The sequence below is a fragment of the Telmatherina bonti genome (assembly GCF_933228915.1).
Source record: "Telmatherina bonti genome assembly, chromosome: 6".
Classification (NCBI taxonomy): Eukaryota; Metazoa; Chordata; class Actinopteri; order Atheriniformes; family Telmatherinidae; genus Telmatherina; species Telmatherina bonti.
The window spans coordinates 13960985-14033073 of NC_136624.1; the positions used below are offsets into that span (position 1 = coordinate 13960985).

Here is a 72089-nt window from a genome sequence, read left to right on the forward strand (position 1 = left end):
GGATCAGGCTGAGAGGTGGGAATGCATACAGCAGCACGTTTGGCCATGGGTGGGCTAAAGCATCCATCCCTAGTGGCGCGTCTGGCTAGGATAGGGAAAAAACAGTGGGCAGTGGGTGTTTTCCCATGAGGCAAACAGATCTATGGCGGCTCGGCCGTACCTCTGCCAAATCTGCTCCACCACTTGAGGATGGAGTCTCCATTCCCTGTACAGGGGGTTCCCCCTCGACAATAAATCTGCACCCCTTGTTCAAGAGTCCTGGTACGTGAGTTGCTTGAACGGACAGAAGTCTGGAGCTGCACCACACTATAATCTTCCTGGCCAGCTTGTGCAGGTGTAGTGAGCGGGTCCCACCCTGACAGTTTATGTAGGCTACCACCGTGGAGTTGTCCGTCTTCACCAGGACATGAAGGCCCTCCAGGTGGGGTAGAAAGTGTCTCAGAGCCAGGAATACTGCCTGTAGCTCCAACATATTTATGTGAAGGCAGGCCATCTTCTGTGACCAAACGCCATTCACCACTCTGCCCATCATAGTTGCGCCCCAACCTTTCAAGGAAGCATCCGTTGTCAGGGTAACCCTGGACGACACTGCGCCGAGCGGCACTCCCGCAATGAGAGTTGTTGGCTCTCTCCATGGCAAAAGAGCAGCCATACACGCTGGTGTGATCTTCACACCGCGGCAGAGATGATGGCGGGTGCACATCCGCAAAGACGCGACCCACCGCTGAAAATCTCTCATCATCAAAAGCCCGAGCTGTACCATCGAGATGCCATTAGACCGAGCAGACGCAGGCAAAGTCTGAACGTCACGACTTTCCCCAGCCAAAAGCAAGTCATGCACTGGGTGAAAAATGCGATCCACCCCTCTGACAGAGTGACCCGATATGAGATGGAGTTTATTTTGAGCCCCAAATATTCTGTACACTGAGCCAGAATTAGACGGCTCTTTTCCCAGTTTATTTTGAAACCGAGATCGATTAAATGAGTTATCACAGCCTTGGAATCCCTGATCGCCTGTGTCTGTGACTGGGAGCAGACCAGGCAGTTGTCTATGTAGGAGAAGATCCTGACGCCGCTGTTCCTCAGTGGAGCCAGTGCTGCATCCACACACTTGCTGAATACCCGTGGAGCTAATGACAGCCCGAACGGCATGGCTTGAAACTTGTAAGCTGTGCCCTGATAAGCAAACCTGAGAAACTTTCTGTGTGGAGGATATATGGCGATGAGGAAATACGCATCTGAGAGATCAATTGTCACAAACCAATCTCCTGGGCGGATAGAGCGGCACAGTGTTTTGTGTGTCAACATTCTGAACGTATACTTTCTTAAGTGTCTGTTTAACACACGTAGATCTAAAATAGGTCGGAGCGATCTCCCGTCCTTTTTCGGGATGAGGAAATCCAGAGAGTAGAAACCCTGACGACTTTCTTCGTGTGGGACTACTCTGACCGCTCTTTTGTTCAGCAGAGCAGCTATTTCGTCCTGTAGGACATGAGCTGAATCGCCGCTGGTCGCTGATGCTAACACACCGTTGAATCTGGGTGGTTTGATTGCGAATTGAAGTCTGTATCCCTGGCAAATATTCCCCCTGACCCAGGGATGCACTGCACATGCGCGCCACTTTTCTGCCCGGGCAGCCAAAGTGTCGCACTCTTGTGACGTCATGCTGGCGATGCTGTTGGTCCTGTTGCGAAGGGCCGGAGCGCCCTCTGTTGGCGACAACAGGGATCACCTGCCTTTTCTCTTATTTTGTTTTCCATTTTTTGTGGGGGGCATTCTGCCCTTGGCAACATGCCTGGCTGCAGAAATGCACGTTTTATTTTGTTTGTCACCCCCTGTCTGGAACAAACTGAACTGGGACACTGTGTCGTGCTTGGTGACACTGACAAAGTGTTTTTGCAGGCATGAAGATCTGAACTTTGTTTTACCTGCATCTGAGTCTCTGCTCTCTGCTGTGGAGACTAAAAAAAGGGCTCCTGATGAACTGGTAACCACAGGAGCCACTGAACATTGAAGAACTGGGCTGAGTCCATCTTCGGTCAGTTTTTTTTTCTTCCAAGGAGGGGGGGGGCAGTGAACACTGGAGTGTTAGGTCGCCCGCTTCTTCTTCCCCTCCCCGGGGTGGGACGGGCAGTTTCTTGCTGCGACTGCAGCGAAGGAATGTTTACCCCATGGTCTTGGGTTCTCAGCTTTGTTAGGTGGGTTTGATTGCCCACCTCCATGCTTCTGTGTTTTCATCCCACTCCGGTGCCCTCTTGCAGCTGCTGCTGCAGCTGCAAAGCCAGGCCTGGGAGCCTGTGGGGGAAGAGGGTTTGGCTTACGTGGGAGACAGAGGTTGAAAGCTTCACCCTCCTCTTTTCTGCGGGTGCTTGTCTCCCTCATTTTCTCCAAAGCTGGTCCAAAAAGTCCTTTGGTTGGATCATAGGTTGCATCCATGACCTCAGCTTTTTGGGAATCACCCAGGTCCGACAGGCTTAACCACAGGGCCCTTTCACCAGAGACTGCTAGTCCCATAACCCGACCAGAGCCCTGGACTGCTCCCCTGGAGGAACGGAGGATGAGGTCACTAACCACACAAATTTCATCCCACAGAACTTGATTAGGTGATCCAGAGTCCAGTTGACGGCCCATCTCCTCAAGGATCTCAGCCTGATATGCACACAGCAGCGTGACTGCGTTGAGGGAGCACACTGACTGTGCAGCATACTTGTACATCCTCTGATAAATGGATGCTGTGAAGCGAACCATCTTACTGGGGAGAGAGACACTTGAGGATGCTGAGAGTGACTTGCGGTTTGGATGAAGGTAATAAGCCACTGAAGGCTCCACCACTGGGGGCTCGGCCAACCCCAGCTCAACCATACCTTGCACTTCCAGCTTAGAGCAGCCTTTGGTGGGAAGCTTGCTCTTGTAAGGGCTTGACCAGTAACAGCTCATTTCCTTCATGCAAGCAGGAACTGCTGGTAGCAGTTGCTTGGCTGGTGGCAGGGCTGGTGGAAGTCTCTTGCCATCCCGTTCTGTCCCTTCAGCATCCTGAGCTGCGGGCCATGGGATTCCGAGCCTTGCAGATGCACATTTACATACATCGTATAAACTGCTGTCTGCTGCAGGGGGCATTTCTGCCCCGCTGGCTGGCCGTGAAGGCTGTGCTGGGAAGGTGGAGTCACCCTCCTCTTCCTCCATGTCGTTCATTTCGAGGAGGTCAGAGTTAGCATTGCACTCTGCTTCCTTGTTAACGGGGTCGAGCCCTCCATCATCGAGAATTCCCTTGAAAAGTGGAGACTCCTCTTCCATCATGTCCGCCCAGCTCGTGGTGGCTCGCGGCGGCTCGCGGCTGATGGATGTCACCTGGAGCCACGGCTGTGGTCCCGGCAAGAGAGGGGTCCTGGTTGTTCGCTACTGCCACCCTCAGTCTCCTTTCGAGGATCTTTACGGGCATGGCAGAGCAGTGGGAGCATTCCTGCGGGTTAGCTAGCGAGTTCTGGGCGTGTTTAATGCCCATGCAAACTATGCACATCGGATGAGGGTCCCTGCCCAAGATGGAGGCCCCGCACAACGCAGGGCATGGGCGGGATGCAGCCTCCTTAGTTTTCGGTTCTGACCCTTTGGCGGGGGTGGCAGCCGTAGCCATAGCAGGATTGCGGGGAAGAAACAGGCTCGTCGTAACACGTTAGTCTGTTCGTGAGCACCAGTCGGATGGTTATTTTTGAGCTTACCGCTTAATGTCCAAGTCAGCTCGCTGTGACACGTTGGCTGAAGCAGACGGTCTTGCTTACAAGTTAATGTCAGACCAACAACAGGCTCACCTTGACGCGTTAGCCCGAGTCACACGGGAGTCAGTAGACCGCTTGTTAAAGACAGTTGGACGCAGCTTGCTTTACGCAGTTGCCTATCCGACGACCGTGCAACTAACGTCTTACACAACACGGTTGCAGACCAGAGCCAGGAACTGCGTTCGGCAACGTGCTCCTTGACGGGACACCTGCGAACAGTTAAACAGTAGACCAAGCTAGTCCGACTGCGCTGAGGGAGCTTTGCTGTAGTTCCACACGGGAAGAAAGCGAGAATGAGTAGGAGGGGGTTGGTTGGCCGTATCTGTATGTGGGGGCGGAGCCCTGGGTACGGCTCAACCTGTCTGTCACAGACGTGGTGTCATTGGAGCTTCCATAGTTGGTCACGCATAAGCGATTCCCATAGTGAAACACCGAGCGAAGTTAGAAAAAGAACTGCATGATTTTTATACAACATAAAGAATAATAACCAATTCATATTCAGCCCTGCGATGAACTGGCGAGCTGTCCAGTGTGTACCCTGCCTTTCACCCAAAGACTGCTGGGATAGGCTCCAGCTTCCCTGCGACCCTTAATCGGACTAAGCGGTAAGGATAATGAATAACTGAAAGAGTTCATATTCAAGGATTGTTTAAAGCAAGAGATTATGTTCATAATTTTTGCTTCAAGAGCTCAATGTGAGAACAAATGCAAATCAGAATTGAATTTCTCCTGTTGGGGTTAATGTATGAAAAAGGCTAGATTTAGAGCACAAAGACTTTTCAACAATAATTCAGTTTAAAAAGTGTGTAAGGAAACCATTATGTATCCCTATGTTGATTGTATTTAAAACATAGCAATAAATATTGTTTGCATCCTGAGGATTGTGAAGATCGGAAATCAGGATTTTTTTCTTCACAATTTTAAAATAGATTTTTTTTTTTCTGAAAAAAATTTTTTTTTTCTAAATGAATGCACTATAAAATTTCTTTTGTCATTTTTATTGTTTTTTATTGATCTTTTTACTTGTCTTCTTGAGCATTATGGCAACAGAATGATGGTCTGGCTACTATGTTGTTTTTCCTCCTTGAAATTAAGAAAAATGACAAGCAAAAAAAAAGGTTTTAAACAATTTTTTAAATTTGTTTTTAATCTACAAAAATCAGCAATATCAGAGAATTGTGAGGAATTTAAATCGAATCGGCACCCAAAACATCGGAATTGAATCGAATCAAAGCGGGACAAAAGCATATCATCATACCCCTATAAATTCATGTACTGGGGGTGGTCTTTTTTAACCCACCCCGTTTAATTTTTTTATGTTTTCTATAATAATAATAATAATAATAATAATAATAATAATAATAATAATAATAATAATAATTAAAGCCGCAAGCGGCATCCATCGGGTCCTCGCCTCATGCCGAACCCTCCACCCGAGTCCTGGTTCTCCTAATGCTACATGTGAAGGACCCGCACAGCCAGTTCATTTTAATAGAGAAATACAATTCACATATTGAGAAAAGAATGTGTGTAAACGCCAAGATGGCGGACAGCCCGTTACCATGGCAACATGTGTTTCATTGACTTTTTAGCTTGTCTTGGGATGATACACATGTGTGCCGAATTTCGTAGCCCGAGATGTAAGTAGACGATCGGGCCCCTAGGGGCCCCCCCAAAAAGTGTCCCCCCCACAATACATTCTATAATGTGTTAAGGACCTACCAAATATGAATAGTTACAGTTTTGGTGCACATCGTATGAATTTGTGCAAAGATATAAGCAAACCGTGTTTCATGGCGAGAAGGTTTTTTTTCCAAGATGGCGGATACCCCGTTGCCATGGTAACGGCTGCACAATGAAGTTTTTTGCTTGTCTTGGGTTGATACACATGTGTGCCGAATTTCGTAGCCCTAGCTCAAAGTAGACGATCGGGCCCCTAGGGGCCGCCCCCAAAATGTGCCCCCCCCACAATACATATTACAACGCGCTAAGGACCTGCCAAATATGAATTATTGGAATTTTGGTTCCAATCGGATGCATTTTGGCAGAGATATAAGCAAACCGTGTTTCATGGCGAGAACGCGTTTTTCCATGGGTTGCCACGGTAACACGCTTTCTCCTATCAGAAAGATTTGAATAACTTTTTGTCCCCATCTTGTCACGAAGCTCCATGGGGAATGTGGAGCCAATAGCATGAATCCCCTCAGACTAGTTCGTTCAAATACGATGCGCTTAAAGTGATAAAAAGGGCATAAACGCCAAGATGGCGGCCACCCCGTTGCCATGGTAACAGGTTCTCAATAGAGTTTTTTGCTCGTCTTGGTTACTTATACATGTGTACCGAATTTCGTAGCCCTAGCTCAAAGTAGACGATCGGGCCCCTAGGGGCCCCCCCAAAATGCGCCCCCCCCACAATATATATGACAAAGCGTGAAGGACCTACCAAATATGAATTATTTTAATTTTGGTTCCGATCGGATGTATTTCTGCGAAGATATGAGTGAACCGTGTTTCATGGCGAGATCGCTTTTTTCCATGGGTTGCCACGGTAACACGCTTTCGCCTATCAAAAAGATTTGAATAACTTTTGGTCCCCATCTCGTCACGAAGCTCCATGGCGAATGTGGAGCCAATAGCATGAATCGCCTCAGACTAGTTCGTTCAAATGCGATGCGCCCAAATTGACAAAAACGGGCAAAAAAATGGCCGCAAACGCCAAGATGGCGGAAAGCCCGTTGCCATGACAACAGGCGTTTCAATGACTTTTTTACTTGTCTTGATGTGATAGACATGTGTACCGAATTTCGTCGTCCTACGTCAAACTAAAAATTTTTTTCCCCATTCTAGAGGCCATTTTTGGCGTTTCTAGGGGGCGCTGTCGAGGCATTTTTGCATTGGCGTGCATACAAACGCCAAATTATCGAAATTTTCACCGGACGTGAGGTGTGTGCCAAGTTTCGCAACTTTTCACGGGGTCTAAGGGGGTCAAAATTGAGTGAGTTGTGCTTAGGAGAATAATAATAATAATTAAAGCCGCAAGCGGCATCCATCGGGTCCTCGCCTCATGCCGAACCCTCCACCCGAACTCACCACAAAGCTTCCGGGTAGATGTGAAGTAAAAGGCATGAATCCAAAAGTAGTTTGTTAAAAAATAATGCACATTCAGTAATAAAAAGGCATAAACGCCAAGATGGCGGACACCATGTTGCCATGGTAACAGGTGGTCAATGCACTTTTTTACTCGCCTTGGGTTGTTACACATGTGTGCCGAATTTCGTAGCCTAAGATGAAAGTAGACAATCGGGCCCCTGAGGGCCCCCCCCAAAAAGTGCCCCCCCCACAATACATTCTATAATGTGTTAAGGACCTACCAAATATGAATAGTTAAAGTTTTGGTGCACATCGCATGAATTTGTGCAAAGATATAAGCAAACCGTGTTTCATGGCGAGAAGGTTTTTTTCCAAGATGGCGGACACTCCAGTGCCATGGTAACAGGTGCTTAATTGAGTTTTATGCTTGTCTTGGGATGATACACATGTGTGCCGAATTTCGTAGCCCGAGATGAAAGTAGACGATCGGGCCCCTGGGGGCCCCCCCAAAAAGTGTCCCCCCCACAATACATTCTATAATGTGTTAAGGACCTACCAAATATTAATATTTACAGTTTTGGTGCACATCGCATGAATTTGTGCAAAGATATAAGCAAACCGTGTTTCATGGCGAGAAGGTTTTTTTCCAAGATGGTGGACACTCCAGTGCCATGGTAACAGGTGTTTAATATAGTTTTTTGCTTGTCTAGGGTTGATACACATGTGTGCCGAATTTCGTAGCCCTAGCTCAAAGTAGACGATCGGGCCCCTAGGGCCCCCCCCCAAAATGTGCCCCCCCCACAATACATATATCAATGCGTTAAGGACCTACCAAATATGAATTATTGGAATTTTGGTTCCGATCGGATGCATTTCTGCAGAGATTTAAGCAAACCGTGTTTCATGGCGAGAACGCATTTTTCCATGGGTTGCCACGGTAACACGCTTTCACCTATCAAAAAGATTTGAATAACTTTTGGTCCCCATCTTGTCACGAAGCTCCATGGCGAACGTGGAGCCAATAGCATGAATCCCCTCAGACTAGTTCGTTCAAATGCGATGCGCCCAAATTGATAAAAAGAGCATAAACGCCAAGATGGCGGCCACCCCGTTGCCATGGTAACAGGTTCTCAATAGAGTTTTTTGCTCGTCTTGGTTACTTATACATGTGTACCGAATTTCGTAGCCATAGGTCAAAGTAGACGATCGGGCCCCTAGGGGCCCCCCCAAAATGCGCCCCCCCCACAATACATATTACAATGCGTGAAGGACCTACCAAATATGAATTATTGGAATTTTGGTTCCGATCGGATGCATTTCTGCGAAGATATAAGCAAACCGTGTTTCATGGCGAGAACGCTTTTTTCCATGGGTTGCCACGGTAACACGCTTTCTCCTATCAGAAAGATTTGAATAACTTTTGGTCCCCATCTTGTCACGAAGCTCCATGGCGAATGTGGAGCCAATAGCATGAATCCCCTCAGACTAGTTCGTTCAAATGCGATGCGCCCTAATTGACAAAAACGGGCCAAAAAATGGCCGCAAACGCCAAGATGGCGGAAAGCCCGTTGCCATGACAACAGGCATTTCAATGACTTTTTTACTTGTCTGGATGTGATAGACATGTGTACCGAATTTCGTCGTCCTACGTCAAACTAAAATTTTTTTCCCCCATTCTAGAGGCCATTTTTGGCGTTTCTAGGGGGCGCCGTCGAGGCATTTTCACATTGGCGTGCACGCGGACCCCAGAATATTGCTATTTTCGCCGGGACTGAGGTGTGTGCCAAGTTTCGCAACTTTTCACGGGGTCTAAGGGGGTCAAAATTGAGTGAGTTGTGCTTAGGAGAATAATAATAAACATTACAATAACAATAGGGCCTTGCCATACTTCGTATGGCTCGGACCCTAATAAAGCCGCAAGCGGCATCCATCGGGTCCTCGCCTCATGCCGAACCCTCCACCCGAGTCCTGGTTCTCCTAATGCTACATGTGAAGGACCCGCACAGCCAGTTCATTTTAATAGAGAAATACAATTCACATATTGAGAAAAGAATGTGTAAACGCCAAGATGGCGGACAGCCCGTTACCATGGCAACATGTGTTTCATTGACTTTTTAGCTTGTCTTGGGATGATACACATGTGTGCCGAATTTCGTAGCCCGAGATGAAAGTAGACGATCGGGCCCCTAGGGGCCCCCCCAAAAAGTGTCCCCCCCACAATACATTCTATAATGTGTTAAGGACCTACCAAATATGAATAGTTACAGTTTTGGTGCACATCGTATGAATTTGTGCAAAGATATAAGCAAACCGTGTTTCATGGCGAGAAGGTTTTTTTTCCAAGATGGCGGATACCCCGTTGCCATGGTAACGGCTGCACAATGAAGTTTTTTGCTTGTCTTGGGTTGATACACATGTGTGCCGAATTTCGTAGCCCTAGCTCAAAGTAGACGATCGGGCCCCTAGGGGCCGCCCCCAAAATGTGCCCCCCCCACAATACATATTACAACGCGTTAAGGACCTACCAAATATGAATTATTGGAATTTTGGTTCCAATCGGATGCATTTTGGCAGAGATATAAGCAAACCGTGTTTCATGGCGAGAACGCGTTTTTCCATGGGTTGCCACGGTAACACGCTTTCTCCTATCAGAAAGATTTGAATAACTTTTTGTCCCCATCTTGTCACGAAGCTCCATGGGGAATGTGGAGCCAATAGCATGAATCCCCTCAGACTAGTTCGTTCAAATACGATGCGCTTAAAGTGATAAAAAGGGCATAAACGCCAAGATGGCGGCCACCCCGTTGCCATGGTAACAGGTTCTCAATAGAGTTTTTTGCTCGTCTTGGTTACTTATACATGTGTACCGAATTTCGTAGCCCTAGCTCAAAGTAGACGATCGGGCCCCTAGGGGCCCCCCCAAAATGCGCCCCCCCCACAATATATATTACAATGCGTGAAGGACCTACCAAATATGAATTATTTTAATTTTGGTTCCGATCGGATGTATTTCTGCGAAGATATGAGTGAACCGTGTTTCATGGCGAGATCGCTTTTTTCCATGGGTTGCCACGGTAACACGCTTTCGCCTATCAAAAAGATTTGAATAACTTTTGGTCCCCATCTCGTCACGAAGCTCCATGGCGAATGTGGAGCCAATAGCATGAATCGCCTCAGACTAGTTCGTTCAAATGCGATGCGCCCAAATTGACAAAAACGGGCAAAAAAATGGCCGCAAACGCCAAGATGGCGGAAAGCCCGTTGCCATGACAACAGGCGTTTCAATGACTTTTTTACTTGTCTTGATGTGATAGACATGTGTACCGAATTTCGTCGTCCTACGTCAAACTAAATTTTTTTTTCCCCATTCTAGAGGCCATTTTTGGCGTTTCTAGGGGGCGCTGTCGAGGCATTTTTGCATTGGCGTGCATACAAACGCCAAATTATCAAAATTTTCACCGGACGTGAGGTGTGTGCCAAGTTTCGCAACTTTTCACGGGGTCTAAGGGGGTCAAAATTGAGCGAGTTGTGCTTAAAATAATAAACATTACAATAACAATAGGGCCTTGCCATACTTCGTATGGCTCGGACCCTAATTAAAGCCGCAAGCGGCATCCATCGGGTCCTCGCCTCATGCCGAACCCTCCACCCGAGTCCTGGTTCTCCTAATGCTACATGTGAAGGACCCGCACAGCCAGTTCATTTTAATAGAGAAATACAATTCACATATTGAGAAAAGAATGTGTAAACGCCAAGATGGCGGACAGCCCGTTACCATGGCAACATGTGTTTCATTGACTTTTTAGCTTGTCTTGGGATGATACACATGTGTGCCGAATTTCGTAGCCCGAGATGAAAGTAGACGATCGGGCCCCTAGGGGCCCCCCCAAAAAGTGTCCCCCCCACAATACATTCTATAATGTGTTAAGGACCTACCAAATATGAATAGTTACAGTTTTGGTGCACATCGTATGAATTTGTGCAAAGATATAAGCAAACCGTGTTTCATGGCGAGAAGGTTTTTTTTCCAAGATGGCGGATACCCCGTTGCCATGGTAACGGCTGCACAATGAAGTTTTTTGCTTGTCTTGGGTTGATACACATGTGTGCCGAATTTCGTAGCCCTAGCTCAAAGTAGACGATCGGGCCCCTAGGGGCCGCCCCCAAAATGTGCCCCCCCCACAATACATATTACAACGCGTTAAGGACCTGCCAAATATGAATTATTGGAATTTTGGTTCCAATCGGATGCATTTTGGCAGAGATATAAGCAAACCGTGTTTCATGGCGAGAACGCGTTTTTCCATGGGTTGCCACGGTAACACGCTTTCTCCTATCAGAAAGATTTGAATAACTTTTTGTCCCCATCTTGTCACGAAGCTCCATGGGGAATGTGGAGCCAATAGCATGAATCCCCTCAGACTAGTTCGTTCAAATACGATGCGCTTAAAGTGATAAAAAGGGCATAAACGCCAAGATGGCGGCCACCCCGTTGCCATGGTAACAGGTTCTCAATAGAGTTTTTTGCTCGTCTTGGTTACTTATACATGTGTACCGAATTTCGTAGCCCTAGCTCAAAGTAGACGATCGGGCCCCTAGGGGCCCCCCCAAAATGCGCCCCCCCCACAATATATATTACAATGCGTGAAGGACCTACCAAATATGAATTATTTTAATTTTGGTTCCGATCGGATGTATTTCTGCGAAGATATGAGTGAACCGTGTTTCATGGCGAGATCGCTTTTTTCCATGGGTTGCCACGGTAACACGCTTTCGCCTATCAAAAAGATTTGAATAACTTTTGGTCCCCATCTCGTCACGAAGCTCCATGGCGAATGTGGAGCCAATAGCATGAATCGCCTCAGACTAGTTCGTTCAAATGCGATGCGCCCAAATTGACAAAAACGGGCAAAAAAATGGCCGCAAACGCCAAGATGGCGGAAAGCCCGTTGCCATGACAACAGGCGTTTCAATGACTTTTTTACTTGTCTTGATGTGATAGACATGTGTACCGAATTTCGTCGTCCTACGTCAAACTAAAATTTTTTTTCCCCATTCTAGAGGCCATTTTTGGCGTTTCTAGGGGGCGCTGTCGAGGCATTTTTGCATTGGCGTGCATACAAACGCCAAATTATCGAAATTTTCACCGGACGTGAGGTGTGTGCCAAGTTTCGCAACTTTTCACGGGGTCTAAGGGGGTCAAAATTGAGCGAGTTGTGCTTAAAATAATAAACATTACAATAACAATAGGGCCTTGCCATACTTCGTATGGCTCGGACCCTAATTAAAGCCGCAAGCGGCATCCATCGGGTCCTCGCCTCATGCCGAACCCTCCACCCGAACTCACCACAAAGCTTCCGGGTAGATGTGAAGTAAAAGGCATGAATCCAAAAGTAGTTTGTTAAAAAATAATGCACATTCAGTAATAAAAAGGCATAAACGCCAAGATGGCGGACACCATGTTGCCATGGTAACAGGTGGTCAATGCACTTTTTTACTCGCCTTGGGTTGTTACACATGTGTGCCGAATTTCGTAGCCTAAGATGAAAGTAGACAATCGGGCCCCTGAGGGCCCCCCCCAAAAAGTGCCCCCCCCACAATACATTCTATAATGTGTTAAGGACCTACCAAATATGAATAGTTAAAGTTTTGGTGCACATCGCATGAATTTGTGCAAAGATATAAGCAAACCGTGTTTCATGGCGAGAAGGTTTTTTTCCAAGATGGCGGACACTCCAGTGCCATGGTAACAGGTGCTTAATTGAGTTTTATGCTTGTCTTGGGATGATACACATGTGTGCCGAATTTCGTAGCCCGAGATGAAAGTAGACGATCGGGCCCCTGGGGGCCCCCCCAAAAAGTGTCCCCCCCACAATACATTCTATAATGTGTTAAGGACCTACCAAATATTAATATTTACAGTTTTGGTGCACATCGCATGAATTTGTGCAAAGATATAAGCAAACCGTGTTTCATGGCGAGAAGGTTTTTTTCCAAGATGGTGGACACTCCAGTGCCATGGTAACAGGTGTTTAATATAGTTTTTTGCTTGTCTAGGGTTGATACACATGTGTGCCGAATTTCGTAGCCCTAGCTCAAAGTAGACGATCGGGCCCCTAGGGCCCCCCCCCAAAATGTGCCCCCCCCACAATACATATATCAATGCGTTAAGGACCTACCAAATATGAATTATTGGAATTTTGGTTCCGATCGGATGCATTTCTGCAGAGATTTAAGCAAACCGTGTTTCATGGCGAGAACGCATTTTTCCATGGGTTGCCACGGTAACACGCTTTCACCTATCAAAAAGATTTGAATAACTTTTGGTCCCCATCTTGTCACGAAGCTCCATGGCGAACGTGGAGCCAATAGCATGAATCCCCTCAGACTAGTTCGTTCAAATGCGATGCGCCCAAATTGATAAAAAGAGCATAAACGCCAAGATGGCGGCCACCCCGTTGCCATGGTAACAGGTTCTCAATAGAGTTTTTTGCTCGTCTTGGTTACTTATACATGTGTACCGAATTTCGTAGCCATAGGTCAAAGTAGACGATCGGGCCCCTAGGGGCCCCCCCAAAATGCGCCCCCCCCACAATACATATTACAATGCGTGAAGGACCTACCAAATATGAATTATTGGAATTTTGGTTCCGATCGGATGCATTTCTGCGAAGATATAAGCAAACCGTGTTTCATGGCGAGAACGCTTTTTTCCATGGGTTGCCACGGTAACACGCTTTCTCCTATCAGAAAGATTTGAATAACTTTTGGTCCCCATCTTGTCACGAAGCTCCATGGCGAATGTGGAGCCAATAGCATGAATCCCCTCAGACTAGTTCGTTCAAATGCGATGCGCCCTAATTGACAAAAACGGGCCAAAAAATGGCCGCAAACGCCAAGATGGCGGAAAGCCCGTTGCCATGACAACAGGCATTTCAATGACTTTTTTACTTGTCTGGATGTGATAGACATGTGTACCGAATTTCGTCGTCCTACGTCAAACTAAAATTTTTTTCCCCCATTCTAGAGGCCATTTTTGGCGTTTCTAGGGGGCGCCGTCGAGGCATTTTCACATTGGCGTGCACGCGGACCCCAGAATATTGCTATTTTCGCCGGGACTGAGGTGTGTGCCAAGTTTCGCAACTTTTCACGGGGTCTAAGGGGGTCAAAATTGAGTGAGTTGTGCTTAGGAGAATAATAATAAACATTACAATAACAATAGGGCCTTGCCATACTTCGTATGGCTCGGACCCTAATAAAGCCGCAAGCGGCATCCATCGGGTCCTCGCCTCATGCCGAACCCTCCACCCGAGTCCTGGTTCTCCTAATGCTACATGTGAAGGACCCGCACAGCCAGTTCATTTTAATAGAGAAATACAATTCACATATTGAGAAAAGAATGTGTAAACGCCAAGATGGCGGACAGCCCGTTACCATGGCAACATGTGTTTCATTGACTTTTTAGCTTGTCTTGGGATGATACACATGTGTGCCGAATTTCGTAGCCCGAGATGAAAGTAGACGATCGGGCCCCTAGGGGCCCCCCCAAAAAGTGTCCCCCCCACAATACATTCTATAATGTGTTAAGGACCTACCAAATATGAATAGTTACAGTTTTGGTGCACATCGTATGAATTTGTGCAAAGATATAAGCAAACCGTGTTTCATGGCGAGAAGGTTTTTTTTCCAAGATGGCGGATACCCCGTTGCCATGGTAACGGCTGCACAATGAAGTTTTTTGCTTGTCTTGGGTTGATACACATGTGTGCCGAATTTCGTAGCCCTAGCTCAAAGTAGACGATCGGGCCCCTAGGGGCCGCCCCCAAAATGTGCCCCCCCCACAATACATATTACAACGCGTTAAGGACCTACCAAATATGAATTATTGGAATTTTGGTTCCAATCGGATGCATTTTGGCAGAGATATAAGCAAACCGTGTTTCATGGCGAGAACGCGTTTTTCCATGGGTTGCCACGGTAACACGCTTTCTCCTATCAGAAAGATTTGAATAACTTTTTGTCCCCATCTTGTCACGAAGCTCCATGGGGAATGTGGAGCCAATAGCATGAATCCCCTCAGACTAGTTCGTTCAAATACGATGCGCTTAAAGTGATAAAAAGGGCATAAACGCCAAGATGGCGGCCACCCCGTTGCCATGGTAACAGGTTCTCAATAGAGTTTTTTGCTCGTCTTGGTTACTTATACATGTGTACCGAATTTCGTAGCCCTAGCTCAAAGTAGACGATCGGGCCCCTAGGGGCCCCCCCAAAATGCGCCCCCCCCACAATATATATTACAATGCGTGAAGGACCTACCAAATATGAATTATTTTAATTTTGGTTCCGATCGGATGTATTTCTGCGAAGATATGAGTGAACCGTGTTTCATGGCGAGATCGCTTTTTTCCATGGGTTGCCACGGTAACACGCTTTCGCCTATCAAAAAGATTTGAATAACTTTTGGTCCCCATCTCGTCACGAAGCTCCATGGCGAATGTGGAGCCAATAGCATGAATCGCCTCAGACTAGTTCGTTCAAATGCGATGCGCCCAAATTGACAAAAACGGGCAAAAAAATGGCCGCAAACGCCAAGATGGCGGAAAGCCCGTTGCCATGACAACAGGCGTTTCAATGACTTTTTTACTTGTCTTGATGTGATAGACATGTGTACCGAATTTCGTCGTCCTACGTCAAACTAAATTTTTTTTTCCCCATTCTAGAGGCCATTTTTGGCGTTTCTAGGGGGCGCTGTCGAGGCATTTTTGCATTGGCGTGCATACAAACGCCAAATTATCAAAATTTTCACCGGACGTGAGGTGTGTGCCAAGTTTCGCAACTTTTCACGGGGTCTAAGGGGGTCAAAATTGAGCGAGTTGTGCTTAAAATAATAAACATTACAATAACAATAGGGCCTTGCCATACTTCGTATGGCTCGGACCCTAATAATAATAATAATAATTAAAGCCGCAAGCGGCATCCATCGGGTCCTCGCTTCATGCCGAACCCTCCACCGAGTCCTGGTTCTCCTAATGCTAAATGTGAAGGACCCGCACAGCCAGTTCATTTTAATAGAGAAATACAATTCACATATTGAGAAAAGAATGTGTGTAAACGCCAAGATGGCGGACAGCCCGTTACCATGGCAACATGTGTTTCATTGACTTTTTAGCGTGTCTTGGGATGATACACATGTGTGCCGAATTTCGTAGCCCGTGATGAAAGTAGACAATCGGGCCCCTAGGGGCCCCCCCAAAAAGTGTCCCCCCCACAATACATTCTATAATGTGTTAAGGACCTACCAAATATGAATAATTGGAATTTTGGTTCCGATCGGATGCATTTCTGCAGAGATATAAGCAAACCGTGTTTCATGGCGAGAAGGTTTTTTTCCAAGATGGCGGACACCCTGTTGCCATGGTAACGGCTGCACAATGAAGTTTTTTGCTTGTCTTGGGTTGATACACATGTGTGCCGAATTTCGTAGCCCTAGCTCAAAGTAGACGATCGGGCCCCTAGGGGCCCCCCCCAAAATGTGGCCCCCCCACAATACATATTACAACGCGTGAAGGAGCTACCAAACATGAATTATTTTAATTTTGGTTCCGATCGGGTGTATTTCTGTGAAGATATGAGTGAACCGTGTTTCATGGCGAGAACGCTTTTTTCCATGCGTTGCCACGGTAACACTCTTTCTCCTATCAGAAAGATTTGAATAACTTTTGCTCCCCATCTTGTCACGAAGCTCCACGGCGAATGTGGAGCCAATAGCATGAATCCCCTCAGACTAGTTCGTTCAAATACGATGTGCTTAAAGTGATAAAAAGGGCATAAACGTCAAGATGGCGGACACCCCGTTGTCATGGTAACAGGTTGTCAATAGAGTTTTTTGCTCGTCTTGGTTACTTATACATGTGTGCCGAATTTCGTAGCCCTAGGTCAAAGTAGACTATCGGGCCCCTAGGGGCCCCCCCCAAAATGCGCCCCCCCCCACAATACATATTACAAAGCGTGAAGGACCTACCAAACATGAATTATTTTAATTTTGGTTCCGATCGGATGTATTTCTGCGAAGATATGAGTGAACCGTGTTTCATGGCGAGAACGCTTTTTTCCATGGGTTGCCACGGTAACACGCTTTCGCCTATCAAAAAGATTTGAATAACTTTTGGTCCCCATCTTGTCACGAAGCTCCATGGCGAATGTGGAGCCAATAGCATGAATCGCCTCAGACTAGTTCGTTCAAATGCGATGCGCCCAAATTGACAAAAACGGGCAAAAAAATGGCCGCAAACGCCAAGATGGCGGAAAGCCCGTTGCCATGACAACAGGCGTTTCAATGACTTTTTTACTTGTCTTGATGTGATAGACATGTGTACCGAATTTCGTCGTCCTACGTCAAACTAAATTTTTTTTCCCCCATTCTAGAGGCCATTTTTGGCGTTTCTAAGGGGCGCTGTCGAGGCATTTTTGCATTGGCGTGCATACAAACGCCAAATTATCGAAATTTTCACCGGACGTGAGGTGTGTGCCAAGTTTCGCAACTTTTCACGGGGTCTAAGGGGGTCAAAATTGAGTGAGTTGTGCTTAGAACGAGAATAATAATAATAATAATAATAATAAACATTTCAATAACAATAGGGCCCTGCCATACTTCGTATGGCTCGGACCCTAATAAACCACGCGGAACCTTTTCTTCATTCCGCGGTTTCTGGTCAGGCAGAATTCGCCGTCGGACAGATTCCGTTGACATTGCTGAAGAGGAGGAGCAGCGGGGACAGGTGTTACCAAACCTGAAGCTTTCATAGCAGGGAGCCGCAAAGAAGTGGCAGCCCGCTCCTCCTTGTCTGTGACACCGGGACCTGGTGGAGTCATGTACCGGCGGCCGCTGCAGGTCGCCGCGAGAAGCGTGGTTAATGCGGCCGCGTGCAGAGCCGCCTGCGGAAAGGTAACTGCTAACTGCTAGCTAAGTGTTTGCATGGCGGGGTAACTGTAAGTAACCTCACGAGACGTTTAAAATGACGTAGAAAACACCAACATCGCTTGGTAAATACACAACACTTAGAGGAGACGAAAGTGAGAGTCCACAAAGTCTACCAGGTTGTATGTTCGTGTGGGTGTGTGTACGTATATGTGTATGTATGTGTGTTGTGGTCATAGAGTCACACAGCTAACTAGTTAACAAGATTAGTTACCTGTAAGGCTATCAGCTGATTTACACAGGTGAACTTGAACCATGTTGTATCTTTTTGACTACGTTCATTTTTGGGCCTTCGGAAGTATATTGTCAGGGTTTACACATACAGTTGTGCTCATATGTATTCATATGTATGCATACCCTTTCATTAAAGGAAAGAATGAATTTTACAACAGTCACTCAAATAACTGGTGACTTAAAAAAGAAACAATAACTAAAAATTTGCAAAAATATGATTTAGTAATATAAGACACTGTTTTTTCTGTTTAATTGAGTTGAAGAAAGAAAGAAAAGAAAACAAAACAGAAAAACAAATTGGTCCTGGACAAATTAGAGCACTTTTCTGTTGAACAGTGGGACAAAATACCTGTCAACAGGTGCAGAAGTCTGACTGAGAGGAACAGAAAACACCTGACTGTAGCGGAAACATTAAAGGGGTGCTATTATGGTATTTGGAGTTTTCTGAGCTTTCTACAGTGTTACAGTGTTGAATCCTCATCAGACATGTGAACGACACTGTTTTTTTTATCACCTAAACGCATGTTTGAGTTTGAGTTCCAGCACCCTCTCCATTCGGTTTCCATGGCGACGAAAAACGCGTCGGTTTAGAGAGTTTTTTTCTACTTGGAAATCCTTGTGACGTCCCGGGGGATAAGGTTCGGTGATTGGTTACCTTCTACTGGTTAACAAGGGCATGTACAAATACATCAGGCGGGTGGAAAACGTTGGATAAAGTTATTTCCAACGATGGCTGGTGAGTTTACCAAAGAGAGACATCCTGCTGCATTTGGTGCTGTGGGTTGCTGCTTTCCACTTCGTTTTCAGGGTCCAATTCAGGTTCAAACATGTAGGGCTGTATGCTATGTGTTGACATTGTATTTTTTTTATTTTAATTTTTTTATTGAGTTCATATTAGCCTAATCCTTCTGTTTATGAGACGTTACAATGACGGCAAAAGCAGTTGCGGTGCGTGCTCCCGATGTAGTGCAGTGGCGGGAGGCGGGGCTTAATGCGGAAGAGTCTCAATCCACTCGTTTTGCCCGCAGGCTGATCTGACAGCCTACGGAGAGGGTCGGTCTGAAGTAAATAAAGCGATTTGTGACATTAACTCGATCAATCCCAGCCCTTCTGGGCTCAGAAATAAAAATAGATTAGCCTGAAATGCACATAATAGTTCCACTTTAAAGGATTGTTCAACTAAATATTAGTTTGAGTGATGTAATATGTGATAAATTATCTAATTTGTTTGCTTTTTAAAAAAATATATTTCTATTGAACCAGAATTAGAAAATAATGTAATGATTTTCATAAAATTTTTATTTATTTTAGTCAATTTCAACTTATTTTACAGGCAGCTGTTTTTTTTCTTTCTTTAATGAAAGGGTATGAATAAATATGAGCACAACCGTATGTATATATAAAATAAATGTTTAGATCTGCTCAAGTTGACCAAAATTTGATGAAGTTCAGGGCTGTTGATGTAATTTCCTATTAAATCTTAACTTCAATTTCCAGTGTTTATATAAACATGATAACTGCAGCAACGACAAGTGTTTGCTTGCGCTCCTCTTTTCAGATTTTGTTTGGTATTTTAGAAATTCAGAGCACTCTTTCCTTTTAAAATTGACTGCATTTAGCTCTTCTTTAAAGCCCAGCTTGTTAGATTTATCTCTGGTCAAGATGAGGGAGAGACATCAGTCGGATATGTTTTTCAAGGTAACCTTCTTTCCAGCTTGGATGCCACCGTTCTCCTTCTCCCATCCTTTGTTGTGGAATTGCTGAGATTCTGATTTTATATGCCTCCGATCAGAACATAGGTGGTCCTGTTTGTTTCTGTGTTTGGCATTCCTTCCTCTTAAAAATGACTGGATGCATCACTAAATATTCTTTAAATGAGTGCTCTACTGCACTTTTTTACAGTATAAGAACTCTAAACACCAAGAAAATGACGCAAAGCACCACATGCAGTATTGTCATTTGGTTTAAACAACGAAGAAGAAACTGATGGCGGCGAAACTTATTTCCAAAGTTTGGGGATATTTAACGCTAGACAAAGTGTCAAACAGGTGAAATGGATCATCTCCCACGCAGAGTTGGCGTACCATGGCAGCACGACAGTCGTGCATGAGCATCTGAAAGGAAAGCATCCTGGAGTCATGGTTTCCAGCATTCCAGATGGCACAGTTAGCATGAGCGAGTAGCGATGTGCTGTTGTTACCTCTGCCAAAGAACTTATGGCAGGCCTCTTCAAATGGCGGCCCGCGGGCCACATGCGGCCCAGCTTATGTAAAAGAATAAAGATATTAATCAAGAACCTTCAGTCATTCTTACGCTGATTAAGTAGCCTACAATACTACAGTTGTGCAGACTATGAATGCAACACTTGGTTGCCTAGCAACATTAACTCCAGCACATGTTGTGTTTTGAAGTTGCAAGAGTAGCGCTAGCTAGCATGTCGCTCTCTGTTCCAAAACGCAAAATTGTCAACAAAATCAGCAGATTTAACCCCGGCTGGACTGATTAGTATTTGTTTATTTTGCCGTCACATTTGAGCACCAAACCGATGTGTTTAATATGCAATGAGTGTGTGGCGGTGTTTAAAGATTATAACGTATGTTGGACCTTTTTCATGTTAAACATTTGGAGAAAATAGGTTCTGACTGGAATTTTCATTATTTTGTGCATTTGCCCTTGTCATGTTGGACTGAATTTAAAATAGAAAAATTAATAACCTACTTACTTTTCAAAATGTAAATGTATATATATTTTTTTTAAATTTATTTATTCATTTTGACTGATTTATTTGACCTTACTTTATGTACTGGCTCAGATCATTTTTTTAATTTGAAAATCTTGCCCACCTGAACATCTAATTGAGTAGCCCTGGCATATGGTTTTACCGGCGTTCATCCGTTTGTTCAAGATAACTTAAAAAGTTATGGATAGATTTTCATGAGATTTACAGGAGTTGTTGGAAATATGAAAAGAAAGAAGTGAAATAATTTTGGTGGTGATCCCGATCACTATTTGGATTCAGGAATGTTTTAAAGGATTCTGGCCCTTGTTTACCTACAAAACCGACTTTTTCAAAATGTAAACAATCATTTCAATGCAATTCTATGAAAATTAAAATTTCATTTCATTTTCTAAACCGCTTAATCCAATTCAGGGTCGCGGGGAAGCTGGAGCCTATCCCAGCTGGCTTTGGGCGACAGGCAGGGTACACCCTGGACAGCTCGCCAGTCCATCGCAGGGCCACACAGAGAGACGAACAACCATTCACGCTCACACTCACTCCTATGGGTAATTTAGAGTAACCAATTAATCTAACATGCATGTCTTTGGATGGTGGGAGGAAGCCGGAGTACCCGGAGAGAACCCACGCATACACGGGGAGAACATGCAAACTCCACACAGAAAGGCCACTGACCAAACCCCTCCCCAGCCAAGGATTGAACCAGTGACCTTCTTGCTGTGAGGCCACAGTGCTAACCACTGTGCCACCGTGCAGAAAATTAAAATGTTAAAATATTTATTTTGTTTTCCTTTTGAGGCAAATTCTGTACAGCTTGGATATGACACTATAGCTAAGTATGAATGTTTCAAAATAAATTAGTAGTAAGGTGTTAAGATTAAATTTAATATTCAGGTGGTTCAGGAGTTGTTCTTTTAACTTACTAAAGGATATTATTCATTGGGACTGACTGGGAATCAGGGTGACATACATATCATGCAAATGAAGAGAGTTGGGTAAAACATACTGGAGCCTGTAAAAAGAGCTGTGTCAACTGGAAGCACAGATGGTGGGCATGACAGAAATAATCGTGACTAATCGAAAACATTATTTACAGATTAGTTGACTATTAAAATAATCGTTAGTTGCAGCCCGACTGACTGAAATATCCCCCATGGAGTTTCTGAAACTTCAGAAAAAACATGCACACTCAAAAAAAAAAACTGTTTCACAAAAAAAAAAATTTAATTGATATTTGATCAGTGTTTACCCCCTACAACACGGTTTGACAGACCATATGGGTCATATATGTGACCCAATATTATTTGAGTGTGACTGACTTTTATTATCACTTTGAGCGTCTGTCTGTGCATTCTGTGTTCATTCCCTCCTTACCTGAAAGCAGAGAAGAACGACATTAAAAAAAAAGAGTGAAACTTTACCTCCGAATGGTCATGATTCTAGTTTCAAATCAAGACCGACACACATTAGACATCTGGCATGACATCATGTAGATTAATAAAAAATAATTATTCATGATGTTAGACACAACTACTGGTGTAAATTTATGACCATTTTAACTAATTTACATGACCAATATTATATCAGTTATTGTTTCTGAATGTATGTTTTGATTAACATCTCTTTGACAGGGGCGGGCAACTTTGATCCTTGAGGGCTACAGTCCTGCAAATGTTAGGAGTTTCTCTGCTGCAGCAAACATGACACATATCAGACTTCACTAGCAGACTTATGCAGAGCTTCACATCAAATTCTGCACGAGTCTGGTAATTACCCATTAATCTGAGGATCACTTGCAGTGTAGCTGTGTAATGTAGTAAAGAGCAGCTGCCTATCAGAATTCAAGTCCAAGTAGACAATTTTAAAAAGAACAAATGTAAATCCAGAGCAGGGAAATTAACCAGCAGCAGCCTCGTGAGCTATTTCAAAGTGTGAAATGTTTAGGTTAATTCAGTTTAAGGATGCGAGAACTTTGATTTCATTTTCATTTTTTCCTATTTGACATTTATGCTTCAGATAAATACAAACATTTTTCTAAACAGCCGTATTTTTTCACGATAATTTGAACAACCATCAGTGGCGTGATGTGTAATGATCTCAAGAGTATTAAAATGAGCTGCCGAGAGCGATGCTGAGTGATACCCCCAAATGAAAGAGTTGGTTAAGCAGTGTAATCGAGGATGGGTTTCATTAGTTATTTATCCACACTACTACTCCTAACAATACTTCTTATCATTGTGGTACGATACCCCTTATCAATATCTTTTTGTAAAGATTAAAATACAAGGGAAAAAACTAATAATAAACATTAAATTATATTTTTTTCAACATTTGGATAAACGAAGCATTGCAGGTTTGTCCAGTGTGAAGACAGAGTTTCACTCTGGAATGACTTTGTTCTGTCCAGTGACGTTTGTTGAGATTTGTGGATCTCAAGACACTTTTTCATGTCCCCATGGGTGTTTGCACCATGTTTGAGATATGGTTAGTACTGTGATACACCATATGTATCATAGTACTAAACCTGGACACATCTTTAGGGATTTTATAGTACCATATTAGATTTTAACCTGAACCCTTTATTTGTAGTCAGCATCACATTTTCTGTTACCAGGAGCTCTCCAAGGAGCTTTTAGAGAAGTTGAAAACACACCTTTGACGTAAAAAAGAAATAATTCAGCTGTTTCTTTAATCTGATTACGTCTGATTCTGACTTTGGTGAAAATGAGGACGTTTATCAGTGGAAAATTCTCGGTGACTATCAAAGTTTATTTTAATGTCTTTCTTTCTGTATTTTACCGAAGCTTCATTTAAAGAACGTTTCAGCTACTCAGTCAGTATTGGGTTTATTGGATTATATAGTTTACTAAAAGACATTCAGTGGTTTGTTTGTGTCTGAATATGTTTGTTTATCTGACTTAAAATGTTCAGAAATAACAAATTCTTCATTAAAATGTGTTTGTGTAAATGTTGTTTTTCTTCAGGCCATTTTTTTCACACCTCTTTTCTTTTTCTGTTTCTCCTGCCAGGCGTTGGAACCAGAGGCGTGTTCTCGAGCTCTAGCTGCCTGTCAGCTGGCCAGAGTCAATTCTCCGTGTTCAACACCATGTCGGACCCTGCACATCACCTCACAGGTAACAACACGCAATGTCACCTGACTTTAATGGTGGGTTTCCAGCCTTCAACGGACAGCAGCATGCCTGAGATTCTAACTTATTGCCTGTGAGACGTCACCACAGGTTTGTTTTCATACATAACAGGATGTAAACATGCATGGAGCCGGATTCACCTACAAGGTTTTCTTTTTGTGTATAAAGACTTAACGGTTCAGGTTCACATCTTCAGTGTGGTTTGGGTCTTTGCTTCCAGTACAACTTGGGTGCAGCGTTACATTCTGGTACATGGTAGCCATGTTGATGGCTTCACGAATTTACACACAGTCGCACCAACCAACCTCCAAATGGAGCATATTGAGCTACAGTGTAATGACACGCTCAAGTCAGAGTATGACTGTCGATGCTGCGCAATTTCCACCTTACCTCCCAAAAAATTTAACCTGTGTGTAATCTTTTCCCTGTGGTGATTATTTGTGGTGCTGTTGCGCCTCACAACACAGAAATGGTTTCCCATGGTTGAGAGAATAATGCAAAATAACGTCTGTCGCAGGAGAAACACCAAACTGTCCGTCCGTCTGTGTGTCCTGCAGGAGCACCTAAACACAAACCATTGTTAGAGAAATAATACATCAATAAAACCAATGAAACAAAAAATATATAGATATTTTTACATGTTTGGTGTGTTAAGATCTGCTTAGTGAGGGATATCTGCATCTTCCTCACACAAAAACAAACAAAACCAAACAGTATCACCTCAATAAATATTGCTTAAATTAAAAACAGTGTCGTTTTTTTCTTTTAAGTTGCTACTCATTCTGCCTCACACCAGACTATGAAAGCCTGGGCTTCAAAATGGAATGACAACAGACTGCCTGGGACATTCACTGTCTTTGTTCTGACATCATTCTCAGCTGAGAGCAATGGAAAAAAACACTTTCAAAGTCAAATTCAAGTCTTGGTGTTTGTTAAACTTTATTACAGATCTGTAGCTGTTTCTATTGTGTTGTCAACATTAGGGCTGTGACCATATGCTTTCGTCCCGATTCAAATCGATTCCGGTTTTTTGGGTGCCGATTTGATTTAAATTGCGATTCTCACAATTCTTCGTTTTGATGATTTTTTTGTAGATTAAAAACAAAAAAAAAAATTGTATAAAACTTTTTTTTTTGCTCATCTTTTTTCTTGATTTTAATGAGGAAAAAACAACACAGAAGCTAGACCATCATTCTGTTGCTATAATGCCCAAGAAGACAAGTAAAAAGATCAATCAAAACAATAAAAATGAATCAAATTTTATAATGGATAATTTTTATTTATTTGAAGAAAAAAAATCGATTTTTAAAATTGTGAAGCAAAAAATCCCGGTTTTCAATTTTTCGATTCGATTTTGCCACCCCTAGTTAATATGGAAGGCTGCTTTTGAGCACATCTGTGAACTCAAAAGTCCCCAGGTTCACAGCTTTGTTTGCAGAAAATCTACAGCTCATCTTGAGGACTTTGGATGCCGGTTTGAGAAACAACTTAAGCTTGATGAGCCATGAAACAGACTTGGTCTCTCCTCCTCTATAATGTTAAAATGCTAAAAATGTTAACACTAAAGCTGCTGATGATTTATATGTCAATTGGAGACTACTCTGATGAATAAGATACCAGGGTTGTTCAGAGGGGCCGTTATAATGCGCTTCATTTTAAACACCTGCAGCAAGGCTGCAGTGATGATCAAAAACATAACATTTACTGGACCTGATGAAGAGTGACGGTAATAAAACTGTCAGAACATGAAGACAAGATGGAGTAGGTCAGTGTATTAATTTACTGAGCAGCTGCTTGCACTAAAGGCCACTTTCTGCAGGTGTATGTCGTCACTGAAACCGTGTGTGTGCTACTTTAATGAGGGACCTACCAGAACATCTGACATGGCCACATATCACTTTCTTGTTTTATTTGTTCCACCAGCTTTTCAGGTTGAAAATGTCTCTGAAACATCAAAAGGGAATGTCCTGGAGTCCTGGATTAATTGATTAGATTTTTTTTTATCATATTGCAATTTGGTTACTGTCACATGATGGAAAGCTGGTGTGTTCATCAGCTCATTCCTGAAATACAACACAGGACTGTGAGGACAGCAAACAGCAGTCTTGGCTGATATGTCCAGAAGCAGTTTGGGGACATTTCCCATTGAGTTTGATGGAGAAATGTGTCCAAAAATGCAATATTCAAAACAAAAAGTTTGTTCACCGTGTGTTTCTTGTCCTTCAGCTCTGTAACGTGAAAGAGACGCCTCAGCACTCAGAGGAGGAGGTCGGGGCCTTCACCAAGCTCATCGAGGCGATGGGCTTCACAGCTCCGCTCAAATACAACAAATGGGTGAGTGGTGGAACAAAAAGGGATGGGGGAGGCAGGGCAACGACTTATTTGTGGATGTAAGTTCAGAAAGGTCAACTTTTAGCTGATTTGTTCAGTTCACACCTGGAGGAAATGAGAAACAAAACAACTTCAAAGTAAATGTTTAAATAAATCAGAATTGTTCTTTTAAATATTAGTTTTGCAGCCTGTAACTGTAACCTGAACCCCTCAGCAGATCAGATGAAGGAGTGAAGATGTTCACTGTCCTCTGATCTCAGTGCAGCCCAACCTGATGTCCTGGTGAACCTCATGCTTGTCTTTAGCTGCAGTAATCTTTAGTCTGCTGAGTAAAAACACATCTGAGGAGAAATCCCAGGCAGGGAGGAGGCGATGACAAATGATGTAGACACATAGAAGTGAAACTATAATTATACAGAAAAATTATTATCTTATAGCTCACACAGAATAGAGAGTAAATCTCAAAGCTGCTGTGGTTTGTTTGTGTGCGTGTGTGTGTGTGTGTGTGTGTGTCTGTGTGTGTGTGTCTGTGTGTGTCTGTGTCTGTGTGTGTCTTGTCAGATGACAGAAGAGTTGCCACCTCCCAAAAGGAGATTAATCATTTCTGTATCTCTGAAATACACCCCATAAAATCACACTTCCAAACTCGTCTCCACTGTTGCTCACGCTGCTGTCAAGGCCACACGTTTATGCTGCTGATATGACTAATTATATACCAGTATGTTTAAATATGATCCCAGTTGCATTGTATTTTTTCCTCTGACTAAGAAGAGTTACTGCTGTAGATTAGATAACAAGAGACAAGTGTCACATCTTAGGGCACATTCACATCAGCCTTTTTGATTCGAACGACAAAAAAAAAACACTTCCTGCATTTGACGTAGCTTTGCATTGTGGGTAAATACATAGTGATCGCGTTAAGTCCTCTGCCTCGTCTGTTGGTCATACTGCGGTTATTTTTGCAGTGTATTTTTGCAGTATACTTGCAAAAGATAACATAAAAAACGAAAAACAGTGAGTTTCCATGTTTAATTCGCAAAAGAGTTTTCTTAAGCACACCAGTCAGAGGCACACGCACATCAAAAAAACACTCAGTTGTGCACAGGGCTGGGTCCGAGTGTTTTAATGCCACATGTAAAAATGTTGATACTTTCTCACCACCTCGATCAGCTGTTTTATCAAAACAATCTGTTTTACCTGCAACAGCAAAAACGCAGAAGCAGCAACTCCGCTTCATGCCTTTTCTGTCTTAACCACGCCCACCTCAAATGTCCCACCAATCACACGATACTTCTCAGAGCCCTGCAAGAAAAAAGTTCTGCCACCCCGTTGTGTCGAGAACTGTCTTCAAACACGTCACAACAAAATGACATTATTTTCTTCTTGGAGCCTCGAGAACAAGAAAAAAGTTCTCTCTTCTGATGGAGTATGCAACAAGCTTAACTTCTCTAAAGATGGAGCGAGTACAAAATTCTCCAACTTGACCATCATTTTGCCACTCCTACAAAGAAAAAAATCAGCCAGTCAGACAAGCAGAGAACAAGTAACACACCAAACCTGCAAACTTAATCGACGACGACGACCACAAAAAAAAAAAAAACAGATGACCCCCCCCCCCCCCCCGATTCATGTTACGCCCAGTCTAGGGGTTCCTGAACGCAACATGAAAATACCATCCTTCGAGTTGAATCAAACTGGCTCTCCTCAGGCAGCCCAATCCTGGGAAGGCTACGGCGCATCTGTCGTCGCTGGCACACACCAATTCACAAAATATTTATAAAGAAAAACATACACACAACATAATGACCGCAGTCATAACACAGAACCTTGCTGGGTTACATAAAATCCGTTTTATTTCTCCCACAATTCAGTTTATTCTGTTTTTACTCCTGAAGCTTATGTTTCATAATGTGACCTGATTTTTGCAGGTGGACTTGTCTAATCATGTGTGTGTGGTTACAGTGGTCAGAATGCCAACTTTTCCCATTAATTCAGAATCAAGTCCATTAAGAACGGTTAAACTGGATATTTTACAATACCCCATGCTTCAAAAGAGAGCTGTCAAAATAAGAGGAGCGAACATCTGTCCATCCTCGACACTGCTTGTGCATGATAAAATTAAATTCTTGTTGGACTAAAGATCAATCCTAAAATATATCGCAGGGTCGTGGATGTGTGCCATGAAGTTAAAATAAGTCATTTCCAATATGCACCCCCAGCGCATGCATATTGTCTCTGGTCTGTGATTTATGTTGACACTTGCCTTCCAGCTGTCAGTTCCTCAATTCATAATAATAATGTAATCCTAAATAACACTTTGTATTTGTGATATTCTTACATTTTAAAAATTTAAATCCTATTCTTATAAAATGACATAAACATTTGAATGATTTTGTTCAGCCAAAAATCGAGAAATTGTTTATGTACAATTTTAGAAATGTGCAGATGTACTGGTACACACATATTTATTGCTTTCTCTTTATCTGACACCATGGTGCTGATCTTTGTTTCATATTTTATTGGTTCTCCTAAGTTCTGTTTTTTTAGTAACAGGATATACTTTATTGTTTGCTTCAGAAAATTGTTTTGGTTTAATGCTGTAAACACATGTCAGGAAGCAATTCTCTGAAGTGAACAGGTACACATTTTACATAAATAGTCAAATCACTTATATCAATTGCACACACCCCAAAATAAAAAAATACATAAATAAATGTTAATAAAATCATGAAAATGAATAAAAATCTAAAGACTCTGTGTTTGCCATGAATCTATTGCACATTCTCTTCAGCCTCAGGCAGTGTCTTTTCACATTGACGGACTATTGTGTCGTCTACCCATTTATTTGAGTTCATATTCTGTGTGGAAGACATGAAGTGTGTTGGTCGCTATCCGCACCTGCTCATAGATGGTCTGAAGAGACTGGTGCTCCTGTTTGCCCATCACCTCCTCCTCCTCCTCCTTCCCCTTGACCTAACCCCTGAATAAGTGGAAGTTAGTGGATGGATGGACTCATTTCATTGTGTGAGAAAATGGCAGTGTCATAAAATCTAAATACCTTGTCAGCGAAGATACAGCCTTGTGTTGCCATAAAATTTATCTGGACATTATTTCCACCAATTGCTTGTTTGGTTCATGTCTGACACTTAAAATGAAATTATCTCCAGCTCTTTTTGTCTATTATGTTCACTTTCACCGTCCATTTTCACTGCTTATCTCCAATAAGACACCTGCCATGCTGCGTGTTTAGTGGTGCAACAATGAAAAAGGTCCCCCTTCCTTATGGTTTCCTGCCTCAACATGTTCCCAATGCTGTTTGGGATGTTTAATTTGGTGCTTGTTGTATGAGAAAAAAAACACAATGCATTGTAAGATGTAATCATCCCAGAGACTTTATCTTTTGTAGTTTTTTTTGGTCCTGTTGAATTAAAATGTTGGACCTGAAATGCTCCTGACATCTGTAGGAGGTATTATTCAGGATCTGGTCTTATGCCATTTTTACCTTGGATCATACTTTGTTGCTTTTCTCAAACTCCCCATCTTTTCTCTCTCTCTCTCTCTCTCTCTCTCTCTCTCTCTCTCTCTCTCTCTAAAAAGATTAACTTTTTTAATTATAAACAGTTCTTCCTATATAACTATATCTAAGTTTAAGATGTGTACTTGAATGCACCGTGAGGTCTCAGCAGCTGTGATGAAGAAAACATTGGAGATTTCCGTATGAACTTGTACCTTACACACACTAACTTTTAAAGATAAACCCTTAAATTTTAAATTTTCATGTGATGACAGGATAACTGTCTTATAATGTTCACAGCTGATTTTACACATACAGTGACTCAGCAATTTAGCTTAAATGCAGCTGACATCTCATCCTCCACCTCATCTTTCCTCACCTTCATATGTTCAGCACATCAGAGCTACTGGAAGTTCAAGGTGAGCAGGCTGATTCTCTATGCTGGGATATGTGTTCCCAGTACTGGAACTCCTGAAATATCCCAACCAGCTTACACCAAAGCTGCAGCTGTGGACGCACACACACCTAAAGATGCCTTGAAGTGGTCAGACCAGTCTGTGTAAATGTTGCAGAGTGGAAAATCAAGTTTGTAGTTAGTTCATTTTTTGGAAATATTTCTCTGCATTCTTGCTTTTTGTAACGCTGCCTCCATCCATTCATCCAACCAACCAACCAACCGGCTGGCCAGCCAGCCAAAAAGTTATCTTTTAAGGGTCATTACTGCTGATGATGATACAGTCCATCTGACAAGGGATGGGCATTATATCGAATATACTTATATATTGAGTTGTTTCAAGTGCAATAAATAAAATGACTATGTTACGAACATCAGCCACAAATGATCACAGCAGTACTGTAAGCTGTCTTCACGTGATTTTCTTTGTAGTTTAGGTTGTCTGACTCACAGTGAACTCCCTGAACCTTTCAGAAAACTCTCCTGCATGCATTAGTTTTGGCTGCTTGATCTTTGGAAAATTTATGTAGTTTTTTTTTTTTTTTTTTTTTTTTAAGGTTTATTTTGACATAAGAAAGAGCTGGTGTAGTGTTTCTTTCTTTGAGTAAGTAAAATGGACATGATTCCATTATTTTTTAATTTTTTCTCAAATCTAGAGCTTGGTTAAAAACTTATGAATCAACTTAAATCGATTCAAATTGAATTAATCTAATAGTGCTTCATAGAACTGTTTTTTTTTTGTTTTGTTTTGTTTTTTTTTAAAACCCATTTTCTTTGCCAGTGACAACAGTGACCTTACCCTCGCTTGACATAATGATGCTTAGTGAGACCCTGGTGTAAATACACAGTTAAAAAGTTTGTCAGTGTCGCTACCATCCAAAATCGGACTCTCTTGCCAAATTAAAGCTAAATTGTGTTTTTTCATTAGCATAATACATACCACTTTGTTTCTGGACACCTGACTGTAAAAAGTCTAAATGTAAGACTGAAAACCTAACAGACGCCTCATAATTACTTCTTTAAAGGAAACATGGGAGCATGTTGGTAGCTGTATTTTATGCTTGACAAGGACATACTCATGTACGTACATTAACAGAGCAGAAATAAGGCCTGACTGACTGCTGTGTGTTTCTGTTGAAAATATAACGTTTCTTTTGTACTTTTTTTTTTTTTTCCCCATCACAGAAAATCAAGATTGCTGCCTTGCGCATGTACACATGTTGTGTAGAGAGAATCAACTACGACGAATTTTTTGAAAGTAAGTCTGCTGGTTCCTCATATATACAGTACATTTCCCACAATGCCACTCAGCTGTGTTCTTTCAGAATACAAAGAAAACATAAGGCAAATGAGAAAAAAGAAAATGTACAGAACACACTGAATATAAGCATAATCAGTATATATCAGTGATCCTCACTGCTATTTCAACAAGTCGCACTTTATTCTAAAACAAGAGGGAAGCTACTTTTTCTATTAAAAAAAAAAAAAAAAGCCATGTTACGTATCCTGCTACATTGCCAAATCAGTAACATTCAGCTTTTTAGCAAAGAATTGTTATCGTAAATATTGACTGGAGTAATTGCATTCTTATGCAACAGTATATGGAGAAAACACAATAATACCTCCGGAAGAGGGTGTTTCTTAATATACACTGCTCAAAACAATAAAGAGAACACTTAAACAACACAGTGCAATTGCAAGTCAACCACACTTCTGTGAAATCGAACTGTCCACTTAGGAAGCAACACTGACTGACAATCAATTCCACATGCTGTTGTGCAAATGGAATAGACAACTGGTGGAAATTACAGGCAATTGGCAAAATACACCCAATAAAGAAGTGGTTCTGCAGGTGGTGACCACAGGCTACTTCTCTGTTCCGATGCTTTCTGGCTGATGTTTTGGTCACTTTTGAATGCTGGTGGTGCTTTCATTCTAGTGGTAGCATGAGACGGAGTCGACAACCCACACAAGTGGCTCAGGTAGTGCAGCTCATCCAGGATGGCACATCAGTACAAGCTGTGGTAAAAAGGTTTGCTGTGTCTGTCAGCGTAGTGTCCAGAGCATGGAGGCACTACCAGGAGACAGGCCAGTACATCAGGAGACATTGGTCTGAAAATAGTTTTTGTTTAACATTGATGAAGCATGGAAAACCAGAACTTTGATGGTTTTGTTCTTACAAAAAAATATATTTCAGTTCTGATTTAATTATCTTATAATTTTGACCCAATATGTTACTGAAACAGGTTACAGTAAAAAAAAAAAAATCATTTTCAGATGCTGGTGTAGTAGTGGTGAAGAAAAAGAAGATACCAGATATGGCTGTTGTAAACACAGTTGTATGTGGTAGAATCAGACATAATCAGAAACCCCTCAGGTTTCTGAGGACTAAAGGGGTTATCCTCAAGCTGTGACAAAGTTTAAATAACAGTTCTGGGTATAAAATGCCTTTAAAATTTGGACCTAACCCTTGTCTAGGAAGGGCTCTTCTACTTCTACTTTTAATGTCAGTCATGGAGGTGGTACTTACAGAGCCTGATGTCTTGTGATGACCCATTTTTCCAAACAATGTTGTCATTGTGGATTTCCTGTGGCGGCTGTCCATCAGCTTTGATTGGAAGCAACTTAACCAACCTGCTCAATGCTAAACAGAGTTCGTTATTACTATTAGTTGTATGTTTGAACTCGAACAGAATTCAGACAGAATGGATTATTGTATTTTTTCTGGAGGTTCAGAGATGGTGCTGAATTAATCAGAAACTTTGAAAATGTCAAAACACAATTTCTTGGTTTAATATTTGAGTCTAAATCTTCTTGGCTATACTTTTGTAAAAAAAAAAAAAAAAGGCTTCTTTGGAATGTGACTTACTCTTTAGTCCTTTTTATGCCTGAATAGTTTTGAGTGTTGTGAAGAGTGTAACCTCACTCTATGTTGGCTTCAGAGCAGATTCTGGGTGTTGTCGTTTGTCTCTACTCTCTTCCTGGAAAGCCTGTGTATACGTTTTCAGCACAGTCACCACCTGCCTGACAAATTTACATCACATTTTATTATCTGGCACAAACTCAGAAATCTTGAACAGAGTCCAAGGACACCTCCTGCATGCTTAGTTCTTGTCACAGAGATGACTTTGGTAAACAATCATCTCCGCATTTTCTTTCAAAGAATCTGAGAAAATGGCAGAAAGACACTGGCAGGAATCTTTACTTGTCATGAACAGAGAAGCTAATGTTGACAAAACCATCTGATTTACTGGTAAAAACATATGTTGTCTATTTCAGAATGCACCCTGCCTGACACCCTCAACTCCTGGTTTCTGATTGCACAGCTGCATGTATGGTGAGTCACATAAACACCCATCACTAGCAGCTTGCTACAGGTTGGATAGTGTGGACAAAGTTCTGCTGGGAAACTCTGGGTCCTGTACGTCATCTCGGCATAAACTCTCTCTTTAGCAGGATAACGACTGCAGACACTGCAGAATGGAGACATCACAATTACAAATTTTCTTTCTACAATTTATTATCAAAGAAATAATTACAATTTTAAAATTATCACAATTATTCTTCATTAAGGTTACAACATTAAAGGCTTAAAATAAAACACTCGTTAAATGTCATCACGTTTTATTTATTTCTATCCTTTGATGCCATCATAGCAAAATACGGAAACAAAGTAACGAGGCCTAATTTAAGCTAAATCGCTCTGCCCTGTAAACAATAAATTGTACATGTAAACTCTGGTTTCTCTAAGAGAGGCTAAAGGACATCAACCTGGACTTGGGAAGCTTCTCTCTGGAAACTACATTATAAAAAAGGTTTTTAACATTTCAGTTCAACCTGAGGAGAGATTTTAGAAACAAAAGAAAACATTTAGCTAGTTTTGACTTCCAGTTATCCTTGTTATGGTCCCAAAATCTCCAGAAAGCTCAAAGGACATATGAGACTGAGAACAAAGTATCGGTTCAATATTTGTTTCAATATTTGTTTGTCACAATGGAGGGTAGAGCCTCGGCAAAAGAGAAAAGGGACCAAGCCTCAAACCAGGCCAGCAGTGAGCTGTCAGATTACATCGTCTTCCCCTAAACTAAAACCACAAACTAACCTCAAGCTAACTAAAACAGAAATAAGAAAGGCTGATGAACCGAACCAGGTATAAAATAAAAACCAAGGAATCACAAAAGTCATTGTCGGGCTGAATCTAGCAGGCACATGGTTTAGCTAGTGATGGTGGTGGACAGGTAGACCTTCAGGCCATATGTGGATGAGTTAACCAATCAGATCTGAAAAGAGAGCAAATGACCCCTTACACAAAGAAATGCACATTTAGGGTTCTTTCTTATTTAGTTAATGGTGGCATAAAATAATTTCTGAAGATGAGTAACTGTGATATTTGTACTGCACCCAAACGCCAAGATAATTTTAAAAACACATTAAAAGGTTAATAATTATTTTTGTTTTATCTATAAAGCATATGAACACCAGCCACAGCTGGAGCGAAGTGCTGTAAAACTGGGGTAGATAAATAAATGTGTTTAAAATTAAAAAATCAACTCAAGTAATGAAAACATTAAAGATAATAAAATGTTAACTATAAAACTAAAATAAATTCAAAACTCAGCAGGGTGTTTATAAACCCGTCTCAGCCAGATAAGATGTCAAACTCTGCCGAGCAGCAGCCTAACGTCAAAGACACAGATTGCACGGATTGTCACCACTGCCTTTCCATTCCCTCAGCAGTGCTTATTTGTGCTTTGTAGGGTTTAAATCCTGCCGTTTAAATTCCCTGCCCATCAGGAAGGTTCAGCTCTGATTAAACCATTTTCTCCATAGTTTTTTAATGAAAGTGGAAACTTGGAAAGAGGCCTAAAATCACCCACCAGTATGACTGAAACCATTTTTTTCCTATTTCTATCAGGGAGTGCTCTCCTGCGTGAGCTTACCAGGAATCACACCAGATGGCAAAAAATGGCAGGAACCATGTTTTGTCAGGAAAAAGTTTGAGGTGTTCAGTGGTAAACATATACTGGTCTGATAACTCCCGACTTGAGCCGGTTACTTACTCAGTCCGAAGCGAGAACTGTGTTTTTGTTCCCGAGGCTTTGGTTTGGGAGGTCATGTGGCTTGTTCCCGACCAATCAGCCGAGCAGAACGTTCTTCTTGTTGGGCTCCGAGAAGACTTGTGTGATTGGTCGGCGTTTTCAGATGGGTGTGGTAAACCATGGAAAAACAGAAAGTTTTCACTTTCTACATTCCCACTGATGTGTGTTTGAAACCAACTGAGGTGGTGAAAATGCATGAAAATGTAAACACCACATGTGGCATTTAATGACACACACCACCCACACCCCAGCATGGATGAAGTTTTGTGACATAACCGGGTCGATTGTTCATTGTATATAAAGACACAGCCACATACCACAGATGACTTAAATATTAATGAGGGAGCACTGGTTTATTTTGAGGATCCACTCTGACATGAACATGATGGAGACATCGGACTTGGCTTCATGGGCAGATAAGACTTGGTCCTGTATAGTGTGGTCAGACTGGGAGGAGGGGACAAGCTGAGCATTCCCAGACGAAGACAGATTTTTCACAGTGATCGATGCCTGTGATTACATCCTCTCCCTGTTTGTTCTCTTGTTCATCCCTGCAGGATGTGTTTGGTGAGGATGCGGCAGGAGGGCAGAGAAGGGAAGTACATGTGCCGATACATCGTCCACTCCATGTGGGAGGACGTAGAGCAGAGGAGCAAAATCATGGGGGTGAGTTGGGTCTATATTTATGTGTGCGTTTGTTTGCACCTTCTTGATCAGTGGGATTAAAACCAGCGGATCGTATATCTGCATTTCCACCGTCAAAACATACTGAACATGCATAACGCTGCATGTATATCCTGTGGGAAGCATGCCTACAGTGACACATGTGGTTAGTACTTCCTAAATATAGCACCTTTAACCTGCAGACTGCTTGTATCATGTGACAGTAATTCCATCTAACAGGGACAGAGTTCAATGTCGCTGCTGGAGGCATCTTTCACTGTCTTCAGGACAAAAACATTGTCCAGGACTTTGTGAATACATTTCCTAAAGCTGACATTTTGAATTTCACTCAGTTTATATTCAATAACCAATCTAATTCTCTGTTACATGTTTAAACTTTAAACGTTGGATGCAGTTACAGACAAAAAGAAAGAGATAAATCCAGATTGAGATCCTTTTTCATGATCAAAATACTGTTGTTGTTTTTTTTTGTTTTTTTTTAAGTTATTGTTTTAGAAATGTTATAAGCAGTTTGAGTGCTGTAAATGTTACCACACAATCTTCTCAATCACACACACCGTGTTTCATGGGCATCTGGCTGCAGCACGGTGTAATGTGTTATCTGCACCACAAGGTGACAGTATACGGCGAGTTGCTGTGAAACAACAGATCGGAACTTTTTCAGGCGCCGTGTTGCTGTGAAGTTGGATGTTAAAGGTATTAGGGCTGTGACGACATGCTTTTGTCCCGATTCGATTCTGATGTTTTTGGGTGCCGATTCGATTTAAATTGCGATTCTCACAATTCTTTGATATTGCTCATTTTTGTTGATTAAAAACAAAATAAATGTATAAAACTTTTTGCTCGTTATTTTTCTTGATTTCAGTTAGAAAAAGCAACACAGTAGCCAAATCATCATTCTGCTGCTATGATGCCCAAGAAGAAAAGTAACAAGATCAATAAAAATAACAAAAAATTTATAATGGATTATTTTTATTCATTTGAAAAAAATCTATTTTTAACAGAAAAATCTATTTTAAGATTGTGAAGCAAGAAAATCACGATTTTTGATTTTTCGATTCGATTTTCCCACCCCTAAAAAGTATAGAAATATGACTCCAGCAGTTACAGCCATCATGCAGTTCAGCCTCCCTTCTGCTCCACCTTGTTCATTATCTCTGAAGTCTGCCATGGAAATCCAGATTCCATAAACATCGTGGTTAGGATGGATTCACGTCGTTCTTGTTTCATAGGCAGCTTTGTTGAAAAAAATCTGGATTCAGGTTGAGCAGAGTCGAGTATTTTGACGTGTTACATAAGACACAACAAGACAACATTTTCTGATTATCTGGCTGTCCCGCGTGTGTGGACAGGATGACGCTTTCTGACTCACAGAATCAGATTGTGCCACTTTAACTTCTGTTTCCATGGCAATGGCAGATGTGGGCTGGCTGATTGAAACTTTACTGAAGAACGAAGCATCGCAGCAGTTTACGGAGGAGACTGGCCTGTAAAAACAATGCAACAAAACCTTGGGGGTGGGAGTTAGAGCTCCCTCTTCTGGTTTGGCTTCGTACAGCATTTCATTCATGTTTTTAAATGTTTCACGTGGATATGTTCATCTGAGGATTGACGTTGATACACCTACAAGGCAAGTTTCCGTGCCAACCATAGACCGTTGAAAGATGGACGGAGCCTCTGGTGGTTAAAAGTGAAGCCTATGTGGAAGTGCATAAAACTAAACAGAGCAAATCCCCAGAGACTCCCATGTTAAAAAGACCATTTCACAGCAGAAATAAACACGTTTACAGAAAAGTTTAAAAATCCATTTCTGGTTTAATAGGTCAGGTTTACCTTCATGACAACTGTGGGGGAAGAGAATTTTTTTCTAGCTTGTCTGTTTAAAAGTAATTTAATCTCGAAGTTCGACATATTCAGGGGTGTGTCCTTTTGATTGACAGGTACCGATCTCTCGCTTCAAGTTAGAAGAACGTAGAACAACCGTGATTTTTAGCCAGTTAACAACGTGACTTAGCTTTAGCCCGCTTACCTCCGTTAGCTGGTTATCTCCTGTTATCTCCGGGTTAGCTCTTAGCAACAGAAAGCTCGGAGTTTGCTCGATGTCAATCATCCACCATGACACTCACAGCCCCCCTCTCAGCTCCACCTTTTTGCCCATATATGTATTTTCTGGGCGAGATGACGCGCATGCCCCTGCCAAGATGGCGATGGTAGGAACCGCCCACTGAGCTTCAATTCAGCTCTTCAGAAACCTATGGGTGACGTCACGGAGGCTACGTCCAACTTTTTATATACAGTCTATGGTGCCAGCGGAGGCTTACATGCTGCAAATGGAAGAAATTTAACTAAATATGATACTGTCAACAAAAATGTCACAAAAATATAAATATTCATGAGCGTCAAAAGGCACTCCAAGTCGTAGCAAGGAGAGGCGGTGCTCACCTGAGCTTTCCCACATCCTGGAATACTAAACCTGCTGTGTAAGTTACCGATTTTATTTGAGGACAAAAAGGGAAAAATGTAATCAAGTTCTAGGAGGTTTTTATAGGATCAAGATCAATGACTAGAGAAAAGTTACGCGCTTCTTTTCAACCTGATGCTCTTGAATGCATCATCAGCCAGGTTTCCTGTAGTGTAGTCAGGAAGGTTGACTTCATCTTGCAGACTCGCCTGCAAACATCCATCTCAGTAGGCCGACACCTCTGTTCCTGCTGCTCGCTTTGTCTCGCATCGCCTGATCTGACCGTGTCTGATCTTCTCTGATTCTGGTTTGTTTGAGGTGCTTCTGTGCCGAGTTCCTCCTGGATGCTCTGTCAGACATAAAACAAAATATGGTTTTTATGGATTTCTTTTATTTGGTGCCAAGAAACTTGTTCTGTAAAAACCCAGTTGAAAATGAACTAAAATAAGTTAATAAAAACAGAAAAAGTGTTGCCAACAAAAGGAAAATGAATGAAGGTCATAAGTGTAAGATTGTCTTTTGTTTTTTGGATGTGAATGTTTACATTGCTTCCCTGAGTGTTTTTCTGCTTTAAACTGGATGAATGTCATCGTTTTACCATGAAAACAATGACAGTGTTGCTCCGGAATCGCTTTCTGTATTTTCCACAGCAACTCCGTTTCCTCATCAGCGTCTCTGTGACCTTAAACCACCACAAACATGAGGCGACAACGTTCAGGCTGAACGTCGTCCCCTTAAATAAGTCTTCATCATTTTAGAAACGGTGTATTAGGTTTAAGCCATCAGTTTCTACGTACGGTGCATGTTTTGTTTATATAAAGTTTACATCAGAATAATTCTGCCAACTAGCAGGAAGTGCAGCCAGATCCCCGGAGAGTCGGGCTGGCTGCCGTCGCCGTGGCTACAGAGTTGGTCCTCTATTCTCTGTCAGTGGAGCAGCTCCAGGAAGTGTTGCTCATTGACATCATGCTCTGATGTTTGGCCTCTGCTCACGTCCAGCTTTCAGAAAGACTTTGTCCCACTGCAGCGCTGATTAGTCCAGATCCGACTCCCACTGCTTCCGCACCGGAAAACCGTCCCTAATTCCACTTGTCTTCTTACGCATTCTTCATGAGATGTGACAGAGTTTTGATGCTTTGCAGTCGCTTTAAAAAAAAAGAAAAGAAAAAAAGAGTGAAGCTAAAAACCCGTCTCTGTGGTGAGGCGTGTTGCTCGTGTGTGTGCACGCGTTGCTTCAGCATGTGACAGTTGTTCAGGTGTTTTCACAGCTGCATGTGTGAACTCCTGAATCATACATGAACTCACACACACCCTGACTGCATGCGTGACGACTTTCAAAATGTTGTCAAACTCTTTTAATACAACTTTAGGCTTCCAAACAGTTTCCCTTCAAGTCGTTTGCTGACCTCTGAGCAAGGCAGCGTTCTCTCTGGAGGTTGGAGGTAAAACCAGTTTAAAGTCTTCGGTGTCACTGGAGGTTGCCTAATGTTTTTTGTTTGGACAATTTGAAAAGTGAACTAAGCAGATGTACATGCTAGTTTTTCATGAGTGTGTTTACAAACACAGCTGAGAACTGCAGTTTTCAGTTCAGACCAGAGAAGCAAGTGGAAAATGAACCTGCAGCTAATTTTCTGATTAAATATTACCTGCAGTCAGCAGCTGGTAATAACCAGAACAAACTAAATCAGCTCTGCTTTCCATCACTGCTCCAAGCCTCACGTCCATTAGCAAGAGAAAGATAATCTGTTACACACTTACCCGTTAAATCTAATGGGAAAGTGTGTCCAAACATTTGACATGATGACGATGATGTCAGGGTGATCCATGTTGACGGTGTGGTGGGACCATCGGTGATCGTGAGCTGGTTGATGTGCAGGCTGGATGGCATGTTGGGCAGATTCACACCTTTCTGATCCACACATCCACTCGTTCATCAACTGGTTTAGTTGCTATGAACACGCACACGCCAGCAACAGCAGATAGACTGGAGGATTGATTTATAAATAATGAATGCATTTTAACATTGGAACACAGTATCTTGGACATTTTGGATTTCGTTTTCTATTTTTCCGCATTTCCTCAGCCTGAGTGTGGGACTTTCAACTGCAGTGTTTTTCCAAGTCAGAGCGGTGATTGGAGTCGCTCTTCGGTTTCATGTTAATTGTGATGAAGAGGAGGAAAAACTCATTTTCTCCACATTCATAATCTCCTTTCAAACCAAAGCAACGAGCTCGCCTCACCGCCATCCTGCAGACTGATGGATTTATGTTGAGTTTTATCCTCACGTTTGGATCCGCTTCTCATTATTTTTATAATGATGAATATAATGCTTATAATGATTTTTACTTAAAAGAACAGACACAGCTTTGTATGGAATCTTAACAGCTTTTTCCTCTGACAAACGGCGGCTTCAGTTTGGTCCTAAACTGATGAATCTAGTAAGAAAAGGTTTTGCTCCCCTGTAGACGAACCCTAACTTTAATCCTCCACTCAGTTTTATTCCAGTTTCACTTTGTTTACTGGGAAACGGCTTCACAGCGGAATCGGCATCAAATAGGGGTGGGAAAATCAATTAGAAAAATCAGAATTTTTTTACCTCACAATTTAAATTTTTTTTTATTTTTTTTTTTTTAAATAAATCTTTTTTTTTTTTTTCTCAAATAAATAAAATCCATTATAAAATTTTTGTCATTTTTATTGTTTTTATTGACCTTTTTACTTGTCTTCTAGGGCTTTATAGCAGCAGAATGATGATCTGGCTTATTGTGTTTTTTCCTCATTGAAATCAAGAAAAATGATGTGCAAAAAAAAAAAAAAAGTTTGATACATTTTTTCTTTGTTTTTAATTTACAAATATTAGCAATATCAAAGAATTGTGAGAATCGCAATTTATATCGAATCGGCACCCAAAAAGTCGGAATTGAATCGAATCGAATCGGGACAAAAGCGTGTCATCACAGCCCTAGCATCAAATATTCAGAGATTCATGTTTTCCAGATGATTTCTTAAAGAAGCTTTTTTCTTTTGATTGTGTGATTTCCTCAATTCATTTGTACAAACTAGCATTGTTTTGTTTTTTTCCACCATTTTTTCCGTTTTATCTGAAGTCGTGGAGGCTGGTGTTAGATGTCGTTGGTACTCCTAGCTTAGATGCTGCAGTTTCGCTGTGTCATGCTTCATCTGGACTTCGCCCTTCCATAATGAGTTGTTTGATCCATGTCTGACTTTTTACAAGCAAAAATGTTTATAATGGGTTATTGTTATTTGAAAAAATAATCAATTTTTTTTTTAAACAAAAAATATCTTTTTTAAAATTGTGGAGCAATTTTCGGTTCGATTCCCCACCCCTTTTGTTTAAGCTGTTTTAAATCAACAATTCAGATCAAAACAAAACTAAAAACCAGTTTTCAGTATAAACCATCCGGGACTAACTTTACGAACACGCCCAAAATAATTTTATCAGACTAAAATGTTAGCCTGCTAGCATGTGTTAGCTGGCTAACATCAAAAGCCCAGATTAAAAGTATTTAAATCCTTATATTTAATATATAATAAAATATGTATTTAATATATAATACATATTAATATATATATATATATATATATATATATACACTATTCACAAAAAGTTGGGGATATTCAGCTTTTGGGTGAAATTTCACAACAAGCCTAAAATGCATTCAAACCTGTACAGGTGAACTTAATGTGATCTTCTCTAAGCTTTTAAATGCACATGTCCAACTGTTAAATGTTTCAATAAATTTTGCACAAGTTGCTGTTCTCTAACAAAACATTATTTTACATAAACTCAACAACAAACAGATGTGAAAATAAAGAACAGCACTAAGTATCAAGCTTTGAATCCATTAAGCTCCTCTTGACAAAGCAAATTCTTTCAGCATAAAGCAGCAGCCAGACAGGAGAAATATAAATACATAAAATAAAGCAGATTTACATGTAACAATGTGGTGAATAAATAAACAACAGATTCAGTGATGAGTGGCATATACACTACTCACAAAAAGTTGGGGATATTCAGCTTTTGGGTGAAATTTCACAACAAGCCTAAAATGCATTCAAACCTGTACAGGTGAACTTAATGTGATCTTCTCTAAGCTTTTAAATGCACCTGTCCAACTGTTAAATGTTTCAATAAATTTTGCACAAGTTGCTGTTCTCTAACAAGGAGCTTAACGGCAAAAATCACGGCAGGTGTGTGATCCTTGAATTGACCAATAAATGTCCTGGTTCAATTAGAGCTGGTGTTTAAACAGTTGTCCTCATCATGCTGTTCACATTTTGACATCATGAGACCAAGACGACACACAGGCCTAATTTCATCTTCATGGACGACAATGCTCCTGCTCATCGAGGCCGCATCATCAGGGAACGGCTGTTGGAGACTGGTGTACCTCAAATGGAATGGCCTGCACTCTCTCCAGACCTGAATCCCATTGAAAACCTGTGGGATCAGCTGAGCCGTCGTGTAGAGGCTCGAGACCCTGCACCCCAGAACCTCAATGACCTGAAGGCTGCCCTTCAAGAAGAGTGGGATGCCATGCCTCAGCAGGCAATAAGTTGCCTTGTGAACAGCATGAGACGTCGTTGTCAAGCTGTAATTGATGCTCAAGGGCACATGACGAGATATTGAGACGTTCAAATTTTTTGTTGTGGTGTAACTACCATTGTTGTTACCTTTTGTGTTGAATGAATTTTTTGAGATGAGGAAATCAGTAGTGCATCCTTCTACTTAAATGTCTTACTTTTATATTATATCACTGTAGCATGAACATATTGCATTTTCCATAAATTTCACCTGAAAGCCAAATATCCCTAACTTTTTGTGAGTAGTGTGTATGTATATATGTGTGTGTGTGTGTGTGTGTGTGTGTGTGTGTGTGTGTGTGTGTGTGTATATGTGTGTGTGTGTATATGTGTGTGTGTGTGTGTGTGTATATATGTGTATATGTATGTATGTGTGTGTGTGTGTGTGTATATATGTGTATATGTATGTATGTGTGTGTGTGTGTGTGTATATATATTATATATATTATATATTAAAATCCTTTAAAGTAGTGACTGAGCCTTAAAAAATGCTGAGTAGCTGTGAAGCTGTACGGGACATTGATGTTCTCTCAGGTCATTCAGGCGGAGCAGAAGAGGCTCAGTGCAACATTGTAAGCGAACACATACAGCTGGCGAACAGCGCAGCATTCTGCAGTGCTAAGTGATCTAAACGCTGCAGTCAGCCCAACAAGTTTCTAACATCAACACTCTCTCCTCTTCGTTTAGCTTGGTTGCTTTTTTGTTTTGGTTCTGTTGATTTTCTTTGCTAGCCTGTGAAGAAAGTAAAGAATATTGAAATTTCCAAGTGCTGGTGCAGGAGCCAACCAACTGGACCCTGTGAATGATAGCTGATGTATCTGATTCAGCTCCACATGTCAGGCACAGAATGTCAAAACATCATTAATCCTGCCTTCCACACCGTTTTATTTCTTTTTTTTTTTTTTTTTTTTTTTTTTTTTTTGTCTTGTCCAGCATTTAAGCAAGCAGACTGATGTTCTGGATGCTGTGTTCTGCTGAGCAAATTTATTTTGCCAAGGGGAACTTTTGTAGATGTAATGATCCCCTTGTACTTCTTGATTCTTATTTTATTTTTCAATTTGTTTTGGATAATAGCTTGTATTACAGAGTTTATGCTGCTGGACCCGACCGGAAAGGACAGGAAAGGGGCAGAAAGAGAACAGAAAAGAGAACATAAAAAAACAAAAAAAAAAAACAAAAGAAAGAGATCAATGCATACATGTATATGCACATACATACCCACCTACATATATATGTATATACACTCGCACATACATTATATATATACATATATACATACATACATACATATACACATACATACACATGCATACACACACATGTACACATACATGCATACATAAAGATAGATATACATACATACATATACACATACATACACATGCATACACACACATGTACACATGCATGCATACATAAAGATAGATATACATACATACATATACACATACATACACACACATATATATATATATATATATATATATATATACATATATACACATATACATACTCATACATACACATACATATACACATACACATACACACACATACACATACACTCACACATATGCATACATATATACATATCCATACACATACATACATACACATACACATAAGTACACACACATACCCACCCACACACATAAATATATACACCCACACAAGCCAACTCTAGATTCGTGGAGAACAAAACCGTTGACAATCATGAGAACCAGAAACTAGCAAGTTAAGTCAAAAAGACAGAAAGAGAGGCACCTGCTGTTAGTGAATAAACTTGCTGGATGACTCAGTGACTGTGACACATGCAGAACATTCATGCAGAACATTCAGAGTGGAACGTGTTTAGAGAAGAGTGATCATGCCAATGTGACCCCGCCCGCCTACAGCTAGAGGAAGGCCAGGAGAACCCAGAGACCCGGGTAACCGACAGTCACCCCCAGGTACAGATCCCAACCCCCCCACTCCAGAGCCAGCCATGCATCTGCCCAGGAGGTGGCGAAGGAGGTGCCCAACCAGAGTCCCCCGCAGTCAGGGGGAACAGGCCCCAGCAGGCCCAGGCCGGCAAGGGCCGATCCCGCCGGGCACCGGCCACCTAGGGCAGACAGAGCGCAGGCCCCAGGGCCCCAAGAGCCCGTGAGCAGCCCCCCGCTCCCGCAGGCAGAGGGCACAGCCCACACCGACGGAGGACCAGGATCCCCAGACCGCCACCCAGCGGCAGCCAGGTCGCACCCCAGCGCACCAGCCGCGCCCCCGGGTACAGGACACCACCCCCCCACCACCAAACCACACACACATATACATGCATACCCCCCCCCCCCAACACGCACTCCCCCTCACACATATACATGCATACCCCCCCCCCCCCCCCAAACACGCACTCCCCTCTCAACCCCCATCCACACAACCCTCTGCAATCCATCACATATACAACCCCACCCCACCTCTACTCACTCACCCATACCAAGTCACACGAACCCCAATCGCCCCCGCCCCCACACACGCTCACCCCCCCCCCCACACACACGCTCACACCCCGCCACCCCATCCCTCTACTTCTACCCAACCACACATGCCCCACCAAACACCCCTCCACCACCCATAGCCCCCCTCCAAACTTCACCCTCACTCACACATCCCATTCCGCATATACACCCCCCCCTACACACACACACACACCCCCTCACTCCTCCAACACAGGCACACCCCAATACAACCCACGCGCCAACATACCCCTCCACACACACATCTACTCATCCTCACACATCCCTATCCCCTACCCACCTATATCCCCAACCCTAATCCCCCCCCCAGCCATCCCACCATCCATCTGTAACCCCATACACCCACTCCCACACATCCTCACCTCACCCCTCCATCATGTCCCATGTGAGATACCTCAGAGGGGGCAGAGGACAGGATGGCCCCGATCAGGGCCCCCATAATTACCGCCCACCACTCCCAGCGTCCCCCCCCACCACCCCACAGATGCAGCCGACCCAGCACCCCCCCAGGGCCGGCGACAACCCTCCTACAGCCAGGCCAGCCCAGACTTAGGCCTAATGGACGGCACTCTTCCCCCACCCGTACCCCCCCCCCCCCAGTAAAGCCCCGAGAGCAGGGGCATGAGAAGACCCTATCGTCCCTGCCTCCCCCCCGCTTATGACTGATTGTGAAGTATGTATTAGTTGCAATTAAAACTGAGGGAAGTGCCACGCGGTGTTGGGAGAGGGACCACCTAAGCAGCCCCGCCCACCATACACTGCATGCTCTTCCCCCTAATCATGTGAGTCGTCAGTGTTTTGGTGTTTTGATGTCTAAGTGTAATTAAAACTGGGAGGTGAGCCGAGGCTGGGTGCAGCGATCAAAACCACCTTGATGGCCTTTCTCACCACCCAGCGCCACGTGCACACCTCCCAATACCCTGCCTGTGTGTGATGGGGAGCGGGGAGGAAGAGGGGTTGAGGGATTTAAGTCTGGAGGAAAGCTCACTTTCCTCCAGAAGGTGAGCCGCCCGCGGCACTGGGCATGCCCCCTACTCCCAGGGCCCCCCAAGGACCAGGACAAGCCGGGGACAGCCATCCCCGTAACCAGAGCCTTCGGCGACTCTAACCAGAGAGTCATCACCGACCCAAGAGGGGACCAACTCACCACATGCAGAAGGGGGGCACGAGGACAAAGAGGAGGCGGGGCGGCAGAAGGGGAATCCCAGACCGATTGTCCACCGCCCCCTCACTCACAGAGGACACCCCCACCTGGGGACATGAAGTCCCCCCTTGTCCACACATCGGCACTTCACACTGTCTCAGCACACACCTACAGCCACACACACACACACACACTTCCAGACACATTCAGGTCCACCCAGCCACCTGTTCAGCCCACCCTTAAAACCATCCTCCTGACCCCCACGTCACATCCAAATCTCCCCCACTCCCATCCATCATATCTACACTTATCCACCAACCTACCACACACATGCACCACCCACTCCCCCATACATACACCCCTGCCCCCCCCCCCCCCCCCCCCCCCCCCCCCCCCCACACACCCGTATACATGCACCACCGCCACTCCCCACATACACGCATCACCCCACTCCCCTACACACACGGCACTACCCCCCCCCCACAGACACCACGACACCCCCCCCACACACGCATCATCACACTTCCCCACCCACACACATCCACATACCTATGTACCGCCACCAGTCCTCAACGCACACCCCCTACACACATCCCTCCATACACACTCACATCCCATCCACACTATCAAACACCCCCCACTCAACAAGTCCCAGGGTCGCAACCAGGCACCAGAGCACGTACCTGCCCGCCGCCGCAGCGGCAGGTCCAGGTCAGCCCAGCCCCCCCCCCGGCACAAGCCGACCCCCCACCCCCAAGAGACAGGGGACAACCCCGGGCACCGGAGCCCGGGACCCCGCCCAGCCCACCCCACGGCGGCACAGGCGCCCGTTACGGAGTCACGCCCGCCAACCCATCCCCCGCCAGCGACCTCGCCCCGCCGCTGCGCGGCAACTCCAGCCGCTGGCCCATCCAGGTCCACAGTAGGGCTAGAAACCTAGCCACTCCAGCAATGGAGCAGTCAAAATCCCCCCCCCAGGAGCCCACCACAGACCCACAGCCCCCAGAGAACCCCAACCAGCCACCAACCCCGAGCGCAATAAGGTCACATTCTCCCCCCATACTAAGTGATGGAGCTGATCACAGGGGACCAGAGGGAATAAAGTTCAGCTGACTGATCTCTTGAGGAGGCAGACATCATCTCGACACTGATGTGATCTAATAAGAGATTTCTGAACTGCTGGATACACAGACTTTGTTTGCTTTTCCAGTTTAGAAGGATAGTTTTCTTTGCGATACATAAACTGGTGAGGATTAAGTTTGCAGAATTAAATTCTATGTTAATTTCACCCAAGTAACCCAGTAGGCCCAGTTTGGGGTTTGTAGGGATGTTACATTTGAAGCAATTTGACAGATCTTTACATACCTGAAACCAGAATTCCTGGACAGGTGGGCAAGACCACAAAGCATGGTAGTAGCTGTCAGTCGTGTTGCCAGTGCAGTGTGGACAGATGTTTGATTGTGACAGACCCATCCTGAACATCCTGTGTCCTGTATAATGAGTTCTATGCAGAATTTTAAATTGTATTAGTTGCATGTTTGAATTCTTAGTCATTGTAAATGTATTTGAACAGATTTGTGACCATTCATTTTGGTCAAAGTTACTGGATAGGTCTGCTTCCCATTTAGAAGTTGGGAGACATATGGAATCGTCTAGCTTTGATAGTAATCTATATATTTTGGATAACAGTTTCGGGGCATTGAGATTTAAGAATTCTGCAGCCCTGATAGGTAGCTGCAAGTTTAATTGATCAGGGGTGTATTTCTTACCTATAATAGATTTAAGTTGGTGGTATTCTAAGAATTTTGTGCTGCTGATTTCATATCGTGAAGTAATTGTATCAAAAGGGAGAAAGTTCCCATTTTCTATTAAATGTTCTAACTGTTTTATTCCTTTATTCTTCCACTGAGGGAAGTTTATCATTTTCCGGTTTTGCTGGATGTCGGGATTGTTCCAAATAGGTGTAAGTTTGCATGGAATAAGCAAGGATTTGGTTAGTTTAAGAAATTCCCACCAGGCCATTAGTGAGGAGCTGATATTAATGCTTTTAAAGCATTTTTGGCGTTTGACAGCTGTGCTGATAAATGGCAGGTCTGAAATTGCCATATCCTCACACATAGCTTCTTCTATATTAAGCCATGGTTCATCTAGATAGCTAGGTTTAAGCCATTTAGAGATGTATTGTAGTCTATTGCTTATAAAGTAATTTTGGAAATTAGGCAAGTCTAAGCCACCGCTATCTTTAGTCTTCTGGAGTATTTTTAGACTAATCCGTGGTGGTTTGTCTTTCCAGAGAAATCTAGTAACATTAGAGTCCAGCGATTTAAACCAGGTGGAGGGAGGTTTAATGGGGATCATTGAAAACAGATAATTGATTTTAGGTAGAATCATCATTTTTATAGTTGCAACTCTTCCCATTAGTGATATGGGTAAAGATTTCCACCGTGTGAGATCGTCCTCAACTGTTTTTAGTAGAGGGACATAATTTAGCTTTATAAGGTCTGACAGTCTGGGTGAGATGTTTATTCCCAAGTATCTAATATCTCCTGACTGTAAAGCAGTGTCAGGAGTATTATGGAAGGGACAGTTGATGGGTAGAACGGTGGTTTTAGACCAATTAATGGAATATTCAGAAATTGATGAGAATTTATTGATGAGTGCGATTGTCTGACAGATGGATGATTGTGAATTTTGAAGGAAAAGTAATACATCATCAGCATAAAGACTGGTCTTATGCTCCATATTTCTACAGTTAATGCCTTTAATGTCTTTGTTTTGTCTAATGCTAGCTGCTAAGGGTTCAATAAAGATTGCAAAAAGTGAGGGGAGAGTGGACAGCCTTGTCTGGTGCCTCTCTGCAATCTGAAGCTGTGAGAAGTTTGATCATTTGTCCTGACGCATGCATTTGGATTGCTATACAGTATCTTTATCCAGTCGATAAACGATGAGCCAAACCCGAATTTTCTTAATGTTGCAAATAAGAATTTCCAGTTCACCCTGTCAAATGCTTTTTCAGCATCTAGAGAGATTATTGTAGTTTCCAGGTTATGTATGGTGGCATAATCAATTAGATTTATTAGTCTGCGCGTATTAGTGGTGGAATGTCGTCCCTTGATAAATCCTGTTTGATCAGGATGTATGATAAGTGGAGTTATTTTTTCTAGTCTTGTAGCAAGCACTTTACTGATTATTTTAAGATCTACGTTCATTAGTGATATTGGACGATAACTAGATGGGAGTTTGGGGTCTTTTCCTGGTTTTAGTATTACTGTAATACTAGCCAAATTCATGTTTTGAGATATTCGACCTTTTTCCTTAATTTCTGAAGCCATTTTATAAAAAGTGGGTGCTAGTATAGACCAAAATTCTTTATAATATTCAACTGGGAAACCGTCTGGTCCTGGAGCTTTATTGCTGGGCATGTGTTTTAAAGCTTCATGTAGTTCCCCTACTGAAATGGGTGCGTCCAAAACCATTTCCTGATCCTGTTGTAACTTTGGAAGATTGAGGTAGCTGAGAAATTCCTCAATGCTGTTGTCTGATGGATCTGTTTCTGAGGAATATAATGTTTTATAGAAATCCCTAAATGTGTCATTTATTCCATCAAGATCATGGAGGATATTTCCTCTTGAATCTTTAACAGAGGAGATGGTTGTTTTCTCCTTGTTTGCTTTTAATTGATTTGCGAGAAATCTTCCAGATTTGTTGCTATGTTCAAAATTCTCTAAGCGAAGTCTTTGTAGCAAAAACTGGGTTTTTTGGTTAATTATTTCATTCAGCTCTAGTTTAGCCTTTCTTATGTGATTCAGCACTTGCTCTTCTGGAGAAGCCTTGTAGGCATCTTCTAGTGATTTTATTTTAAGCTCTAGTTCAGATATTTTTGAACTCTCCTTCTTTTTCTTATGTGATGAAAATGAAATTATTTTCCCTCTCATTACTGCTTTTCCTGCCTCCCAAAGAACACAAGCTGATGTTCCTGGTATGTCATTGTTTTCTATATACAAAGACCACTCCCGTTTGAAGTAACTGATAAAATCAGGATCTTTAAGTAATGATGTATTAAGTCTCCATTTGCTATAAGATGGTTTAGTTTTCTTATTCATTAGGGTAAATGATACTGGTGCGTGATCACTGATAGTGATGGAATGGATTTTAGTTTCTGAGATACTGTTCATCATAGAGCTGTTAGTGAGGAAGTAGTCTATTCTGGAGTATGAGTGGTGGACAGATGAAAAGTAAGTGTACTCTCTAGCAGTGAGGTGTTGTGAGCGCCAGACATCACAAAGACCAAAATCCTCCATATATTGTTTAACAACTCTTGCTGACTGCCAGACCCTATGTTTCCCTGCTCCGCCCCCCTTGTCCATCCCAGAGTTTAAGGTCATGTTGAGGTCGCCCCCAATGATAAGTGTATTATCAAGGTGATCATATAGTAAGGAGAAGAAGGAATGAAAAAAGGAGGGGTCATCAGTGTTTGGGCCATAAATATTTGCAATGCATAACTTCATGTTTAGGATAGATAATGTCATTATTATGAATCTTCCACCTGGGTCTAAAATTATATTATTAGCAGTAAAAATGAATTTTCCTGTTTATCAGAATGGCTACTCCTCTTTGTCTTGAGTTGAAGCAGGCCGAGTACACGTGAGGGAACTGTACTGTAGAGAGTACGTTAGCTGTTGTTTTTAATGAATGAGTCTCCTGTAGCAGGACAATGTCTGCCTGTAGATCATTCAATCTGCTAAACACCTTCAACCTCTTCTCCCTGGAACCAGCTCCCCGTATATTCCACGTAACAAACCTCAGGGTGGTCATGCTCAAGCTACTGAAGTGTTTCTATAAAAGTATGTGTGTGTGCAAGCCCACATTAATGCATGCATGCTGCGTGTAGATTGTGTGCGTATATAAATTAATCTGTGTGTACAATGTTCCTATATGTCTGTCCACATGCTTAGAGTGTGTGTGAGAGTTGGGGGTGAGTGTTGATGTGATTAAACGTGCTCTGTGTTGTAGGTGTGTTATGTGCATGACATTTAGTGTCTGTGTCATGTGGATGTACGTGCGTACCCTACCTATTATTGTTGGTATGGCATAATAGAATGAAAGAGCAGTTAGAAAGGAAAGGAGTGAGAAAAGCAAACAACTACACATAAAAAGAAATAGCACAAACAAAAGAGCAAAAACAAAAGCCCTAAAGGGGAGGGGGGGGGGGGGGAGAGGAAAAAAAGGCCAAAAAACAAAAACAGAACAAAACGAAAGCAACAACAACAGCAAATTTACAAAGACTGGCAGTAAATGTACAGTTCTGAATTACCATAATTAATGTGCTTATAGCAGATTAACATGTAAATTTAACAATAATTAGCTGTATGAGTGATAGATATTACCTGAGGTTAGTAGAGCCAGGGGGTGGTATTTTTGTCACGGTAAAGCTGTCCATTGACGAACAATTTGTCCACCGCGATGACTGCACGGGATCCTTCGTCTCTGAGCTTCTTCCGGATGGGAAACAGGACCCTGCGTCTCTCCAGAATCTCTTTGGGAAACTGATTATTTACACTAAAATCGGTCCCGCGGAGTTCCGGACCTCGATCCCTCACCTGCTCTTTCTGCTTGTAGCTCACGAACTTGGCTACAATCGGTCTGGGTCTGCGGCTGTCCAGTCTTTTCCCACCTAAGCGATGAACTCGGTGAAATGAGATGTTCCTCACCGCGTCTTCGGGTAGCTTCAGCTTGGTTTGGATAAAGGATCTGATTGTTTTATTTCTGACAACCTCAAAAAAGGATTTTTTGAATTAACTGTGATGTTAACCAACTTCTCAGGAGCTAAAGATATAAAATCACCTGAATCCTGCTTCAAGCTTCCAACTTCTCCTTCACACATGTTGTTTATATAAATAACTTGTTCATGTTTGAGTTTGTGTTTGAGCTGAACTTGACTGAGATTGTGGTTCTGATGCAGATCGATGCCATCCACAGAAAGGAGGCCCTGAAAGCCATGACTGAAACTTTCTATGCAGCCATTTTTGGATATGATGAGGTGACACACACTTTGAAATCCGTTTACGTTTGGTTTCTCAGGGCAGAAACATCTTCATGACTGAATGATATTTGGTCTGCAGGGAATCCTGTCTGATGACTGCGTGCTGGCTGCAGCTCTGTGGAGGAACCTGTTCAACCGTCAGTGTGAAGACCCTAAACAGCTGGAGCTCATGGTGGAATATGTTCGCAAACAGGTTGGTTTGTCCGTTCTTTAGTGGTTTACACACACCAATGCAACTTATTCTGGTCTACAGACTGCATGTAACCATTAAAACACCTTAATGGTAACATACAGACTTGCTAGTAGGCGATCAGACCCGTTTTTTCCCCTCAAAGCTGCTTTTATTCTTGGTGGCATCAACTTTACAAGGTGCTGAAAACATTCTTCAGAGACTTTCCTTCATATTGACACAAAGCATCACAGTTGCTGCAGATTTGTCAGCTGCACATTCATGATGAGAATCTCCCGTTCCACCGCATCCTAAAGCTGCTCTGTTGGGTAAGACCAGGTAGTGTAAACACACTTTCCTGCTGTGTGCAGATGCAGTTCATCGACGCTCTGGACGGGGAAGACCTGCTGCTCACTGGCGAGGTGAAGTGGCGCCCTCTGGTGGAAGAGAATGCTCAAAGCATCCTGAAGGTGGTCACACCCACGTACAACGACACGGGGCTGTGAGACGACGACGTCCATGTCCTCTTCTTCTCTCCATGACATGTTTTTCTTCTTTGTGACATTTCTGCTCCTCATTGTATAAGATTTGAGGTCTGTCGCTGTAGCTTCTCTTCTGCTCCTGTGCTTCTTCTGTCTTCCTTTCCACGGTTGTGTGTGGAGGTTTGCTCTAAGCAGCTTAGACAGTCAGAGATCATGATTCAGACCTCCATCTTCATCCTCCATCGTCATCCTGTCAGGTTTGAGAGCCTCCACAGAAACTCAGACTGTATTTATATTTCTATTTTTGCCACAAATGCCACTTTGTATTTGTAAAATATGTTGAATACCTCCGCGTTTACCCTCGCCTCCTGCAGACCAGAGACTTCCCTTTCACTGTGTTTAAATAAAGTTTCACCTGGATGGCTGCTGGACTTTTGGCATTTCCAGTTCCCTTCATGCTCTCAGACCTGAACAGGACTTGGACAACATCACTGTTTTTAAAAAGCGAGTTAATAAAGTTCTGTGTAAAAAAAAAAAAAAAAAAAAAAAATTGACTTCTTTTTTTGGGCAAAAACGTGCAAATTATTGACAACAGTGTCGAAGTTGTTCAGGGGCACATTAGGGCTCAGGTTCCATTTCAAAAAGACAGGTAAGTCCAGTTGAGTCCAGGACCAGAGTCCAGTTCAAGTAGCTCTTGAGGACTGGACTTGGGCGCTTAAAGGGTCATTGTGTAAATATCACGCCCATCTAATGTTAACCCATGAAGACCCAACCACGAAAAGATGTAAAGTCCAGTATTTTGAGTATGAGGTTGTTGTTTTTTTTTCTTTATTTATCCCTTTAACAAAATGTAAAATAAAGTACCAAATTTTCTGAGGTTATTTACAATCTTTTTATCATGTGAAAGTTTCATGTTTGTTTTTTATGCTGTATCAGAAATGCTTCGATTGTTTACTTTATTAAGAATTACAGTGCTGGTCCACCTTGTACAAGAAGGTCAACAAGTGCAACAAAGTTTTTCTTCTTAATGAGTCGGCATGTGAACATGCCAGCTAGCATGTTGCCCGCTGGTTTAGCCTACATGATGCTTGTTTGCATTTAAAGTACATGAATAACATTCATCTTCTCCACATTTATAAGATAATTACTTTTTTTTTTTTTTTTTTTTTTTTAAGAAATCCATCCATTGTCTGAGCCTGCTTATTCCAGCTTGGGGATGCTAGAGTCTGTCCCAGCTGCTGCTAATCTCAGTAGAATGTCCCTTGAGGACAAACTTTGCCCAATATCTCGTCATGTGCCACTGTCCTCCAGACTTTCAAGGTCATTGTGCAGAAATTGACAACCTGTTGGGACCAGGTTAATAATTATTTGCGGCTATGCATATCCAGTATAACACATGGTGAGCACAAGCCGATATCACAGCAAGATGTCTGTGCTGAGCAGCCATACTTTTTGGTTTATATTTTGGACCTTTCTTTTGTGGTGTAGAGCATGAAATTGCTAAATTTAAATATTTCATCTCACAAAGAAATAACTTGGCATATGATGGTTTTGCGAAAAGAAAATCAAAGTTTTGAGTCCCTTGCTTCTGATTGATGATAGCTGCTCATTAATTGTTCAACCTGCAGAGGGCGCCATACTCCATGATTTAATGTGTGAACCTGAACGCTTCTTGGGTTTGAAGTGTCTTGAAGCCAAATCAGTGACCTCGGCCACACATTTTTCACCTCTGGGGATAGGATAAAAAAAGATTAAAATTTAATATAATTATAAACCTAAAAAAAAGTTAGAAACTGAACTTAACTGGGAGGTATGAGCCTCTGTTTTAAAAACCTCTACAGCCTTTGCAGCTGTGGGATCGTCCTGGCGGCCTGTTCCACAGATGAGGTCTAGTGGAACAAGGCCTCACCGGAGGTTTTAGTTCTCACTTTAGGAACAATGAAAAGTTTGGTACCAGAAGACCTCAGGTGTAAGAACAGGTCCGAGAAGGCCCACGACCATTCAGAGTTTCAGAAACAACTTGAAAGAACTTTCATATTAATCCTAAAACACAGAAAGACTCAATGCAGTGACTGTAAAACTGGTGGAATAAATGTTTTTAAAATGATAAAATCCAGTTTTGTGACATTTCTGATGTGTGGAATAAAATATAACTTAGAGATGAAAAGGACATCCAGAGTTCTCACACAATAAAGTTTAAAATGAAGAAATGTAGGTAGATAAAATGTTTTTTTTCTTGTCCTGAGCACCAGTAACTATAACCTGAGTTTTGTCATGAATACAGTACATACAGTATATACATACTGTCTATAGTCATATCTATATAATATAATATAGTCAGGAAATACTCAGCTATCCATGACCAAATATCTAAAGTACCGTTTAAAAAGGTTCTAAGTCATCACCGTGAAAGACCTTGAGGTGGAGGAGAAGGTGGGAAAAAGGATGGACATGAACTCAATAATGTTTAACAGTGATGCGGAAAATAAACTATAAAGATCCTAAGAGTTCATCTGTTCCCATACTATATTTTCTCTGACTTTTTAGTAAAGAGGAAAGACATAAAGACATCGCCCCTCCTCCCAGTAAAGTTTTACCTACTCTATGGTCCCTCGTGTGAGTCTACTTCTGGCACTGTTCATAGTTGGAACTTAAACAGCATCTGTTACCGGATCCCACATTAAAACTCCTCCAAGCTTTTCCTGCACACACAAGTTCATTTTACGTAAGCTGCAAATTTTTTGCATTGCAATGCAGGGTGTTTCATTGTGATGCACCTCGAAGCTTAATGTTCACATCAGCAGAGATTTTCTATAGAAACACGCAGGAGGAGCCAGAGTTACCCTGATGGGATTAAACCTGATCTGCAGGAGTTTAACAGATCAAAACTTGGTGGTAACATGCGCATAAACACATGAACACACACCTCAGAAAAACTCATAACTATACAGTAAATACACTAAACATCCATTCATTCATTCATTATCCTAACGGCTTAATCCAGTGAAGGTTCCTGGGGAATCTTGAGTCTATCCCAGCAGTCTTTGGGCGAAAGGTTGGGTACACCCTGGACAGCTCGCCAGTCCATCGCAAGGCCAACTAAATATCCACGGTTGATTTTTATATTAAAAAAAATATATCATGATGTGAAGGTCTGCAGCAGGTGTCACATTTATCAACTAAAATCAAACCATGTCACCAATAAACTCAATAGCATTTATATGATTTATTATTGTTTTTATTATCATTATTATTGTCATTATCATTTTTATTGTTATTATAGGTAGTAGTAGTAAATAAAATTAAAAATAAATTGAAATGAAAATGTATGATTTTAAATTAAGTTAAAAAAAATTAGTTCAGGTACCACTGATACATCTTTCAGGTGGGATGGAAGCCCCCTCAAAAAAAAAAAAAAAAAAAAAGCGATTTTTTTTTTTCTCCGACAGAAGAAGAAATGTGTTGGGTTCCCACTTCAGGACCTTAACTGGGTCATGACCAGGTCTGATTACCCAGGTCCCAGGTGCCGGAGTCATTTCCTGACATCTAGGTCACACAGAATCGAAGAGCTCCTGCACGTCAGAACAGTTTTCCTTTGTAACCCCCCCGGAAATAAAAAAGCCAGATGGTTAAAAGTTTTTAAACTGGTGAAGAAAGTACATATCTAATTTCCCCCTGGTCAATATCCAGCTTACCAAATTATTACACCAGATTTATATGCGTTATCAAAGTTTTCCCCTTCGTTTGGAAAGTTTCATCATGTTAAAGTGTTTTCTTGTTGCTGATTAAATTGACCAGACCCCCCCTTCACACACACACACACACACACACACACACACCCCAAAGCAGTCAAGGTGGGTGGGTCTTGGGCTCATGGGGCCCTGAGTCTGATGAAGCCGATATGTCTTCCTCTCCCTTGTTCTGGGTGCCTCTCATCCTTCTACCATGATTGCATTCACTCGACTGCTTAGTTCGTCCTCCTGCAGGTGCTCCTGATGATTGTCTGCTGAGATTTCTAACAGAAACTGTAAGAATTTTAGCCTCTTTTATTCTGTCTTCACTATCTCCAATTTACCTCTCCTATTCAGTCTCTCCCTTCTTTTGTCTCCTTGTCCGGTCCAGTGTTAATATGTACATATTACAGAACATACTTATTACAGATACATATTATTACAATATATATTATTACAAACATATTACAAAACATATTATTTTACATAAACTCAACAATGTAAAACTAAACTCAACAACAAACAGATGTTTGTATGTGAAAATTTCACAACAAGCCTAAAATGCATTCAAACCTGTACAGGTGAACTTAATGTGATCTTCTCTAAGCTTTTAAATGCACATGTCCAACTGTTAAATGTTTCAATAAATTTTGCACAAGTTGCTGTTCTCTAACAAAACATATTATTTTACATAAACTCAACAACAAACAGATGTGAAAATAAAGAACAGCACTAAGTATCAAGCTTTGAATCCATTAAGCTCCTCTTGACAAAGCAAATTCTTTCAGCATAAAGCAGCAGCCAGACAGGAGAAATATAAATACATAAAATAAAGCAGATTTAAATGTAACAATGTGGTGAATAAATAAACAACAGATTCAGTGATGAGTGGCATATATGTTTTTAGGTTAACATATGTCATGTTTTCTCCACAGGTTTGGATGCCAGTGATAAATCACAGCTTTAATAAGTCCAGCACCTGATCCACCCGGTACAGTTCAAGTGGTTTCCGACTTTACATGTAGTGATCACATGCCAACAGGTTCAGCAGCTGTTTCTGCATTTTCCGTCTTTGTTGCTGGAACGTGTTGGAACAGCTCACGAGGAGCGGACGGTTACCAGTCAGAAGATGGTTTCTGCTCCAGGTCACAAACAGCACATGTTTGAAGGGAAGCAGAAGTTTCTATTGAGAGAATCTAACTTTCACTGAACTTGTTGGAACAAGAATCATGGAGGAAGAAAACATGTTTGCCTTGAACTGTCCTTTTCTTTTCAATCAGTTCAGGTGACAGTTATGATGCTGAATTTCACGAAGTATACATCATATTCCATAAAACTGGGCAGGAAAGCTTTAACAAATAATATGACTAATCAAATTTGAGTGCTGTGAAAAGAGATGCAAAAACTCCAAATGACTCATTTGTGGACAAAAGGCTGAAGGAAGAGGCAGAAAACCCAAACAAAAAAAGATACATTTCTGAAACAGTAAATTATTTTAGGAAACATTAAACTAAACTTTTGACACATTTGAAATCAAATACATGTTTGAAGAAATACATGTATAAATTAATTAATTAATTTATTCATTTTCTGAAACCGCTTAATCCAAGTCAGGGTCGCGGGGAAGCTGGAGCCGATCCCAGCAGCCTTTGGATGAGAGGCAGGGTACATCCTGGACAGGTCACCAGTACATCACAGAGCCATGTATACGTTAAAATCATAGACTGTATATAAAGGTTAAAATATTTACAATGACCTTTAAGTATCTAAAAACTTGCATGAGGACAATTACTGAATATCGACTATACTTTGTATGTATAGCAAGGTGATAAACTATGAAAATAATCTCTCATTAAGGCAAAGGAAGTCTTTCTCTTTGCTTGTTAAGAAATTTTCCAGCGTTTTTTTGTGTTTTGTGACATTTGTGAAAAAGCATGCCATGTTGTAAATCCTGGCCACCAGATGGCAATGTCCCGGGAGTTGAAACCTTTTCTGCCAACACTTCATCAGAGGCATTTTGGCCCTTTTTCCTGTTTGACCCAATTTATAAGGAGAGGAGCTTTGCTAATTAAGAAACTATTCCTGGTAGTTTAAAGTTTTTCTCTACAGAAAAGGTTCATATGTGCTGCTCTTGGCAAAATGTGTGTTTTATGTTCCATATGCGCTGTTTTCTGCCTGTTATCTCGTTGTGATTGGTTATTAAATGGGTTGTACAGCGAGCCTGCGTGTGGTATAGACCGGAAACTGCAATGCCCTCTAAGGAATGACAAGAACTCATTTCCAGTGCATGACATGTAAAAAAGGAACTGCTGTGAATTGTGAGTGCAGGCACAATTTTATATTTTACATATCAGTTAGTTGGTTTTGGACAAACTGTAAATAATTGTCTTTTGTATATTTTTCTACCAATGTTCAGAGTCCACTGGCGTATGTTTTTTATTGTTTCTTTTATTATTGTTGCTTGTTTGCCAAGTAGACTGCACCCATGAACCCGTTACAGTGTCCTGTGAGCTAACTTCTTGCCCAGGCTACATACTGTATGTTATACCACAGGACTATACCTCGTAGGTATCTGTGGAAGATGAAGATCTGCTGATTGACAAGTTGCATAAGTGCAAAGTTTTGAGTTAACTTCAACAGTGGAGCTAGACTTTTATACATGGGATGACCAGATGGTGGGCAAAAATTTATAAAGGGGCCATTCACTGAAAAGGGAATTGATTGTGTTCATCTCTCTAACACACACACTCACACACACTGCTGTGACATTAGACATGAGAAATAAAACAATAATCAGGATCACCAAGTGGAAATATTTGCAACATTATATTATTTGCAGAAAAAGGACTTCTTAGAGATGTTATCATGAATACTGAGAATTTATCGGTTCTTTTTTTTTTTTTTTTTTTTTTAAAAGGGATAAGAATCAGACTGGCTTGTAACCCTAATATAGTTTCTGTAGGACCAATACTGGCTCCCAGAGTGCTTACACAGTGCTATTCTAGTCATCTTGACCAATCCTAGCACTTTAAGACTACATGTCACCCATTTACACACACATTTTTATATACAAAGTACCTCCATCACACCCATTTATACCTCAATACACACATCAGGAAGCAACATGGGATTCAGTGTCTTGTCCAAGAACGCTTCACCATGTTGGCAGAGGAATCAAACTACAGACTCTCAGCTTGGCAGATGACTGCTCTTCCACAAGAGCTACATGAGCAAGAATCCCAAAGAACAGAACATTTACAATACCTGGGTAAATGTTTTAGTAAGCAAACAGCCCTCAGTCATCTGGACAGTCCTCTGCTGTCCTTCTGCCACTGCCTCTAAGCTGTCCTGGAGGAGTTCAATCCTCTCCTGTTCTCCCGGAGCGTTTTACTGCTGATAAAGCAGGTGATAACTGGACACAGCTGTGACTCGCGGACCCTGAGGTCTTCTGGTACCAAAATTTTAACTGTTCCTAAAGTGAGAACTTGAACTTACTGGGCCCCTCTCTGCACACTTCTCCCTGAGCCACCAGTCCCCCTTCCGGCTGAGCCGGACTACACACACTCCCACGATCAGAAGTAAAATTAATTTGAGACATAATTCTTAGATGAAGAATTTTGATCAACTATACATAAAAAATCAAATATTAATTATTCCAACAAGTAGTATTAATGCAAACAGTGTGAACTACTTGATTCCATCGTATGCATCTGTTCATGTGATTGGCTGATTTTCTATTTTGAGTTTATTAATAACTACACTATTGCTATGATTGTATATTTTTTAAATTCATAATGCACATGTGTTGACAACATTGTAGAGCAGTGTTTCTTAGTCCTGGTTCTCAGAGACCACTGTCCTGCATGTTTTGTTTAGAATACTAGTTCTGTGCAAACCAGCACACCTGGTTCTTTGCAAGCCTGCTAATGAGGTCATTTATTTAAGTCAGGTGTGTTAAAGTAGAGTTACTGTTCAAACTTGCAAGGCAGGAGTCCCGACTAATTTTGAGAAACATTGCTTTAGAGGAGGGGTGACCAACTCCGGCCCTCGAGAGCTGCAGTGTTGAGAGTTTCCCTGCTGCAACACGCCTCAGTCAAATGTTATCAGAGAGGCTAGAAAGTAACAAATCTGTACCAAATATCAAAGTATTATCAGTTTTTTTTTTTGTTAAAATTGTTACTGAATTCTGTAGTTGCTTTTTTTGTATCAGTGTGATTAATAAAGTTTTGAACTGAAGGTAAAGAGACAGATGAAGCTTAACACCAAGACTGCGCTTTAATATGTTGTTGTAAAATCAGCCAAAGATGGGTGCAGCTGCTTCCTCTGCTGATTATGTAACCTCATAGTTCAGTTTTGCATGCATGTTAAATTCCCTGCCACAATTAAACGTATCTTTTATTGATCTCTGAAGCTGACATTTGTTCTGCAAGCGTGTTCTCGTCCTGCCTTACCTGCAGGCTTTCCTGCCGGCTACACCTGCTAACAACACCACACCTACAGTTTGCAGACAGGTTTTAACCCTCTCTTTTACTTTTTACTTATGTAATGCTGCACTAAACAGATTTGCTCAAACTCATCTTAATTTAACAGCATATTTTAAGAGTCACATTAGATCAAATCTTTATTTCAACCTTTCATCTTGAGCTGCATGACACAACAGTGGAAAGGAGAAGCTTCTTTTAACAGGAAGGAAAACATTCAGCAGAACCAGGAAGGACTGCCAGCTGCCTGGACCATTGGGGATGGAGAGGACGGGGAAGAGGGGTCAACAAGCACACTTAGCTAGGGATACCTCCTGAAAAAGAATGAGAGATTACACAAATTAATGTCAACAACAATGTCGTATATTTATACGTGGAGATCAAAGAAAGCAGAAAAGAACCCAGTGCATCATCCCCCAGCCTACAGTGGTACAACTAAATAAATGTTGGATCTGCTGCATCTAGCTGGATTTGGTCACCAGATCCAGCTATAAGATTTATTAAAAGGAAAGTTTAAGGCCTGATTTTACGAGGTAGAGAGGGTGTCTGCTTCCTAAAACCAAACTAGGAGCTGCTTCCACAGAGAAGACTCTGATAACCCAAAATGTTTCCCTCCTGTGGAGTCTGAGTCCACTTAAATTACTTCTATCATTTTCCACATCTGTGTGAGTTTGTGTGCCTGTCAGCTAGATTTTATTTCTCAAGTTAAGAAAAAAGGTATTTTCTTAACACTTTCATGTGTATGTGGTAAAGTAAGTAGTGACAGTCAGCTGGTCACTACTTAAGTCCTGTAGTGTTCTGATCCCAGTAGGAATGGGGTCAGATTTCTAATCATTTTTTTGTTTTGCCCTAAAAATGCTTAACAAAAAATATGTTTAAAAATATCAACATAGCAGCCAATATACTCCATTCTGGTTTTGAGAGGTTGTCAGGAAGTTATTCAATTCAACTTTATTTATATAGCGTCAAATCATGGCACTGCCATCTCAAGACACTTTACAGACAGGAAAAAAAAAACATAATGAAAGCCAATTCATAATAGCCTATATCAGGAAACCAACAGGTTGAGTTGGAAGCTCCAACTCAATCTCCCATCCTGAGCAAGCACACTGGCGACAGTGGGAAGGAAAAAAACTCCCTTTTAACAGGAAGGAAACCTCAAGGACAGACAGCCATCTGCCTCTGCTGTGTGGGGGGAAGAGGAAGACAACAGACAACAGGAACTGCTAAACCTATAGCAGCATAACTAAGGGATGCTAACCATATAGGACTTATCAAAAAAGATAAGTCTTCAGCCTAGTCTTAAAGGTGGGGAGGGTGTCTGCTTCCCTAACACTAACTGGGAGCTTATTCCATAAGAGAGGGGCCTGATAACCAAAGGCTCTGCCTCCTGCTCGGCTCTTTGAGACTCTAGGAACCACAAGTAATCCTGAAATCTGCGAACGAAGTACTCTGCTTGGTATATAAGGAACTATGAGGTCTTTGATATATAGTGGTGCCTGGTTGTGGAGGGCTTTATATGTAAGGAGAAGGATTTTAAATTCTATTCTAGATTCAACAGGCAGCCAATGAAGAGAAGCTAAAACTGGAGAAATATGATCTCTCCTGCTGGTTCTGGTCAGGACTCTGGCTGCAGAATTCTGGATCAGCTGAAGGCTTTTCAGGGCATATTTAGGACAGCCCAGTAATAGAGAGTTACAGTAATCTAGTCTCGAAGTAACAAAAGCGTGAACCAGTTTTTCTGCATCACTCTGAGACAGAATGTCCCTAATTTTGGCTATATTACGTAAATGAAAGAAGGCTGTTTTAGTAACCTGCTTAATATGTGGGCCAAAGGACAGGTCCGAGTCAAATATTACTCCAAGGTTTCTCACTGTAGCACCGGAAGTTAAATTAATGCAATCCAGGTTCATTACAAAACTGGGAAAGTTTTTCAGATCCAAAGAGAATTACTTCAGTCTTGTTTGAGTTTAAGAGGAGAAAATTTCTAGTCATCCACGTTTTTATGTCTATGAGACAATTTTGTAGTCTATCTGGCTGATTTGTTTCATCTGGTTGAAAGGATAAGTATATCTGAGTATCATCTGCATAACAATGTAAGTTTATTCTGTGTTGTCTAATAATAAGTCAGTTATAGACAAAGCAGCAAATGGACCAAAAAAAAAATAAACTTGCATCCAAAGTCAGTAAATGATTATGTGGTACATTATTTATTTTTCTAACTGTGGAGGAAATTTAATCCTTTGATTTCAAATCTTATTGGTTCTACTTAATCAATAGACAATTTAATCAACACAACACACGTTAACACAAGTTCATCAAAGGCACCCAACTGAGAAAACCAAGTTAAGCTATTTTCTCTGTTTGATCAAATCACAACAAAGGCACCATACTGTAAGTGAACCATTGTTTGTGCCACTAAATATACAAAACATACTCATCTCCTTTTATCTATGTAATAGTGAGCTGCTCTCCTGGGAGCAGAGTCTTCATCCAGATCCCTTGTGGATCTGTGTGACAGCTCTCCTTATGCATAAGTCTTAATAAACTTCAGTTTGATTTTTCTCAAGCCTAATTATTAACTTATTTTTTCCACAACAGTAACAGTGTGTCCTTATAAAAGCTCTTGTTTATAAAGCTCTTCTTATTGTTGTCTCTTTATACATGTTTCCATACAACTGAGCACAAAAGGGTTAAAATGAGACTTTCCTTACAATAAGACAATAATGTGACACATTGAATTTTCATCCAGTCACATGAAAAGTCGAGTCACCTTTTTCTATTGTTTTCATTGTGTTTTCCTGTTTAGTTTGTTCTCTGTTAAGTTGAACCAAAACCACACTGACATTTAATGGTCAGCTCTCATGAATTCTGACTTTTGTCTTTTTGTGTTTCACAGCCGAGTGTCTGTTTTATTCAGATGTTAAGAACTCCACATTTTAGTGGAAACAGAGACTCTTTATGGGTTTATGTTAATTTCAACCTTTTTATTGAGACTCTTTCTTGTGTCAGAGGGAACAATGTTCGGGTCTCACACTCTGTATGATGAACTGAGACTTTCTGGGTGCCAGCAAGTTTCACTGCATGAGTGCCATTCTGTCTGGGTGTTGGAGCTTTGGACAAAAAATCACTGTGAAAGTCTGTTTGCGGAGCAGCAGATATTAGCTGTACATGAATTAAACCAGTCTGTTGGAAACAAAAGAGTCAGTATTTGCAGAAAACTGACATTTTGCTAGAAATAAAGATTTATTTTCCCACTGTGACACTGTTTATTGAGCATCGTGATCAGGCCCAGAGTGACTTTATGGCCTGATTTTTAAGAAACCGTTGATGAAAGCTCAGAAGAACAGCACAGCTTTATGCAAGTGAACAAAAATTAATTTTATATGTAAAGCCCTTTGATCTATAAATAAGTTTAAGAGGAAAAACTCTACAAAAGACCAACAGACAATACAGGAATTTTATAGATTTCCAGTACATGTAAGAACCTGTAGTGATCAGATACTCAACACTCATAGAGTGGCCAGATTATTTATGACATCTTCATACAAAGTGGACTGCAGAATAGTTTTTGGAATGCTTCTGAAACTTGAAGCTGAACACCTCTTTTCCACAGATTGGTTTATTTAGTTTATATTGAATATCTGCTACTTTGCAAACCACATCCATGCAGTTAAACATGTTAGTGGGTCAAAACATTCATGGCTGCTGTTAGTAGCTAGCTCACCCCGACTGATCTAGGTGAATGAAAACTAATGTTTGCAACTGGAGAATGGCTGCCTTACACCTGAACAAAGCCAAGAGGGTGAATAGACAAGATCAACCAGGAATCAGCCTGAAGGCATAAAGCATGTAGCCTTCCAGCCCTGTCCCTGTTCGTTATTTGCAAGCACCTGGGAAATGGCTGATGTTTACCAACACAAGGTCAAGGTGTTGAGAATGTTAGCCAGGAATTGACTTTAAAGTAAAAAATTTTGCCTTCAAGTATTATTCTATTGGCTAACAGCTTGCTAGCACCTGTGAAATGGCTGCCATCCACGTAGACACAGCTGAGTGGGTAAACATCAGATGGTACCCTAGAACTGACTTGAAGACAAAACTCTTTCCATCCCTGTCCCACAAGCGACACACTTCTTATTCAACCAGGAGAACTGCCACAGTTTACATAGACATGAGAGAGTGGGTAAGTGTGAGAACACAGTGGATGACCGAGACATGGTGGCAAACAGCTAGCATCTGGCATTTCAGCCTGGGAAGCGCAAGCTAGCAAAAGTATCCTCTTGTGACTCATGCTAGCTTCTCTCTTCAGCTTTTTGTCACAGCACAAACTTTTTATTTAAAAACCTGCAAAAGCATGATGCCAGCCCTTTAAACTTTCCAGGTCAAGTTGAAAATCGTTTTTGACCATATTGGCAGACAACAGAGTTAAAAGATTAAATCATGTCAAGCTGTGAACTGGTCCTGGTTTTAAACAGTTAAATCATCTGTTATACAAGAAGCATCAACAGTTCAGCATCATGCAGAAACTCTGAAGCATTTTGTAGCTGATCATGGAGCTCTCTGCTTGGTGTGATTGCACACTGTTGGTATTATTGGCTGTTTCCAAGTGAAAGTGTGAATGAGCGAGTGTGTAACCCATCCTCTGCTGCAGATCTGCTAACTGATTATTCATCTGATGGCTTCTCTCTATTAAAAGACAAAAAAAAAGTGCTAAATATTTATTTCTTCCCAGTGAACACCTCAGGTGGTCGGCAAATTCCTATCAGAACCTATAAACCAAAAACATTGTTTATTCTTTTTTTTGTAATGCTCACTGTCAAAGTTTGAAACCTAAAAATAAAATTACTAAATGAAACCTGAATAATACCATAGTTAGGGTTAGGGTTAAACCTTTCAGAAGATTTCAGCCAATGTTGGCTGTTGGAAATTGTATCACTTTTATTGTGAACATGTGATTTTATATTTATTTGTTTGTTTGTTTATTTAGTTAGTTAGGTGGTTAGTGAGATCTTCTGGCTGTACAAGCTTGACATTTGTTGGAGCTTCCAGTGTTGCTGTCTTCCTTTGCAGCCTTCATGTTGATCACAGCATCTTAATGATAATAATGGAATTGATTTTTATGACACTTTTCTAGGCAGTTAAAGTGCTTTACTCTGAATCCATTATTCGTTCACACAGTGGTGGTGCTAAGCTACACGTGCAACTTTAGCTGTCCTGGGACAGGTGGAAACATGGTTGACTATTTTCACCAATGGCCTCTTTAACCAACATCTAACATTCATGGCAACTGGGTAAAGGTGGTTCTTACACAACTACAGAAGAGATAAAGTAGGATTTGAATTTCCAACCTTCCAGTCACCTGCTGCCTGAGCCACCGCTGTCCATTGTGCGGTCTCTGGCTTTCCTACAGTTTTAGAATTGTGTGAAGCCAAACAAAGTTTATGGAAACAGCGGCAAGAGAAAAATGCAGCAACTGCCAGGAATAAACCTGAGATCTCTGATCCAGCACCAGAACCAGGCCAACTACCTGTACAGCGTCCAAACCAGGACCAAACCAGACCAGACCAGACCTATTCAAAACACACATCACTCTATCACAAAGATGATTGGTAACTAATCTGGAGGGGAAAAAAACAAAACAAAACAAAACAAAACACATAGACACAAATTCACACACACACACACACACACACACACACATATACAAACATATTTTATTCTACAACCATTTATGCTTCCGCAGAAAGTTTGGACTCACAATATTTATACCTGGAACGTGTTTCATAACCTTTGACTGGGAGTATTTCTTTCTTCCTTTCTTTTTTATTTTGTTATCCATTTATTTATTTAATATCTGTTTATTATTACATTTAAAAAAAATCTGTATACTTTCTGTTGTAATTCTAAAGGATGAAAAACTTTCATACTCCAGCTCTGCAGAAACTGAATAACATGATTACTGTGTAATCCAAACGTTTTCAAAGTTACAACAGCAAACAAACAATAAATGTTTAATTTTAGTGTTGATTTAACAATACATAGATAGACAGACAGACAGACAGACAGACAGACAGACAGATAGACAGATAGATAGATAGATAGATAGATAGATAGATAGATAGATAGATAGATAGATAGATAGATAGATAGATAGATAGATAGATAGATAGATAGATAGATAGATAGATAGATAGATAGATAGAAGGACAGACAGACAGACAGAAGTGAAAAAAAACAGGTGGCAGGGTCTGATTGGAGTCTGACATCAAACTTTAAGTCATACTCCTTTCATGACTGAAAAGAGTTAAATAGAACAAAACTAAAGGATTACAGTGTGCCGTTCAGTCCTGATGGGTGTGAATAAGTCTGAATTGATGTTTTGTTGTAAAATCTCTAATCCTCATTTTGAATCCAACTGTTTGCTGCAACAAAGAGCTTTTGTCCTCCGCAGTTCTCTGTTAGCAGTCAGACTGAGTTTAGTTTCCTGAAAGCCGATGCTGTCTCATGTTCGCTCTGTTTCAGCTCAACACGAGCTGCTTTATTATGTAACATTGACTTAACCATGACGTGCTCAGGTGTGCACAGATCAGACACACCTCTACAACAGCACTTAAAGCAAACTACCCCCTTCCTTTGCTTCAACTCACTTAGTGTCCTCATTAGTAGCAGAGTAGGGTTACAGACTGCAGGAGGCCGTGAGCATGTGTGTGTGTTACTCATACACTGAGAATATTAACCTGTTTAGCTAATATTATAGCTCACTTGATTTCAGGGGATGTAAATTATATCAATAATCAATGGGTTTTATTTTTTGTCTGTGTTGGCGTGATCAATGATCATGTGACCAAAACAGGACTTAATAACAGTTTAACACTAAGAAACAGTGGAGAGGCTTACAGGGGTGTCAAACTCCAGTCCTCGAGGGCCGTTATCCAGTTGGTTTTTGTTGTTTCCCTGCACTAACACACCTGATTCAAATCAAATGGATCCAACAGCTTCTTGTCAACCTATTTATTAATTTTGGTCAGGTGCGTTTGGGCATGGGCACCACAAAAACCTGCAGGATATCGGCCCTCCAGGACTGGAGTTTGACACCTGTACTTTAAGATGTCAGTGAATACTTCGTATTTTCAAAACTGTTGCAAATTTAAACAGTCTCCAAAAAAAAAAAAAAAAAAACACTCACACAAAGCAAAAGCTGCCACAAAAGCATAATTATATACTATAGTTCTGAGTATTAAATTAAGTAATAATCATGGCACAACTCATGTCAATAAATTGTTGTTATGAAAAGGTTAACATTAGCTTTATGGGACATTACAGAAGTCCCATTGAAAAATGTATGAAAACCAGAAATCTAAACCAGAAAACTAATAATTCTGTAACTATTTTATTTGTTTACATGAATTGTAGTTAAAGCAGTTTTTGCATGCAAACCAGCCCAACGTTTAATGAAACTTTTATGGAGTTACATGAGCTTTGGTCTGTAGCCGATTAGCTTAGATTAGTTTCTACTAAACAGCAAAATAAAGACGCAGATATATACTGCAATGTTCTACAGCTCATCTATCGCTCACTGCCATTTTTTTGCATGAAAACTGGCTGAAAAATGCAAAAAAGTACATCGCGTTTTGGTATGTTTACCCAACAGGCAAGGAGTTAACTTACCAGTCTAATAACTCTGAAATAAACAGAGTGGGTTTTTGCACCCTAACTGTTCCATAATCAGACACCAAGGAGTGAATTGTTTGCCAAGGTGGACTCGTGTCTTTCCTCCAGAGCAGTACCTTTCTGGTCTCCTCAGATACCATTTTCACCTACTTACTTTATTCAATCTTCCGCTCAAAGAAAGTATGGGGTTATGTGTGATCTGTGTGGGATCATGTGACTCTCCAGGTCACATGATCCCATGAGAGACAGATCTGTTCCTGCAAAGTTACAATGTCTGGTTTTGGAAGAGGGCAGCCACTTCGGAACGCCAACACGCACCAAGCACCGTACATTGACCCCAAAAATCATCTTTTGTTTCTCACATTAGGCTAAGTTTTAGATCAAAGTTACACATATCCCTTCATGTAGTCTTCAGGAGAAGTTCTCCAGATTTCTTAGAAAGCTTTTCTAAAGCTCTTTTTTAGATGTTGGCAGATTTGCTCTGTTTTCTGTCGAGTTCATCCCCAAATGCTTTAAAAATGTCGAGCTCCAGGATTTGGGAAGGATTCATCACTCCTCCATCAGATCTGTTGCTACTGATTTTCAGTCCAGTTCTTGTCTCATGTGGCAAATCCCAGCTTTTTTTCCCCTGTCTTACCTCCTTAAGAACAACTTCTTCACAACTTCCTTTCCATATAAAAACCATTTTGTATGAGGCTTCGGCCAACAGTAGATAGATCCTGATGCGAGTGAAGGTCCAGATGCATCTCTCAGGTCCTACATCAGGTTTTTGCTGGATTTAATCCCATTTCATAACAACAAACATCACTTTTAGATCATGTTAGTCTGCTATAGATAGTTTTTTTTAGTCCTGGCACTTCTTTTATCCTCCACTTGTCCAGTTTCTTCAGATGTTTAAAGGAGAAGCTACACATCATGCTGAGATAAGTCAGGTTTTCTAAGAACAGTTCGTTGGGAATCACATTCTTGCTGCTCACATCCTATTTTCTGTCTGCCAAGCTCTGTTATGTTTTCTGTTTTTCAGAGATGAAACCAAACGAGTGGAATTAGTTATGTGTCTTTGTGACATGCTGCTGATAACAAAAAGGGAAAGATCAAATATAAAATGGGTTCTTTGCTAAAGTGTCTATGTGTCAAAACACTCATTTCTTCCTTGATTTCAGAGTTTTTTCTGCTTTGATGATTCATAGGTCAAAAGCAAATTGTACCTGAGAACAACGACTGAACTGAAACTGACATAAAAGCAGTAAATGTCCTGCAGAAAAAAAACTTTATATATTATTATGAGAAAACTGTTGATCAGACAACTTTAAATACTATAATATCAAGTCAATGAAGTAAAAGGGTTTATGTTTGGACTGAGTCTTTTCCGTTATAAAACAGTTAAAGCTGTCATTTATTGTAACCCGTCAACTTATTCATCCAATAGAAAACCATTTTCCTCACATACCTTTCAAAATCTTCCTTCTGTTCTCACCGGAACCAGTGGCGTGTTCCCCATTTCTGACTGGTTTGCCTGCAGCTGCTTGTACAGGCAGAGGAAACATGTGCTGATGCAGCAAAATCTAGTTTGACTTTAACAGAAAGAGACATGAATACAAAGAAGAGCTGCATCTAAAACCTCCAAGGACCTCGTATAAACAAACTTGAATGAAGGAAATGACGTGTTAAAATCATGATGTCAGACTAGTTTTACTTCAGTGGTGAAAAGTATCCAGGAGATAAAGTGGGTTGTTGCAGAGATGTGGAGGAAATCTTCAGATATCCATTGAAAGTGAAACAGTGGGGGCCAGAATGTGCTTAATGCAGGATGGGAGTTGATGTGATGGACTTTGCATCTCTACTGTTGGCTTGGAGTTATAATGCTTATTCATCCTCTGGTTTCTGTCCTCAGCACCCCCAATCAGGCCTTCCAGAAGACTGTCTTTCCTGGTTCTGGTTCTTATGGAAGTTGTCCTTCCGACTTAAAAGGAATTTCCCCTTCCACCATCTTCTTGTGGAGCTCAAGCTGAAGGACTGAATCAAAAATGCATTCCAGGAATTTCACTTGCGTTGAAATCACTTTTATAAATTTATTATTATTATTATTATTATTATTATTATTATTATTATTATTATTATTATTATTATTATTATTATTATTATTATTATTATTATTAACAGAGTTATAATAAATTAGACCAATGCAGACCATATAACAGATTTATTTTGATTGGATTGGATAATAATTGGACTACAATTATTTTGGATTGAACTGAACTGGGGCTGCAGTTTGCACAACAAGAAGGTCACTGGTTTGATCCTCGGCTGGAGCGAGGCTTGGACAGTGGGCTTTCTATGTGGAGTTTGCATGTTCTCCCAGTGTATGCCGTGGGTACTCCGGCTTCCTCCCATCGTCCAAAGACATGCATGTTAGGTTAATCAGTTGCTCTAAATCACCCATAGGAGTGTGTGTGAGCGTGAGTGGTTGTTTGTCTCTGTGTGGCCCTGGCGACCTGTCCAGGGGTGTACCCTGCCTATCGCACAACAACTGCTGGGACAGGCTTACCCGCGACCGTTCATTGGACTAAGCGTTGAGGATAATGAATGAATGAACTGAACCGTGGGTGTAAAAGTGCCCTCAAACAGACTGTGGGGTCCTCCCTGGTTTCGGAGGCTCCTTGTAGTGGTCAGAGTTATGTGGCAGAGATTGGAGACCAGACATCTGTCTGACATTTTTATCTGCTGTTCCTGCAGCTCCTCCATGAGA

At 41.6% G+C, this 72089-nt stretch overlaps 1 protein-coding gene across 1 annotated transcript; it reads left to right on the forward strand.

Annotated features, from left to right (window-relative positions):
* The first annotated feature begins 17599 nt into the window (after nt 1-17599).
* Nucleotides 17600-54581, forward strand: uqcc1 (ubiquinol-cytochrome c reductase complex assembly factor 1). Its single transcript, XM_079241909.1, has 9 exons — nt 17600-17808; nt 23842-23946; nt 26188-26295; nt 31446-31518; nt 33540-33597; nt 35917-36025; nt 52726-52803; nt 52886-52999; nt 53347-54581. The coding sequence occupies exons 1-9, from the start codon at nt 17734-17736 to the stop codon at nt 53479-53481; spliced, it is 855 nt and encodes a 284-aa protein (XP_079098035.1). The 5' UTR covers nt 17600-17733; the 3' UTR covers nt 53482-54581.
* The last annotated feature ends 17508 nt before the right edge of the window (nt 54582-72089 follow it).

Coding starts and splice junctions, on each gene's coding strand:
- uqcc1 (XM_079241909.1), top strand. CDS start 17,734: ATGTACCGGCGGCCGCTGCAGGTCGCCGCGAGAAGCGTGGTTAATGCG. Junction 23,947..26,187: donor CCCTGCACATCACCTCACAG/GTAACAACACGC, acceptor CTTGTCCTTCAG/CTCTGTAACGTGAAAGAGAC. Junction 33,598..35,916: donor ATTGCACAGCTGCATGTATG/GTGAGTCACATA, acceptor TCATCCCTGCAG/GATGTGTTTGGTGAGGATGC.